This window comes from Argopecten irradians, chromosome 13 (assembly GCF_041381155.1).
Source record: "Argopecten irradians isolate NY chromosome 13, Ai_NY, whole genome shotgun sequence".
Classification (NCBI taxonomy): domain Eukaryota; kingdom Metazoa; phylum Mollusca; class Bivalvia; order Pectinida; family Pectinidae; genus Argopecten; species Argopecten irradians.
Genome location: NC_091146.1, coordinates 30,000,233 through 30,072,321, shown reverse-complemented (window position 1 = coordinate 30,072,321; position 72,089 = coordinate 30,000,233). Strand labels below are relative to the sequence as shown.

General features: G+C 38.4%; 3 protein-coding genes and 1 pseudogene across 3 annotated transcripts; all 4 read right to left on the bottom strand.

Moving 5' to 3' along the window:
• Positions 1 to 18,413: 18,413 nt before the first annotated feature.
• On the bottom strand, positions 18,414 to 22,740 carry LOC138306243 (uncharacterized). The gene is made up of 2 exons (XM_069246640.1): positions 21,073 to 22,740; positions 18,414 to 19,363 (listed from the first exon to the last, which is right to left on the bottom strand). Exon 1 carries the CDS (start codon positions 22,458 to 22,460, stop codon positions 21,114 to 21,116), a length of 1,347 nt encoding a protein of 448 aa, XP_069102741.1. The 5' UTR covers positions 22,461 to 22,740; the 3' UTR covers positions 18,414 to 19,363; positions 21,073 to 21,113.
• On the bottom strand, positions 18,988 to 20,253 carry LOC138305795 (uncharacterized). Its single transcript, XM_069246063.1, has one exon. It carries the CDS (start codon positions 20,251 to 20,253, stop codon positions 18,988 to 18,990), a length of 1,266 nt encoding a protein of 421 aa, XP_069102164.1.
• A 14,276-nt stretch (positions 22,741 to 37,016) lies between the features above and the next one.
• On the bottom strand, positions 37,017 to 54,595 carry LOC138305794 (uncharacterized; annotated as a pseudogene).
• A 14,327-nt stretch (positions 54,596 to 68,922) lies between these two features.
• LOC138305793 (uncharacterized) lies at positions 68,923 to 70,245 on the bottom strand. Its single transcript, XM_069246062.1, has one exon. The coding sequence runs from the start codon at positions 70,243 to 70,245 to the stop codon at positions 68,923 to 68,925; it is 1,323 nt and encodes a 440-aa protein (XP_069102163.1).
• Between the last annotated feature and the right edge of the window lie 1,844 nt (positions 70,246 to 72,089).

The window sequence follows — 72,089 nt, the reverse complement described above, 5'->3', positions numbered from 1 at the left end:
CATGAAACCAGATATATGTTTCTGATGAAACACATTATTTCCACATAAACAAAACAACACTATCATGAAGCTTTTGACAGTAGTTCCAGCCATTCGGAAATCTGGATTCACAACAGAATATGTACACATTCACGACTACTGTTCCGTAACGACTACTGGTTGGGTCCAAGTTAAGTAGTATGCGTACATTGTAGGCACGTTGATTAGTCGAGAGTTAATGTCGACAAATCGGCGTTAATTTAGATGACAAATGTCGTCAAACGAGCACCTGCACTTATCAATCGTCTTTCAGTCGAATCCTATCAGAACTGGGCAAATGTAAAAAAAATTATCGTCATTAACTAAACTAACATAACGTTAGATACTGTGATAGATCTAGCTGAATGTTGATAAACAGCATCAGTCAACGGTACCTCAGTCAAACTGTCCAATAACTTTGGATGTTGAAATGTGCGATAAAATGGATCTCGCAAACAAGTATTATTTAATGAAATACAATATCCCAGGCATGTAAAATTGGTACACAAAATGTTTTCTAATACTAATACATTTTTAGCAGTCGATGATGCAATAAATGTGATGTTAGTGGATATTTCGTCAGGGTCGAAGGTGGAAGAATCTTGCAGCGAAGACATCCGGAACTCCTCGGGGAATAAGAATATATTCTCGAGATATACACCCGATGAGTTCGGGATGGCAGCGAAGACTGATTAAAATTAATACGCGTATGGCAAATTAGTTATTAAAATGTACGAATAATTATTATTACACCATTAGGCTACCCGATTAACAATTTTACCATTTAATTTATTATGTAATTTGATTTCTCCGTAATTCTTCTCCGTGCACAATAATAATGTTGCATGTGCAGAACACTGAACTATATTTCAGGCAACGATATGACTGTAATACGGTCTAGCTAGTGTAAGGTTTCCGTTGAAATATATTAAATACGCATTTTTCACATTACGATGCTAATCTGCATTCAATAAAATACAGCAAACACTTATTGTTGTTTTATTGATTTTATTTACTTATTTAACGCAATCATAAAATGATTAGTAAAGCAGTAATTGGAAGACAGCATTTTGATTGGTTGAAAGGAATGAACGGAAATTTATGAATGGAAGTTTATGAATGAAATGGTTCGCAAAATCACCGCTAGATGTCGTTGTGGGGCAAGTCCTACTATGTCTTACAAATCGGGTCAAACCAGACGGCATAAACCCAAGCGCTATGCTATAGCGCTGTGTTAAAAATGGTAGAACATTTACCTTTTATTGATTATCAATCTGTCTACTTTTCTACCTCAACAATTTTAATGTACATGTTTATACGAGTAATTAACCGCTGTAAATGATTCTATTGCTGGGTGTCCAGTGTAATACCTCGAATGGTGGCTTTGCCGTTGATGAATTGTCTTGGTTGAAGAGAGAAAAAAGCACAGGTCTTTTCTGGACTGGCGTATTTCACATCGACTGTCGTTTGAATTTTATACTGTTTGTTTTGTAGAACAAGACAGTATATCAACAGATATGGAGGTCCGCATACAGCGGATGGAGGAGACTTGAAGCTGATGTCGCAAAAAGCTGTGGAAGGATCACTAAAACACGTAAGGTCCCTGGCAAGCAAGCCTTCATTGACAAAAGGGCCGGACCTGGTTACAGCAATGGAAATCTTGGTGGAGAATGCTATAAAAGCTGGGCACTCTGAGGCAGACTTTTATGCCAAAGCTGTATCGGCATGTCGGCAATTTTAGGCATATCCAGACATTTGTTGTCTCTGCATGAAATTGTTAAATGAGGACCGAAAAATCAATGCGACTGTGGCAGATTGGGTGAAATGTTCTGAGGTCATGAGTGAGAGAGAGAAAAGTGAGAATGCGGTGGGTAAAGTTCCAACCCCCATTTCTCCCATGTTTTAACTGCACATGATGCACCCAAGTCAGAATTTAAATGAAGGCAGCACCGGGCCCAATCCTACCAGGGGTGACAGGAGTAGGTAGCCCCTATACTTTAATGCCACATCCCCATTCATTATCTCCCCAGGAGAGCAGAATTCATGGCAATCTGATTAAAATACAGATCCTTAGTATCACTACGTTTGATAACGGAGTGGTTATAAGGAGGCCCTGCAGGTAGGGAGTTAGAATTGTACCTGCTGCCCCTATTGCATGATCGTAAAAGGCGACTAAATTTAGGATCTTATCTTTTCTCTTCTTCCTAACTGACTTTATCTTTCCTAACGCCTCCCTTGGCACCGCCTCACTTTAGGCCTTGAGTTGAGCGTTCGCCCTTGTGAGGAAGGCTCTGGGTTGTGCCCTGGCCGAGACACACCAAAGTCTTTAAAAGTGGTAGTTTCTGCTCCTGCTTAGCTTCAGTGATATAGCACTATAAAAAGGGCAACAGTTCCACTATACAAGAAGACACAACATGAATATACCGCAGTCTCCCAAAACACGCACCTCGCACAACATACACGCAACACACCGCATACATGGGAGGCCGTCCTTACATGACCATAGCTGTTAATAGGACGTTAATTAATCAAACAAACAAAGGTTATAAGGATCTGTATTGTAAGCAGATTTAAAAACATGGATGTGATGTCATCTTTTGTTGTACCCAGTACTTTATTTAGACTATTGTTCAAGTACTTGTTCTGTCTGTAGATTAGTACACCTTTCACTGTATATAAGTTAACCTGTAGCTGTAGATTAGTTTCAACTATTGAAACTAATCTACAGCTACTGGTTAACTAATATACAGTGAAAGGTAGAGAGTGACACCACATACAGCATTGTACAATTGGACAGATAAATAAAAAAATAGATGTAATCAAATTCAACATAAATGTAATAGAAAACTTCACATAATACATATTATTAACATATTTTCCTGTTTTGTACATTGATTCGTGGCTCCATCGACATAATTGTTGTTTGATTTAGTAATAGCTCTCTATCATTAACAGCTATGCGTCATGCCTCGTCGTAAGGCACGTGCCCTCTCCATCTCAACATAACAACCACTCTCACACTCGACCAACAACGCATTAAATTACTCCTTGTTGTTCCGAAAATCCAAGTACTCTTCCTAGGGATCATTTCGATCACAGGCAACATAGACATTCCTACACAATCCTCAAGTAGCAATATTTTTTACTATTCTATCTATTGCAAATTGACCTGCGAATGCTTTCGTTATTCTTTCCCAATAATTTCACTGTCATTACATATCGCTTCCATATTCCTTGAATACATTCACACGCGTAACACAATACAATACCCACCGTTCCCCAACTACCCTATGTAATCAATTTCACGGCACCGCCATTAAAACACTTATCCAAGAATCACCTACAAAGTCTACTGAACAACATGTGAAAATTTTAAGCTTTCTTTTCATCAACTTTGCCGTTTCTCACTGAATTCTCAATGTAGTTTCCTTTAAGAATCCACTAAATCTTGATATTTTGTTTTAGGACCAGATCATATTCTTCAAAATTAATACGGTTCCATGATAATCTTCCATTCATCTTGTGAATTTTCGACAAGTTATATCCAAGTAAATGGTCTGCCTCTGACATAAAGAGTCAGTCAAATTCTAAAATATCACAAAAATTAAACTCTCTTATTGGAAAATTCGATAATACATTTTAGATAGTTTGACTTCGTAAAGATCTGATCTGCAACCAGTCCTGCCATGTTGCCTATCTTGCTAACTGCTCCTCTACAGAATGAAGAGATAACTCAAAACCTCAATAAATTACTCCTGGGAAATACTCATTGCGAAATGGAATGACATATTCGGTGCAATGCCTGGCACGACCAAGAGTAGGATTTATTTACAAACAGAACTTACTGTGCTGAAATTTACACGCTCGTCACCAAGAGGGTTGAAGGCCACTCGCCTCATGTAGCTTGCTAGACTAGTCTACATAATAGCCACCAGTTCAGCATTCTGTACATCAAGAAGCCCTGACATGTTTCTATGAATGTGAAACACATCACTAATGTAAGATTCAAGTCACAACGTATTCAGATGGACATAATGCTAGGCCGGTATTTCGGCTGTCCTCCTCCTCCTTTACTCGAAATTCTGTCCGCGCTTATGTACGACAATGCTTGCAGCAAACTCTCATGAGCTACAGAAATTTTAATGATAACCTTCAGGTTGATCACCCTTTAGCTACATTTCTAGTATTCCATTCTAACAACGACAAGAAAACTCTACCCATAGTTTTAGTCAAGTGAGTTCGATGACCAATGAGGCAGGACAGCAGTTTCTATAGAAAAACAGCTCATGATGACTCTTTGGTAAATTGGGTAACAGGACACCATTGACCAGAATAGCAGACCGTTTTTGTTGTGTCTGAATCTACAGTATCTGGGGCCTTCCAGACGAGCCAAAGTTATAGTTGTAACTCTTCATCATTTGAAACACAAACTTACTTTGTGAGCCCATGCAGGTAGGGCTTAGAATTGTACCTGCTGCCCCTATTGCATGATCGTAAACGGCGACTAAATTAAGGACCTTATCTTTTCTCTTCTTCCTTAAGCCTTTATCTTTCCTAATGCCTCCCTTGGCACCCGCCTCACTTTTGGCCTTGGGTTGAGCGTTCGCCCCATGTGAGGAAGGCTCTGGGGTTCTGTCCCCTGGTCAAGACACACCAAAGTCTAGTAAAGAGTGGTAGTTTCTTCCTATTCAACATACCTGCATAGCGCTCGAGCAAAAAACGGGAGAGGGTGAACGGTAACTGGGTTCACCCTTGGTCAGTATTATAAGTGAACCGGGATTTGAGGTGTGTTGTTTGGTGGTCTGGGTGTTGGGCGGTGATGCGGCTGGCATGCTTACTAAATGCTAATATAGCAACATAGTACCCACAGTGGCGCAAGATAACACCCCCTAACACACCCCTCGACACCACATGAAATATTACCACATTCTGCCCACGCCCTCGACGCCACCTCGGCACACACATACACGCCAACCCAGCCCCCAACCTGGAAGGTAGCCGTCCTTACATAGACCAAAGCTAGTATAAATAATACTATCTAAGAAACGTGATTAATATACAACAAACAAACAAACCACAATCCTCCTTCCTAATGCCATGCCCGCTTGGCATCCTAACAAGCCCCTTAAAATTCTATTCTAGCCATCACCAAAAAGTCCTATAAGGTTTGAAGTCACGTTCGGCCACTGAGGAGTGTAGGCTCTGGTTTCTTGACCTCCTACAGGCCGAGACACACCAAAGATACTATAACAGTGGTTAGTCTTTATCTGCTCCTGCATAGCGCTCAGCAAAATAGGCAGCAGAGTGGTGACGACTTGGTTTCGCCCGTTAGTCAAGTATACTGTGCAACTGGGTTGGGGTGTTGTTTGACTTGTGTCTTCGGGCGGCATGCATCACAAAGTGATATACAGCACTATTCTTTACAATACTGGGCAAAAGTTACCACAAACAAATACAAGACACTAAACACTACACAGAATACTTAGCCGCCGTCTCCCCGAAACACGCACCTCGCATAACACACCGCATACATGGGAGGGCGTCCTTACATGACCATAGCTGTCAATAGGACGTTAATTAATCAAACAAACAAATCATGGCCAAAACAGGCTGAATTACAAGTGAAAAGGACTATTATGAAAGGTGAAATGGTTTTCCTGGAATTGTTGGTTGCCTTGATGGAACACATCCCCATAAATGCTCCAGCAGAAAACCCAAGGTCCATATGTGAACCGGAAAAGTTTTCACTCGATCCAACTGCAGGCTGTTTGTCGTGAGGATATGACATTTACACACTGCTTCACTGGCTATCCTGGAAGTTGCCATTATTCCAGAATACTCAAAAACTCCTGACCTATGGGACAAAAGGAGGAACATTGCAACCACGTTGTTATGTCTTGTCAAACACCTGTACACTATGTGAAAAGAGCATTTGGATTATAAAAATGTCGATGTTCGCCGCCTATACCGATAATAGGTTGAGACATGTAAAGTTGACACTGCTCTGGAAGTTATTTATGACATACTAAGTATTTCTATTCAATATAATGTCCTCAACTACAGCTGTCAGATAATCATTGATGTGTATTCAGTGGAAAGAGATTAAGACCAAACTGAGACATGCAAAAACCTTATCAACATCATGTTGGGGGACTACAGGCTGAAGGCGGTTTGCAAAGTAGAAACTAATGATTACAAAGGAGATCTGCCTCTACTTAATCAGGAGACCAATTACAAATGGAAATCTAAAAAAAGATTTTAATAGCTTAATATTTTGGCATCTTCTCTTTTTTATTTCATTTCTATTCATGTTATATACATCCACAACAAAATTGACGAAAGGATTTATAGCTGTTAATAGAACGTTAATTAATCAAACCAACAAATATTGTTCTTCCAGTAAAACACCAAACTGATTCCAAGAACTGTCAACATAAATGCCAACGCATTTTTTTCCGCGATTTGATCTAAAAACGAGAAGATCACATTTTTGCGGTTTTAAATTTTCACAACCTGGCTTTACGGGTATATATGATTCAACCATTTAATGATATTTCGTGGATCACATTTTCGTGATCATAGAAAGTACCCGAGAAATCGCGAAAATATCAACCCCTCGAAATTAATTGGCTATCCAGTATATTTGTTCTTTCTTTAAACCAAACCTACCAAGTTCATGGATGGAGTTTGTGCTCTTCACATTGTATCCTTTTTGTTCTAAAATGGACGGCACATGACAAGATATCTACTTAACATATCAATTGCTTAATTAGCCATGTTCTTGTTTTTCAGTGCATCTGTGATCTTCACCTTTGACCTAATGATCTTGAAATGCTTCCAACAGGGATATTTGCTCTAGTCCCAGAGTTTTGAAAGAAATAATGCATACATCAATCCATTACAAAATATAAACTGTTTTTTTTATTTTATTGTATAAACCTTTAAGTTGTATGGTCCAAATAAAACAACGTAATTGGATGCATGTGTTATATGTAAATAAACTAAATATTTGGAGACATGTATGTAAATAAAAGCAATATAATTTGAGACATATATGTAAATGAAATAAAAGTAATAACAGACAATTAGAATTAGAAACAAAAGTAATATAATCAGACATGTACCGATATGTAAACTGAAAAAACACATTAGGCATGTAAACAAAACTGATGTCATTAGAGACATGTAATCAAAACTGATGTCATTAGAGACATGTGTAAACAAAACTGATGTCATTAGAGATATGTTTGTTTGTTTGATTAATTAACGTCCTATTAACAGCTATGGTCATGTAAGGACGGCCTCCAATGTATGATGTGTGTTGCGTGTATGTTGTGCGAGGTGCATGTTTTGGGAGACTGCGGTATATTCATGTTGCCCTTTTTAAAGTGCTATATCACTGAAGCATGCCGCCGAAGACACCAAGCAACACACCCCAGCCGGTCACATTATACTGACAACGGGCGAACCAGTCGTCCCACTCCTTGTCTGCTGAGCGCTAAGCAGGTGCAGAAACTACCACTTTTATAGACTTTGGTGTGTGGTGTGTCTCGACTAGGGGACATAACCCAGAGCCTTCCTCACAGGGGCGAACGCTCAACTCAAGGCCAAAAGTGAGGCGGTGCCAAGGCAGGCATTAGGAAAGATAAAGCCAGTTAGGAAGAAGAGAAAAGATAAGATCCTAAATTTAGTCGCCTTTTACGATCATGCAATAGGGGCAGCAGGTACAATTCTAACTGCTGCCCTTTATGTGTAAACAAAACTGATGTCTTTAGAGACATGTAAACAAAAGTTACAATTTATATATGTCGCCTTATTGGAGACATGTACAGAAATTTATGCTTTAATAGACTGTAATTCAATGTTCATTTTTTTTTACATTAACACTTGTACACTTTCGCAACTTTTATGGTGGTTTTCCTGCACATTGCACAAGCTATTAGTTTTGAAACACAAGAAAACATCCAAAAACGTGTCCAGAGTCTATCACTACACAATATGTTGCTTCATCGAGGCAAATGTTACATTCACCAAATGGTGGTCTTGATTCTTCTATAAAAGATGGAAAATAAAGGAACAATGTAGATGTAGTTATACAGTTTGATTTGTTAAAGTATAATCAAACATGTTATCTTTGGTTAACTGTACTCGACATTACGTTTTATCAAAATCATTTTTTTTTCATAGCACCAATGAGGAGTTTCATCATTTCCATTTTCTCATCATGCATTTCTTTTCTTTGCTCTCTTTCCTCCTTATATCTCTCTTCCTGTCGACTTACGTAACTTTCCAAAAACTCTGAAGCCCGACTTTTTCTTCTCTTTACTTCAGGCTGTTTTCCATTATCACTTGATTCTCTCGCATCCCCTGAGTCTACAGTGTCTTCAATTTGTCGTTTTTTCATCAAACCTGGTGATGAAGCAGATGAAATGGTAGCCTTTGGAGTAATGGCTGGGTCGTTTCCTAGGACGCTTTTCATTTAGTTATAGAATGGAAAGTCCTTTCTTGCCAAACAACGAGTATCTCATCAACCACCGCGAGATGCATGGATTCGTGTGCAATGGCCTGTTCATTATACCAGGTTTTGCAGTGCCTCCAGTATTAGAAATATCAATGAAGAGAAAGAAAATTACATATTTAGCTCATACAAACAACACATTGAGACAACGTACAAAGAGAGCATTGAATCTGCACTTTTGGAGGAAATTGGAATGTATGAGGACCTTCACGGCACCGACATCATGACAGATGCCCGACATGGCTGGAGGATTTGTTTGTTTGTTTGATTAATTAACGTCCTATTAACAGCCAGGGTCATGTAAGGACGGCCTCCCATGTCTGCGGTGTGTTGTGTGTATGTTGTGCGAGGTGCGTGTTTTGGGAGACTGCGGTATATTGGAAAACGCAAAAAGATTCCAGTGTCACTGTTGGAGAACAAACGCACAAGGTCCTAGAGTGCATCCATGTGACAAAAGCTGATGACGTTGTGTCCCAAACACATAGTTTCTGCTCCTGCTTAGCGTTCAGCATACAGGGAGTGGGACGACTGGTTCGCCCGTTGTCAGTATAATGTGACCGGGTGGGGTGTGTTGCTTGGTGTCTTCAGCGGCATGCTTCAGTGATATAGCACTATAAAAAGGGCAACATTACTTGTCATAGAAGACCACACGAACATACCGCAGTCTCCCAGACACTCACCTCGCACAACATACACGCAACACACCGCATACATGGGAGGCCGTCCTTACATGACCTTAGCTGTTAATAGGACGTTAATAAATCAAACAAACAAACAAACAAACATGAACGGTTTGGAACTGAAAACTGTATGACTATCTTGATAGCAAAGATGTTACCATAAATGTGCATACACATGATATGAATCTTTCCATCAACAAGTATGTCAAAGACCATCGTCCTACCAACCAGAATGAGTCGTAGCATGCTGTCAAGTCTATGAAAAAGGCATTACAGGGCGTCTCGAAAGGACCAGCATACTTGAAAGGAAAAACATGGTCAGAAGAACTGGCTGATAAAGTTCAACCAGTATGCACTCTTTTTCACTGGGCAATGCAAAACTGTGAAAATGATTATAAAAAACTTGAAGGATCCCTGACCAATGCTATCCAACATTAACATTATAACCATTGTAACTGTCATCCATCAGCCAGGTGTCAACACGGGAGCAGAAATACGAACCTTCTGTGACACTTTTGAGGAGTCCTTTGGCCGAAAAATTACTCCTGAAAGTTATTACTGATTCAGCCGTTTTCAAACATCCTAAGAACTATGTACTTTCTCGGAATACTTTTTATGTGGAAAGCTTCAACAACACCAAGAACATATTTCAAGACAAGAAGATATCATTTAGTGACCGTCAGTATCTCGCAAGATCACAGCTGGCTGTTTGTCAACATTGACAGACCCTACAATTCAGTTTGGAACCCTCGTAGGGCACAAGCTCCCCACAGTCAGCGAGGAAAGAAAATCTATACAGCGCCAACACATCGATATACAAATTCAATATGGAGCAAACTGATCAATAATATCTTTCAGTGATATCAAAAAACACTTACTTGATTAATCAAACTGTGCCATAGCACTATAAAAAGGGCAACAAGTTCCACTATACAAGAAGACACTACATGATTATACCGCAGTCTCCCGAAACACGCACCTCGCACAACACACCGCATACATGGGAGGCCGTCCTTACATGACCATAGCTGTTAATAGGACGTTAATTAATCAAACAAACAAACCTGATTAATCAAACCGTAAGCAATCTGATTAAAATACATATCCTTATAACCACTCCGTTATATAAACGTAGTGATAATAAGGATATGTATTTTAATCAGATTGAACTGTAAGTGATGTGATTGCACTTACACTGTTATTATTGTGTAGAAGAACAGGGAAAATACACATCCCTGTCGAGTGCCCCGACAAGGAATCGAACCCGGGTCTCCGGCGTGGAAATCTACGGCTCTACCGACTGAGCCAAAGAAGCATGCTCCGTCAGCTGAGTGACAGAGACCGTATTTAACACTATGTACAAGTCACACCGACCCGCTCCTTTTACATTACTCCCCCTGTTTTTCTTGAGATTTCCTAAATCTCAACCCGAGACTCTTGATCCACCTGCCATGGGTTATTTAGTTGGGCGCCAATGTAGAAGAACAGGGAAAATACACATTTCTGTCGAGTGCCCCGACCAGGAATCGAACCCGGGTCTCCGGCGTGGAAATGTACGGCTCTACCGACTGAGCCAAAGAAGCATACTCCGTCAGCTGAGTGACAGAGACCGTATTTAACACTGTGTACAAGTCACACCGACACGCTCCTTTTACAATTGAAATGCATTGATATATAGGACGCTTCTGTTATTGCATTATTTCATCATCAATTAACGTCCTTTACAGATTAATTAACCTTTATCAATTCAGAAATAATTAAAATGTTGGAATTGTGAATAATAATGTTTGTAAAAACGTGTACATTCTTGTATGTTGTACATGTAATCATGTAAAATTGGGGATGTGGATGTGGCGCAGTGGTAGAAGATGCAGCTATGTTTGGCTAGGCGAGTCGGTGCCGTAGAATTGTTATATTGTGTTTCTTTGATATTTAATCATGTATGTATATAAATACATTTATTTTTTGTTGTTTAAATGTCTGCCCTGCGGGTAGGGCGTTAGAATTGTACCTGCTGCCCCTATTGCATGATCGTAAAAGGCGACTAAATTTGGGATATTAACTTTTCTCTTCTTCCTAACCGACTTTATCTTTCCTAATGCCTCCCTTGGCACCGCCTCACTTTAGGCCTTAAGTTGAGCGTTCGCCCCTGTGAGGAAGGCTCTGGGTACAATCTGATTAAAATACATATCCTTTTTATCACTACGTTTGATAAGAGGATCTGAGAAAATCCCATTAGGGGTCATGTCCAGGTGACCTTTGGAAATGGCCAATCAAATTGCTACTTGCAAAATTTTGACAGTGAATTTCAGGGACGAAATAGTTTGAAAGAACTGTCAAAATTATTTTGGTTTACGTAGTCATCTCGCCCAAAGTGCACAATAAAGCTAATTGGTTATGTATACTGGGACGAAATTTCGTTTTCAATGGATGTGACAGGTGTAGAAAATGTATCCTTTATGAAGACCACGTGGTATATAGGTCATCTGGACGTGACCTCCTATGGGATATTGTCAGATCCTTTATATAACGGAGTGGTTAAAAGGATCTGTACAATATTTGTTTTAAGGGCAACATGTATAGGCACATTTTAATTGCAAATCATGCACATATATTTATAATGCACATGTATGTATATATGTATTATATTATATATCATGGTGAGCATATAACTGTTACATAAAGATTCTATGTTGAATAATAAACTACTTGTGCTTGGCAAGTGGCAATCATTGTTCACCATCTACAGTGTATACACTGACCATGTGGTTTAGACACATGTGGTCAATGTTTACAAGTAGCAGCAGAGGCTGGTCACTATGCAGTATCTGTGTAGTCCCGCCTACTCCCTTATCGGCTTAATTGCCAACCAACCGGTTTATAACGTATATGTGAGAATTTATTGATGTAGATATATTGTAGATGAGTTTGAGAATTTCCATTTCATTTCAATGCCCTGAAAGTAGAAATGCATGCAATGTTTTACTGTTACGGATAATGATAAGGTACTGAAACTATTTCAAAATTGAACACAATGAAAATTGTCCGTCAAAATGTGATATTTATCATTGCAGATTTTCTGTCACTGTGCTATCTGTTAAGTTTTGATTTTAAGTCATAGAAGCTATTCGGTCACTTAAAATAATAATGTGTGCAAATTGAAAGAATAATTGCCTATATTTCAATGGAATTATGAAATATTCCACTTAATGCTTGTGTCAAATGTCACAAGTGTCTGTCAAAATGTCTCTCAAATATGACATTATCGAAGAAAATTTTAAAATTCATTAAAACTTTTTCAGCTGAGTTTTTTTTTTATAAAATATCGATCATATTAGTCTACTCCTTTAATATGTGATGCATATTGCTGTTTTATTTCCCATGATGTGGGAGTCAGTGGTGCACTTCTATTTGGAAGATGTCCTATGTAAGCCGATATGCCTTATGGGAAGATACTGTGTCAAAGATGGGAATGGAAGTTCTCTTTATGGGAGAGCAAGGTGCTGACTACAGCGGGCCACTGAAAGAATTTTTCCGACTGATTTTTGCTGAGATCAAACGTAGAATGATACACGTTGACGACGACAACTGTGTTCTTCGCCAAACCACGGAGTTAATTACGACAACATGTTATAATATAACCGGCATAATTGATGTTAAGTTTTTTAACTTCACATTTAAGTTTGACTTTACCCAATAGAAAAGTAGTTAAGCTACCTAGGAATTATAGTGAATCTGTTGTATTTTCTAATTCAAGCTTTCTTTGTAACCGACACCATGGTAGTATGAACTGGGTTTTTATTGATGCCCAAATTAAATTGTCATTTGGAATGCGATCAATTGACATAACATAAGACACAGAATTTATTTTATAGCTTACATACAATCTGAATCTAGTTCAGGCCGATATTTCATGTGTTTTTTTTTATTTTGTTTCTCTCACGCAAAGCTGTGTAATTTTATAAGTATTAATTAGAACTGCAGCAAATGCGGTCTATGGTCACAGGGTTTAGTAAGCGATAGTGCAACGTACACCTAGGACCTAGGATGATGTGAAATAAATTAAATATGTGGCCGGTACTAAAAGTTATCCGTTTTGTCACTTTTTTATTGACTATATAAACCTGAATTGTATTGTACAGATGCTTAGAATATCGTGACTGATGCAAGAGTGTGTATGATACGCCGCTTGAAGTTTACACAAAACAAATGTGTTTAGCACTGTGAAATGTCTCTGTTGTTAATTTATAGTAGATTATCGCTGACAAGTATATCTTAATATAATTTTTGAAAGTTTAGTGTCACTAAATCATGGCGAAATCTATTAAAAGTTATAAGACACTGACTTCCGGTATCGCGCGCGCTGTTGGAATCTGCGCATAGCGGATGTCCACCGACTACACTCGTCAAGGAAAATAATAGTATGAGTACACTTGCACTAAAAAATATTCAAGGGAAGGGGTAATGATATATCAAAGTATGTCTTGGTAGTGCCTTATGAAAGAGAGTGCTGGACACAGCAGTTTTATTTGTAAAGCCATTAATCACAGCACTCTGGCTAGGTCTTCCAAAAATGAACAGTTATCAAGTAGAATGGTAAAATGTCACAATTAATTAAAGATGCTCCACCGTCGATAGAGCATAAATGATACCCAACATTTGAACAATAATTGATGTTGAATCGTGTATATAAATGTCAAATTAACACAAAACGTAATGTTAAATATTTGTTTTTGTTTTCGGCGCATACGCAAAGTGCTGCATTTCATATAGGATATAGTGCCAAGGAGATTTTTCGGGATGCAATTAATTATTTTTATCTTAAAGTGACATAAAAGCTCCAACTTTTCAATGGTGCTTATGTTGTATAGTAATTGGCTTCTTGTATCTGAAGAAAAATACTAAATCGTCTGCTGCTGCTTTTGATAGTTAAAAAAATAACATTTGTCGGCGGTGGAGCATCTTTAAGTATGACTCAATAGAGGATGAGCCTCTTAGCTAACGTAGTGATAATAAGGATCTGTAGTTTAATCAGGTTGACTCCTTATGAAACTATATCATTTATAACTTTTTTGTATATCTCACTATCGGCCATCATTCAAAATGCACCTGGGATTTCTCAAATTGGTTTGGGGACAAAATTCAATTTGACTAGCAGAGATTTCAAGGATTCACCAAAGGGTATTTATTTCTGGCGATATTTGTTTACAATCCATGAAAGACTATGTCCTGGTGAGCTAAAACAGTTTAATTAGTTTAATTAGAGTCAATTTAATTAGATATTAGACTATTCAGTTATTACATTGTCAATACACTTACTGCTTTCTTATGGTTTACATAATGTCTACATGTAAGTATCATCTAAACCGGAACCGTCTTCAGGACCTTTGACAGATAGTGAATCCCATGAGCATAATTTTGTTTTGTTTGATTAATCAACGTCCTAACAGCTAGGGTCATGTAATGACGGCCTCCCATATATGCAGTGTGTTGCGTGTATGTTGTGCGAGGTGGGTGTTTTGGGATGATCAAGCCTCTGAGAGAAAAAAATATCATAAAAATAAAATTTTAAAAGAATTTTGGTAAATTAATATCATAAAAATAAAATTTTAAAAGAATTTTGGTAAATTACCACATATCTCTTTATCATGAAAGTTGTTTGTGATGCCAGATGTTGGCAAATGCTTCTCGAATAAAGGTTTTTAGGTCTAACTAGGTGGTCTACAGTTTGAAACTACCACTTTTATAGACTAGAGTGCTTCTCTCCCAGGGGCTAGAGTTAGGAAGAAGAGAAATGTAACATCCTGAATAGTGTCGTATGTGGTGTCCTCAGATCTGTTGGGTAGAGCGGTTGGTAGCTATTTGCTTTATCTTCAATATTCAGGTAATTAGACCTATATAACTAGTGTAAAACAAGGCACGGATGCTGCACGCTTTCGTTTATACAGATACAGGGCCTTTTACATAGATATGATATAGAGAATGTCGGTATTCTGTGTCTGAGCGTGTGTGTGTGTCGCTATAGACCTTTCTCAAACTATATGCATGCCTAACATTCCTAACTCAGAACGAGGCTTAGTGAGTACAGCAACTGTAGCAACATATAAACAATGGCTTCCAATAGCGTAATATGCAACAAAAACAAACATTGTTGTGTACCTTGCTGTTTTTCTGATGGAAGATATCATGATTCTGTACATTTTCATCATAATCAAAAAGATGAGGATACCAGAAAGCAGTGGATTATTAAAATTATAAGAGACGAGGAGCCATTATTCAAGGTAGGTTTATTTACAATTACATGTCATAAGTAATTTCCCCTTCTGAAGTTTATGTATATGATAAAAGTATCAATAAAATTTACCTTCCTATACAGAACAAAAATAAAAACAAATACTTATTTTCTCTTGTTCAATTATTCAATCTACATTGCCAAGTAAAACAGCATAGTTCTATGAAGCTTTAGAGTATTTGATGGAAATATGACAAGAATTGAGAGGTATTTTCACCCGTTAATTATGTATATATTATACATGAATACAGGTGTACATGTACATTATTAAGCAAACATATACACAGGTCTACAATGTATATGTAAGGTATATTTTTGCTTTGAATACATAAAAGTACACATAAAATTTAGATATATAGCTTGGCTGATTTTTTAATGTAAATCAGATGGGAAAAAAAGTTATATAACTAGTGACATGTAGGGGAATGTCCATTAGACGGATAGACACTATAACTAAGGATATATAGGGAATTTCTATTAGACAGATATATATTATAGCTAGGGCTATACAATGTATACGGAATGTCAAATATTGATATAATGATAAAAGAAATACATGTACTTACTTAGTCCGCTAAACATGCCTATATTATTAGTTTTTCCCCATTTTTTCCTTATTATAAAGTCTATATATTAGGCCATTTTTTAAAGCCTAATAATATTGGCAGGTTTAGCGGAATAGTACATAATATCATGACAAATGAAAATAAAATAATGGTAGAAGCAAGTATAAAACCATATAATATAATGAAAATCCTTCTTTATGGCTACAAAAAACCTGTACAGTATAGAGTTATTTACACTTAGAAACTCTTCACAAAACTTATGCGTACGTTTCAACGTTTATTAGATTAACACAGTAATCAGGAACCTGTAGTCGATAAATTTGTGTATTCAGTCGATAGCAGATATGTCCATTAGACAGATGAGATTTCCTTCGATCAGATGTTTGGAATCTTCACGCGTCGCGCATGCACATAGGGGTTGTTTACACACTCGCCGAAAGATAATAATATGAAATAGTGACTAGGTCGTTCCTATTTATTTTCAGTTTTTCTCCATTTTGAACAAAATCGTTATATTAACACAAAGTACACAACTTTTACAATTAATTTTAGTCCTATAATTCTTTTTATCTTTTATTACATGATTTTTTAGCGATTTAGTCCCTTTAAAGAAACCTTTATTTTTTGCTCCGGAAAGGTAATGGGACTTTAAATAACAGGATTATAAATGTTGGGATCCAGTAAAAATATGGAGCCATTCCTTCACTGCTTGATTGGAATAAACAACTTAACACCAGACGGTTTTTGAAATGCCATCTGAAACCAGTCAAACTCCTTAAAGGTACACTTAACTTCGATTAAAATATAAAATTACAATGTACATTATTTACCAATCTGCTTAAAATACAGTTCCTTATTATCACTACGTTAGATAAGAGATATCCTCTATTGAACGGGGGGCCGCGGTGGCCGAGTGGTTAAGATGTCCCGACATATTACCACAAGCCCTACACCTCTGGGATGCGGGTTCGAATCCCATGTGGGGCAGTTGCCGGGTACTCCGGCTTTCCTCCACCAACAAACCTGGCACGTCCTTACATGACCCTGGCTGTTAATAGGACGTAAAAATAAACAAACCAAACTATTGAACGGAGTAATTATCAGGATCTGTATTTCAATCAGATTGCATAATTTACTAAACATAAAAGACATATATTCATTAAATATTGATGCATAACTATTTTGTATATTACAGTGATAACATTACTCCAAAAGAGACTACCAGTAAGCGCCTATGGAAACAGAACCTAACGAAGCTGCTGCCGACTCAGAAGACAGTGTCAAATTAGGGTTCTGCAGCTAAAAACCAAATTAGTAACCTTAAATATGAATTAAGAGAAAAAAAGAGAAAGATATGACATGTTTACGTCAGCAGATCAATATCGAACGACTTTGTGTTAATCGATTTTCAACGGATGATTCTTTGATTTTATTTCATACTGGATTTCAAACCTATTCGCTTTTTCTTGCATTTTTTGAATGTATACAGCCTAGCGCTTAAAATATGCAGAGTGCGTATTATAAAAGTAATGAAACTATTAGTCTTAGTGATAGAAAGCGTTCTGTGTTACTTATTGACGAGCTATTTTTATTTGTATGTCGCCTTCGAGCAGGATTATTAGAATTGGAAATTAAATGAGCTTTCTTCGAAAGCGAAATTTGAGATAAATTCCATGAACTTAACTTCTACTTAGGGTTCAATTGAGACGACGTCAGAGTCACGTGATTCAGTCTTCAGAGTACAACACGAATAATCACGAATTTGATCTAGGGAGGGAAAGGGTTGGGCAATTGAACCCTAAGTAGAAGTTAAGTTCATGGAATTTATCTCAAATTTCGCTTTCGAAGAAAGCTCATTTAATTTCCAATTCATGAACTTAACCTACTTAGGGTCCAAATGAGATTTTAGAGGTGATTGTTCGTGTTGTAAACAGATCAAATTGCATAAAATCAAACAACACAGCTTTAACTCTAGAAAAATTTTTTATACATCAACTAAAAACATATATACATGAACATAGTCTCTTAAGAAACTGATTTAGTTAACTCTGATGTATGATCTACAGGATGAAAATTGTCATTGTTTGTCTGCATAGTTCGAGAGGATGCTTTCGCACACACTTGGATCATCCACTGCTGCATTGGTATGGAGTTCTCTGTTATAAAATTTTTTGAAAACATTGTCATTTGCCCAACCAGCAGTTTTGAGGATAACTGAAATTGGCACATGTGCCTTGTTTGTCGCCGATACGGACGCGCTTCTGGTGCTATGTGATTTGTAGATAGATATGTCTACACCTGCCAACATCAAAACGGTTTTAATCCAATTAAATAGTGTCTGTTTGCATACCGGTTGATGGGGTGAGTTGATAGCGAGAAAGAGTCGAGTTTGACTCTCCGTGCGCATTTCCTGTGTACGTTTAAGGTACTCCTGGAGAGTTTTAACCACACATAGTCTATGATCTGTTGAAAAAGCTTTCAACCGAATTGGTTCCAGGTGATGTCCTGGACGTGATTGTTTCAACAACTCTGTCACTCTTATTGTCACACAATCTGACGACACACTTATATCATTTATATCAAACAAATGTAAAGTCTGACAACGTTGACTAGTCAATATGGCTAACAACATAATCAGTTTGTATGAAAGTAAACGAAAAGAGATGGTATGTACAGGGTTTAAAGTTTCAAGGTATCCTAATACGATCGAAACATCCCAAGTGTCTGAATATCTAGGCAACGCTGGACGTTTTTGAAAAACACCTTTCATGAATCGATGTATTATTTTGTCTTGCATAATGTTGTTAGAGTTAGTTATTTCTAACAAGGAACTTATAAAGGATTTTGCAGTGTTAATGGAGCTATAACTAAGATTCCTATCAAACATCTGCTGCAGAAACTCTAATGCACTATTTAGAGATGGACAAAGCGGATCACTTTCCCGTTCACTACAAAATGACAACCATCTGCGGAGATGGACCCCGTATTGTTTCCTGGTGGAATCTCTCCAAGCTGCCAAGATGATCTCTGCAGTTGCCTCTGGAATTCCTCTCTCTTTGAGGTTATCCCGGACAATCTGCAGGCTGTCAGTCGAAGAGTCCTGATGGGATGTCTCTTGGATGGATTGTTGGCCAGATGTAAGATCGGACGTCTGTTGGGTAGTAGAACCGGCGTGTCCACCAATAAATGTAGTAATGTTGGAAACCATGGTTGTGTTGTCCATAGTGGCGCCACCAGAATCAGGTCTGTCTGTTCCTCCTCCATCTTCTGTAGAACACGTCCGAGAACACTGAAGGGAGGAAATGCATAACAAACATTATATTGTGACCATGAAATTGTAAACGCATCAATGGCCACAGCCGTTGGATCAGGTAAGTAAGAAATGTAAGTGTCAACTTTAGCATTAACTCGAGTCGCAAAAAGATCAATGCAGGGAGTGTCAAATTGTACACAGATGCGTTCAAAAATAGATGTGTCCAAAGACCATTCCATGTCGTCCGATAATGAACGAGAGAGTTTATCAGCTTCTGTATTTTGTACACCTGGAACATGACATGCAGATAACCAAATGTCACGACGTATACACCACATCCAAATGTTCTGTGTTAAGGTGGTTAAGGCGGTAGTCTTACCACCCATATTGTTGATGTAGTTCACGGCCACCGTATTGTCTAGATATAATCGAACATGAATGTTTGACTTTGTACTGCAGAAACACTGAAGTGTGAGAAAAGCTGCCTGAAGTTCAAGATAGTTGATATGTTGAGATTGTTCAGTGTACGACCAATGACCTCCAGTTTTTAGCCTTTCATCACCACGAACAAGGCCACCCCATCCTGTACTTGAGCTGTCCGATTCGAGTGAAATATCAGGAGGATTGAAGTGAACTGGTTTTTTGCTATCTGCAATGTTGTCTATCCACCATGAAATTGTTTGTTTAGCCGTGGAAGATAATGTCATCTTCTCCTCAAAATTGCCTTTAGCTGCTTTAAGAGCACTGTCTTTTTCGTGTTCCAATGGCTTATAAAATAGCGCTGCATGAGGAACCGCGGGTTCACAGGCTACTAGTTTGCCTACCAGTTGGGTGTATAGTCGAATGGAATATTCATGACGTTCTAACATCTCACGACATCTCTTCTGTATGTCTACTGCTTTTTCTGGTGTTAACTTTATAGTCATTGTCTTAGAATTAAGTATAAACCCTAAGAAAACAATTTCTTGTGTTGGTATCAGTACTGACTTGTCTGGGTGTATAGTTAATCCTAAGGAATCGAGAAGGAGTACTGTGTCCTGAATGTTCTTGTGACAGACCTTCTTTGTTTTGCTAGCTAATAAAGTGTCATCTATGTAAGCAACATTGGCATGTCCTTGTTTTCGCAATGATGAAAACACTGGTTTCATGATTTTCGTGAAAACGCGTGGCGCAGAGCTCAATCCAAATGGTAAACAACAGAATTGGTAACAAGTCTCATTCCAGATAAATCTGAGATATTTCTTGTCCGCGTTATGAATAGGTATTGAATAGTAAGCATCTTTTAAGTCTATAGATGCAAACCAACAGTCACTTGTCATAAGCGTTATGGCCGATTTCAGCGTTTCCATCTTAAAATGGATGTGTTCCACATCATTATTCAGTATTTTGAGATTTAAAATAAGTCTATATGACCCATCCTTTTTTGGTCTTAGAAAAATGTTGGATATGAACTCTGATGATGTTCTGTCTGAAGGTCCCACAGGTTCTACCACTTTTCTCTCTATCAATTTGTTCATTTGTTCATGAATGAATGTTTGTTCTTCCTGAGAAAACCTAATATTAGGTGGGTGTTTGTGTTGGTACGGAATTTGCACAAATTCTATGGAATATCCTTGTAGTTGAGATAATAGCCAACGATCAGATGTAATACATTTCCACGCATCTGTGTACAGACTGACCTTCCCAGCATGAAAATTCTCAGGTGTATGGACAAGATTTGATAAGATGTCTCGATCTGTACTTACATTTGGTGAATCCCTCTTCTCCAGTTCTTGGGAAGTATTTGTCATTCTTTTTTCTTTTGTTTCTGACGATCCCCTAAAAAATGGCTGGGTTTATGGTGGTTTCCTCTGCCTCTATGCGTGTTCGAGTTATGGCGTTGATGTTGTCCTTGATAATGACGTCCTCCACGTGTGGATGATGTGGATTGATAACCACCACCTCGGTTGCCAGAGTTGTAGGTTTGGTATGGTGAATATCTATTAGACGATAGGGATTTGGGCTTTTCCAGTTTTTTGCTGATGCGTTGTGCATCTGACAGTTCTTTGATTTTGTTTTCCAGGTCATCACCCAACAACCATTGTGTTGGTGGTTCTGTACTATCGCAGAGAGCTTTGAAGTCAGGGTGTAAGATTGGTTTTAAGGCCTGACGTCTTCTGTAGGTTACGTCACTGAACCCCACTTGTAAAAGTCGAAATGTGTCATGGGCCAGTGACAGACAGTCTTTCACTGCTGTCGGCGGTAGTCCTTTACTGCCTTGTGTCAAGATGTTAGTGAGGTGAATTAGCGGATACATTGCTCCACAAATGTAAGTTTGTGTCAATCTGAGACCACTGTCTCTATTCCTGTGGGAACTCTTCAGCGTGTTTAGGACGTTGTTGTTGATTTTTGGAACCACTAGGGAATTGCAGTTCTCCGGGCACAAATGTTTTTGGAAAATTTCTTTCCGTTGTTTATGATCTAACTGACGTTTGAATCCGTCATTCACTATTTTAGCCAACCCGTCGTGTACTTTCGGCGAGAAAGTGTTGTCTTTACTAAATTGTTGATCAAGATCTTTTAAGAAATCGTGAGTATCGAAGTCTGTATCTTCTTCATCGGAGCTTACCTCGTGTAGGGACCGGTGATCATCAACACTGTCATCGTTGGACAGAAGGTCGCTAAAATTGTCTATATTGTTCGTACACGGTGTCGTCGGCGTTTCACTGTGAATCGCTGTCTGATTCTTTGTAAGTTGTGACAAAATCATCAGCATTGATTGATTTTGAGCCAGTAATTGCTGCCGAAAATCGTCAGTTAAACCCGTGTTGTTTTGTTGTACGGGCGCAGCCATGATGGATCCCGTATTGTCTCGGGAATTCGCTGTGAAACTCGCGAGATCTCGCGGAGTCCGGTCATTTGCATAATTTATGCTGCTTGATGAAGATGCCGGAAGTAACCCGTCAAAATGGCGATTATCCACATTGGTGATCGTGGCCTGTGTTGTGAGCGAGTCACACGTTATCACAGTTGGCAGAGATGCCGCTCCGTTATTGGAGACGTTCCCAGCAATGGGAGGTATGTGACCAGAAATGGTCGAGTCATTACCACCAGAAATGGTGTTTACAAGAGTCAATCGTTGAGGGTCAGCCATGACGTCGACAGTTCACGAGATGACCTCGAAGCGATGACCCAAAACAATCAAAACAAAGGACCACGAGGGTCGGCTGTCCTGAGATCACTGTTAAAATAACGAGTGTAAACTCGTAAGTCCAGATCTAGTAATCTTGATCACAGAAAACGTAGATATCCTCGAAAATAAACGGTAAAAACAGGAGTAGAAAATAAAACTGCTAACTGAATCCAAATAACTCTAGTCTCTGAATCACGTGACTCTGACGTCATCTCATTTGGACCCTAAGTAGGTTAAGTTCATGGAACAAGATTTAAGTGTTAGATTTTCATGTTCTCTTCATACCATAAGTAGAAAAATTATAACTTGGGCAAATTTCCTGTGCTTTGTTTTGGGCCAATTTCATATCTGGTTATCCAAGGACTTAATGCTCCTGTTTCTGCTCCTATGCCTTCTCGACTCCCTATTATATGTCCATGTGTAGCAGAGCGATAAAAGGGACATGTTTCAACATTTCAGGTTGCTTTGCCTTAGTTACTAAATCTGAGACCAGAGCTGAGGGGGTATATGAAATGGACATTAGGTTTTGCATGCACATTTTATTGACAGCTTACCTCTCAACTCTTGAATATATCCTTCGCTAAAGAACTTCAACCCTTTATTCATGCTCTTCTGTCCTGAGGATTTTTTTTTTGTTTTTGGATATAATTTTCCACGAAAGAAAATGTAAGCGATGGAATGAAATCTAGATCACTATCACTGTTTGATGAAGCCATTATTGCTGCATGTGTATTACTAAGGACGCTTGCTCTCTTCGCCTCGGTCTGGTTTATGTATGAATATTCGTGAGCTAATATTAAGAAAGGTCTATATGTGGTGTAACTGGCCATTTTCTTTTCTCTATGTTAATAAATTATCAAGCCTGTCAAACCATATTTGTTGACTTCTTTTCTTTCGTTTACTTGTATATAATAGAGGTAGAATCCCAGAGTCGCAACGTCATAATGTAAATACAACTTCATTCCTAATACACCAGGTCAGTCCATGGAGGACTTCCATTGATATTCTTTTGAACCGGAGGAACAGTGGTGAAGCTATAGAACTACAAAGTATCAATGCCTTGGTAGTGCTAGAGGATAATGCTCATAGCTGGTATAGAATTATGGATATTTATTGGAATGCCCATCGCAAGAATTAGGATTGGATTTAGACACCCATGCCTTCAGTGTGCCTTGGTAGTGCTAAAGGATAATGCTCACACAGTCAAACCTTGATGTATCGAAGTTCAAGGGACCGTCAGAAAAACTTCGAAACATCGAGACTTCGAATTATTCGTGGTTGAAATTAGACCGATGTTTTTTTTTACCATGACCAACTGTGGTAGTTGTGTACATGTTGTCTCCGTTCCGTAAACTTTAAATCATTGCATTTACCACAAGCAAAACAAAATAAAAACGAAGTATGCAATTAATCACATGTATTGCTATCGTTAGCAATACATATGTATATTATAAACAAGACTTACGTGTAATAGGCCTAACTCATGTACATGTGTTCGTTTGATGACTATTTAAGCGATGGGTAACATTGCGGAATGAATAAAAAAACGAAAACACGTTAAAAACGAAACTAAAAAGGAGAAACCGAAAGCGCTACAACACCTACAAAATACTTCGCTTTAGAATGATCGAGTTGCTCCAGTATTTATGCCAAAGTTTTGCAATTTAACAGTTTTGAGTATGAATTACTTATAATGTGGCTCGCTATTTACCGTTCCGTAAATTCTACAAACCGCTACCAATGGCGGCGGCGAACATCAAAAACGACTAACTGTATCTTTGCCGTACTAATGATTTAATAACGCAGCTTGTAAAAACAAAGCACCGGGTATCGGCCTGATTAGTGATATTAATTATCTTGATGATATCAAGCAAGCAACACAAGCTGTCAAAATCCCTATTGTCCGGCGAAGGGACAGCTAGGCGTGACGGCTTGTTTGTTTGTTTGTTTGTTTGATTAATTAACGTCCTATTAACAGCTATGGACGGCATGCCGCGGGGTATCGGCGAACACCTGATCTGTACAGGTAAATTTTTATTTGAATCATCGAGTGTCAGTTACCTATGATTCTATAACAAATGGTCCATGAAAAAAGTTTGATACATCGAGAACTTCGATTCATACATGGGTTAGTTAGTAATGTTATATAGTGATGAAATTCGGGACCAGACAAAAAGTTTGACTGTAGTTGGTATAGAATTATGGATATTTATTGGAAAGCTCATCGCAAGATTTAGGTTGAATTAAGACATCCATGCCTACAGTGGGGGGAAGCTATAGAACTACAAAGTACCAATGCCTTGGTAGTGCTAGAGGAAAATGCTCATAGTTGGTATAGAATTATGGATATTTAATGGAAAGCCCATCGCAGGAATTAGAATTGAATTTAGACATCCATGTCTACTGTGGTAAAGCTATAGAACTACAGAGTATCAATGCCTTGGTAGTGCTAGAGGATAATGCTCATAGTTGGTATAGAATTATGATATTTATTGGAAAGCCCATCGCAAGAATTAGGATTGAATTTAGACATCCATGCCTTCAGTGGTGAAGCTATAGAACTAAGTATCAATCCATTGGTAATACTAGAGGATAATGCTCATAATTGGTATAGAATTACGGATATTTATTGGAAATCCCAACGCAAGATTTAGGATTGAAGTTAGACATCAATGCCTACAGTAGTGAAGCTATAGAACTACAAAGCATCAATGCCTTTGTAGTGCAAGAGGATAATGCTCATAGCTGGTATAGAATTATGGATATTTATTGGAATGCCCATCGCAACAATTAGGATTGAATTTAGACACCCATGCCTACAGTTGTGAAGCTATAGAACTACAAAGTACCAATGCCTTGGTAGTTCTAGAGGAAAATGTTCATAGCTGGTATAGAATTATGGATATAATATTGGAAACCCCAATGCAAGAGTTAGGATTGAATTTAGACACCCATGTCTACAGTGGTAAAGCTATAGAACTACAAAAGTATCAATGCCTTGGTAGTGCTAGAGGATAATGCTCATAGTTGGTATAGACTTATGGATATTTATTCGAAAGCCCATCGCAAGAATATGGATTGAATTAAGTTATCCATGCAACTGAGGAGTTTCTTGTATATAAAGGTTCTGTGACATATTTTTCAAGGACAATTTTGTTTGTGTTTGAATAATTGTTAGTTAACGCCCCATTAACAGTCAAGGTCGTGTATGGACGGCCTTCCATGTATGTGGGATGGAACGAGTGCGAGGTTTGTTTGTTTTATTACAGAAGCTGCCCTTGATTTTGTGTTGACACGTAACGACTAACATCATCCGATTGTGAGTTTTCCAGAATATTTGACGACTGGATTATTGAGGGGTTCACTCTATAGGTATGTCACAGATCTGTGGGGGACCATACAGTATTTATAACAAGGGGCCAATGGCCACATAGCTGGCAGGCTATTAATTTTAGATCATATCTACAATATGATGATTTTTCAGTTTGAAAATGAGTGTTTAAAGATTATTTACGTTTACTATATTTAATTAGATCAAGGTTAACACCATTCATTGAACAAAATACTAAAGTTACTTTTAACTCTAACATGTTTCAATCCCATGTAATATGAAAATATTAAGAATATGCCATATTCACATATAACAGACCATAGATGCTAATTGCCATAGTCCTTAGACATTTTTTTTTTCGAAAATCAGTGACCTAATTTTGAAAAAAATTATAATCAGCATTGTAAGTGTATAAAAATGTTAATTTCAATTGCTCTGAACTATTTGTTTCTAAAGTAGGTCACAGAGACCTACTTTTGCAAAAGTCAAATTCAGCATCATAGATGTTAATTTTTGTTGTCCTAGGATAATTTTTCAAACAGTAGGTCACAGTGACCTAATTTAGCAAAAATCAAAATCAGTATACAAAGTCCATCAAGGATGTCAATCTTAATTGCCCTCGGACTATTTTTTTCAAAAAGTAGCTCAAAGCGACTGCATGTTTCAAATATTATGTGCAGCATCCACTATGATGTCATTTTTTTTAAAATCCATGTTCAAAGGTTACAAAGTTCATCATTTCATTGCCCTGCGCCCATCAGCTAAAAATTACTCGTATTGGATCAGTATCTTCAAACATAATTTGATATTTTTAACATATAAAAATCATCACTGTGTGCGTATTTATTCATAAAACAATATTTTGTAGGCTGCAAGAAGAAAAAGTAACTGTTCGTGGTAATTGTCCACAGTATAGAGAAGGAACTGATGAAACCACATTGTATGCGTATGCTGTCTGCATCATTCAAAGTGACAAAGAAGACAAACTCACCATCTTTCTGAATGACTTGCAAAAATTACTAGATATTCCTGAAAAGTTCTTGGAATCGATGCAAGATGGAGACTTGATTGAACCTTTAACTTCAAATCTAGAAAATAACAAGATTAGTATTGTGAACATCAGACATTAATTTGTCTCTTGAACAGAGATTTGTTTGTTTGTTTGTTTGATTAATTAACGTCCTATTAACAGCTATGGTCATGTAAGGACGGCCTCCCATGTATGCGGTGTGTTGCGTGTATGTTGTGCGAGGTGCGTGTTTTGGGAGACTGCAGTATATTCGTGTTGTGTCTTCCTGTATAGTGGAACTGTTGCCCTTTTTATAGTGCTTATAACACTGAAGCATGCCGCCGAAGATACCTTGCAACACACCCCACCCGGTCACATTGTACTGACAACGGGCGAACCAGTCGTCCCACTCCCTGTATGATGAGCGCTAAGCAGGAGCAGTAACTACCACTTTTATAGACTTTGGTGTGTCTCGGCCAGGGGACAGAACCCAGAGCCTTCCTCACATGGGCGACCGCTCAACTCAAGTCCGAAAGTGATGTGCTCAAAGAATATAGTGGTGACAAACAATTAAAGCAATACAAAAGAACTCATTATTAGAAGAAGTTCAGATTCTGAAATATTTGATGAATTAGACCATCAATGAAGGTCCCTTGATCCCCAACATGCTACAAATCCAATATCATGTCTCTCGGCCTCTTGGTTATTCACAAGAAGTATTTAAGAAAATTTTAGACTATTTGACCCCTGTAACCTATATTGAAGGTCAATGTCATTCAATTGAACCAACATGGTAGCCATTCGTCCGAGCATGTCACAGGCACAATGTCAGGTCTCTAGGCCTCAGTTATTCATAAGAAGTCCTTTGAAGGTTTTTAGCCTATTTGGCCCCTGTGAACTTAAATGAAAATCAAGGTCATTCATTTGAACAAATTTGGTAGTCATTCATCCCAGCATGTCATATGTCTAAAGGCCTCTTACTTATTCATAAGAAGTCGTTTAAAGCTTTAACCCTATTTGACCCCAGTGACCTTGAATGAAGGTCATTTTTTTTTATTTTAAATAATTTACTTGTGAATATATAATAAGGCCGACTTTAACCTGTCTAGAGGTTGTCAAGCCCGGTCGACATGTAGTAGGTCGGGGAGGTCACTAACTCACACATTATGCAATCTGATTAAAATACAGATCCTTATTATTACTACGTTTGATAAGAGGATCTGAGAAAATCCCATTAGGGGTCATGTCCAGGTGACCTTTGGAAATGGCCAATCAAATTGCTACTTGCAAAATTTTGACAGTGAATTTCAGGGACGAAATAGTTTGAAAGAACTGTCAAAATCATTTTGGTTTACGTAGTCATCTCGCCCAAAGAGCACAATAAAGCTAATTGTTTATGTATACTGGGACGAAATTTCGTTTTCAATGGATGTGACAGGTGTAGAAAATGTATCGGATATGAAGACCACGTGGTATAAAGGTCATCTGGACGTGACCTCCTATGGGATATTGTCGGATCCTTTATATGTGGAAGTTCGCCATGGAATGCATGATGTGGGCCTACTGGATGCGCGAGAGTATGTGATGGAGCTAGTGTGTGTATGTGTGCTGAATTGGAACGATTGTGAGTTAGGAGTGAGAATGTTTTACCTGTAAATATAATGATTATATGTTGTCGTCGCTGGGACCTCTCGTCTGTTGTGTACTATGTCCACCATGTTGTATGTGTGTATTTCCGTCGTGCGTGAGATGTCGTGTGATTGGATGTAAGTGAGGGGGGGGGGGGGGGTGTCTATCTGTCGGCGCCGGTGATTGGCCCAGCTGGGTCAATGTACCACTCGTAGAGAGCTACTAGCTGTTGTTACCTTTTTGAAACATTTTAGGCATTATATCGCAGGTACCCATTTCATCATCCGTACGGATCATGCATCCTTAACATGGTTAAAAAAACTTTAAGGAGCCAGAAGGGCTGTTGGCTAGGTGGATTAGTGTTGTAGACATGTATGCTTATGAAATCCAGCATCGTCCAGGTTCTCAGCATGGAAATGCTGACGGGTTATCACGTAGGCCTAGGAAACAGTGTGGTAGATCAGAGTGTCCTGACTGTGTAACTTCTTCTGTTCATGTTGTCTCCTCAGTAGACGAAACAAGTATGTCTGAAATGGAGAGCCAGCAACTTTTCTCGAATTGGTTAGATACATGGGGAGTTGTGAAGCTGAAAGCTGAACAAGCTAGGGACCCAAATATTGCTAAGTTTAAACAACTTAAGGCTGATAGGTCAACTAAACCAAAACGAGATGAAATGCTTGGTTTTTCTTTCGAGGTGCGCTTATTTTGTCAAATGTGGGATAGAATTTCCTTACAAGAGGATGAGTTGTTATATGTGGTAGATAAAGGGCAAGATGGTAATAGTCTATACAGAGTTGTCGCCTCTGCTTGTGTTAGAGAGCAGATCTTGTATCAACTTCATGACAGTCCCACTGCAGGTAATTTAGGTAAAGATAAAACTCTGTCACAGATACGGAGAAGGTTCTATTGGCCTGGCCTGTCTGATGATGTGAGGAAATGGTGCAGAAAAAGCAATATTTGTGCACAGCGTAAACCCGGTCCAGGTATGGGAAAGGCCCCATTACATCCCACACAAGATCAGGTATCCCGCCCACTTGATAGGATCTCCATAGACATCTTAAGTGGTATTCCTGTAACAAACAATGTTAACTGCTGTATAATGGTGTTGTGTGATTATTTTTCAAAGTGGGTTGAAGCATATGCCCTTCCAAATCATACAGCTATTACAGTGGCTGACAAGCTGTGTTCTGAATTTATTAGCAGATTCGGGGTGCCATTTGAGATTCTAACTGATCGGGGTGCAGAGTTTGAAGGTCATTTATTTTCCCTTCTATGTCAAAGATTGGGTATAGAAAAAAAGAGAACTTGTGGTTTCAGACCCCAACAAAATGGTCTAGTAGAACGGTTTAACCGTACCCTTATCCAAATGCTAAGTGCTTATGTGAAGGCTGATTATGACGACTGGGATGATCATTTACTGTATGTCCTTATGGCATACCGAGCAACAGCTCAGAGAAGTACAGGCTGTAGTCCGAACTTAGTCATGTTAGGTAGAGAAACAAACTGTCCATTAGATATAGGCATGGGAGTTCCCTCCCCTGAACCACACCCTGTATGTCCCAATCTATATGTGAATTGGCTTAGGCATATTATGTGTACAACGTTTGATTTTGTAGCTAAGCACTTACAGAAATCTGCAGAGCGTCAGAAAAATTATTTTGACCAGGGACTTAAACCTCGAGTTTATGAGGTTGGGGATTTTGTTTGGAGGTGGTATCCCCAAGCACTTTCATGTAAGTTAGGAAAGGGGTGGGCAGGTCCTTACAAAGTAGTGGAAAAACAGTCTCCATTGACATATATCATACAGCTTAAACCCAGCGCTCATACGTCACCTGTTCATGTCGATCACTTAAAACCCTATGAGGGGGATCACATTCCTTTGGCTTGGGAGGAGAAAGAAGATGCTATATCTGAATCTCCCCAGGTCAGCCGAGACGATGACCTTGACAAATTTGACGACTGGCCATGACCTTGACAATGACCGTGACATTGGTGGAGTAAACAATTCTCCCCCTCATACTCCAGTGAAGACATTTAGTCGTTTCGGCCGTGAGATCCGCCCTAAAGTTCTATATAGCCCCACATAGAGACCTCGTGTGTTGTCTGTTGTTTTATGTTGTGCACCAGTAAACTGCAAGTGAAAATATAGAAACAAAAAACGGAACAAAACACATAGGTATAGTGTAAAAAAAAATCTTGTACTTCATTATTTTATTAATATTAAAGTGTCATTGATTATACAGTTAGTAGATATAATTGGAACCAGAAGACCTCGGTCTGTATAGAAAGGTTATTTATTAAATTATTACAGATGTCAAATCACGCCGACGTGGTGGAGGTTACTGTGACGGAAGCGGAGGTCAAGGATATTTTAAAAGATAAACCTGTTTGGGTAGAGGGGGGAATGACCTGTCCTGTGCCCCAGTGTGGAAATACGTTTTTCCAAGCCTACTATGGAATGCTTCGGCATTGGGTAGAAATACACGTCCGTACAGTGGTGAAATACTGGTGCCCGAGCTGTCGGTTTGCGCACATTCGGAAGAACCAGGTTTGCTGGCACCTCAGGAAGATCCATCACACTCCAAATACCGAAGCCCCAGGGCTGTATATTCGTGAGGAGAGACTGATGAACCGTCGCTACATCTCCCCAGGCTCCGTCCAGATACCTGTTAAGAGGACTCCTTTGCATGATGAGGATCTCCTCAAGTATGTCGACGACATGTGGCATTAGACTGTTAAATGACAATTTTTTTTCGTTTGATTGATCTGTTGTTGATTTATGTTGTTGAATGATTAATTGTTATATAGTATTGTCCAGTTAATTGTTTTATATTTTTGATATTAATATACTTTTTGATATTGATATACATATACAAACGTTGTGGGGTAGATATATATATACATATCTAACTGGAACCTTGAGGGTGAATAAATATTTTTTTGTTGGTTAAATTGTATTATAACCGATTTACATAATGTTAATTGTTAATTTCTATTGTTAAATTGTTATTGTTAAAGTAAATTTTGAATATAATGGGTTTCTTCCTGGTCAATACACCTTTCTAAATGATTAATTTGTTTATTTAAAGGAAAATTATTATTTTCCTAAAAAGGGAAGGTGGTGTGTGAAAGTTCGCCATGGAATGCATGATGTGGGCCTACTGGATGCGCGAGAGTATGTGATGAAGCTAGTGTGTGTATGTGTGCTGTATTGGAACGATTGTGAATGTTTACCTGTAAATATAACGATTATATGTTGTCGTCACTGGGACCTCTCGTCTGTTGTGTACCATGTCCACCATGTTGTATGTGTGTATTTCCGTCGTGCGTGAGATGTCGTGTGATTGGATGTAAGTGAGGGGGGGGGGGGGGGGGTATCTGTCGGCGCCGGTGATTGGCCCAGCTGGGTCAATATACCACCGGCGCACGTGTGACCGCTGGACAGTCTAGAGTAGCTTCGTTGAGCTAAGGCTGTCCAGTAGATGTCCTCCTTGTGAGTGTAATATGTGCGTGCATTGTTGGGAAGAAGCCGGGTGCTGTCCCTTTCTAAGTGTAAGTGTCCTAGCGGCGGTCTAGGTAAGAGGGCGGCGTGCACGTGTGTGTACAATGTATGTCACCTTTCACCTATAAAAGAATTAATAAAACTTATAGAAACGTTCACGCGAGTTCTTTATTTCTTGCATGTGGTATTTATGCCTATAAGGCCCGAAACCCCTTGCCAGAACCTGGGATGTGTATTTTAATCAGATTGCATATTATGTGATGCCTGATAACGCTTGTGCCGGACTGTAGTGACTATTAGTGTTGTAATGACGTCAAACGTTCGCACAAACGCTATCGGGTATGGTACGTGCCCCTGCAGGTAGGGCGTTAGAATTGTACCTGCTGCCCCTATTGCATGATCGTAAAAGGCGACTAAATTTAGGATCTTATCTTTTCTCTTCTTCCTAACTGACTTTATCTTTCCTAATGCCTCCCTTGGCACCGCCTCACTTTTGGCCTTGAGTTGAGCGTTCGCCCCTGTGAGGAAGGCTCTGGGTTCTGTCCCCTGGCCGAGACACACCAAAGTCTATAAAAGTGGTAGTTTCTGCTCCTGCTTGGCGCTCAGCATACAAGGGAGTGGGACGACTGGTTCGCCCGTTGTCAGTATAATGTGACCGGGTGTGGTGTGTTGCTTGGTGTCTTCGGCGGCATGCTTCAGTGATATAGCACTATAAAAAGGGCAACAGTTCCACTATACAAGAAGACACAACATGAATATACCGCAGTCTCCCAAAAACATGCACCCCGTACAACATACATGCAACACACCGCATACATGGGAGGCCGTCCTTACATGACCATAGCTGTTAAAAAAAGGTATGGTACGTGAATTAGACCTTACGTTAGTCCCAGTGAGAAAGTTTTAGCTCGGCCGTTTTACCAGTGTAATCGTTTTAACTGATAGGATACAGGTATTAAACATACCAATTCGTACAGTCTACCTGTCGATGACTATAACCGAATGGAAGCAGTTTTTGCATCAAATCTTGTTAGATTTAGCAACGTTATAGACAATATCAAGCCTCATAAATTGTATTAATGAAAATGATGACGAAAAGGTTTGCAAGAGTTTTCGTGTATTTAAGTCATTTCGTCCAAAATGTAAATTTATTTACCCCGTCAACATAATGCTATGAGAATTATGAATAAGATATGTACAACTTCCAAGTAATATATTAATGTCACAGAACTACAGAAAGAGGCCAAGAGAGAAAAAAGAATAGGTATTGTCCGCCAAGTCACATCGACCCAGGCGCTATATTGCACGTTTGTAACAGGAGTCGTTGTAAAATAAGACGGGAAGCCGGTATGGCAATGCAGGTAGAGCTTCACAATCGTGTATGTCGCACCGTACTCGCTCGGTTAAAAAGAGGATCTAACAGCATCCCATAAAAGGTCATAAAAGGTCATGTTTGAATAAGGATCCTTGGGCAACACCCGATTACTTGCTAAACGGCGACTAAATTTAGAATACTGTCTTTTGACTGAATTTCAGGGGACGAAATAATCTCGCGCAAAGATCATAACAAACCTAATCATATATGTATGTTGGGTCGAAATGACGTTGTCAAGTGATATATCAACGTGCAGAAAATGCATTCCACGGTCTCTGAAGAGATGATAGTCATGGTTTATGGGAAGGCAGCAAACCTCACCGGTTCCTACCAGGTTCTGATAACGCATGCGCATACGATATTCTAAAAATAACAATTTATTGTAAGATAGCTGAATGTAGCAATATTTTTGGTTTGGTTTATTTATTTTTACGTCCAATTAACAGCCAGGGTCATGTAAGGACGTGCCAGATTTGTTGATGGAGGAAAGCCGGAGTACCCGGAGAAAAACCACCGACCAGCGGTCAGTACCTGGCAACTGCCCCACATTGGATTCGAACCCGCATCCCAGAGGTGAAGGGCTTGTGGTAATATGTCGGGACATCTTAACCTCTCGTCCACCGCGGAAAAAAATTTGAGGTTGTCACCCAGAAATGAGTGACTACCTCAAATTGTTAAGGGCAAAAGTCATGACTACCTCAAATTTTTCAGTGACTACATCAAATTTTTGAGTGACTACCTCAAAATTGCCAAAAATAGTGACTACCTCAAAATTTTACTATTTTTAACCCTAAAATATTCAAATATATTTTTTTTTATTTTTTTTTTTCATCAGGTTTAGGTACCTTGACGTTTTTTAAGGTTTTTCATGTCCTTTTTGTGTATCTATCATGAAAACAAAAATTCTGTCTGTTTTCAATACGGAACTAAGTGTAAAGTGTATACAAACTGTCATAATCGCTTAACCTAGTTGTAATCGCTGTAAACCTGATGGTAACCGCCACTAAGACCTCTAAGACCTTTTCTTTACCTGGTTATAGCTAAATAATTTGAGGCAGTCACTATGAACTCAACAGTTAGATTTAGGGTTAGCACTAAAATCAGTCCTATTGATTTCTAAATTTTTATTTCTTCATTTACTTTATCAGTTAGATTATTGCGACTGAGAAAACGACTTTTCTGGTTAACTATATAGTTATAGTTTGAGGTAGTCACTATGAACTTAACAGTTAGATTTAGGGTTAGCACTTAAGTCAGTCCTATTGATTTCTAAACTTTTATTTCTTCATTTATTTGATCAGTTAGGTTATGGCGACTGAGAAAAAACGACTGTATTGGTGTATCAATGTGAATATTTGTCTCTTACCTTTAAAATCCCATGAGGCTATCGCCTTATTTGCAAAAAAAATTAAAGTTTTCAGGGTTAGGAATTTTTATGTTTACTTTGATTCCATTTCCTTTGTAGATAAAAATAAACTACTTTACTGGTGTGTAAATGTGAATTTTTGTCTCATTTTACTCACTTGAAATGTTGTTAAGCCAAAAGTGACTACCTCAAATATCAATCAGGGTTAGAAATATTTTCAGTTATTTTGATAGTACCAACTCTTTTTATGTGTTTTCTTAATGAGATTGATCAATGAGACTGATTTATAACCCTGTTTGCCCAAATGGTCACAAAAAAAAAATTACCCCTAAAATCTCATAAGGTTTTTTTAGCCATATGGATTTTTTTGCAGAAAAATAAAGTCTTCAGGGTTAGGAATTTTTTGTTTACTTTGATTCCATTTCCATTGTAGATAAAAATAAACTACTTTACTGGTGTATAAATGTTAATATTTGTCTCATTATACTCACTTGAAATGCTGTTAAGCCAAAAGTGACTACCTCAAATACCAATCAGGGTTAGATATATTTTTAATTCTTTTGATAGTTGCAACTCTTTTCATGTGTTTTCTTAATGCGAATGTGTGATATATACTCCATCGTAGTGTACTGGTGTGGTATATACTCCATCATAGTGTACCGGTGTGATATATACTCCATCTATGTGTACCGGTGTGGTATATACTCCATCTATGTGTACCGGTGTGGTATATACTCCATCTATGTGTACCGCTGTGGTATATACTCCATCTTAGTGTACCGGTCAGGGCCGCGGAAAAACTTTGAAATGTACTCGTCCGTCGGACAAGTGCTTCATCACAATCTACTCGTCCGAATGACATTTTTACTTGTCCGCCATATTTGTCAGATAAATAAGTAGATGTGACTGTAGCCTGTTAGCCTACAGCGGTTTTAGATATACCAATTTGATTGTTAGAATTGTATTGATGCCGATTCGGGATAACATGACAAACAGGACAGTTTTTTACAGGAAGACCGACGGAACATTTAATTCCCAAACAATTTGTATGCAAGCGTTATAAAAAAAAGATATATTTTTAAAGGGTCAATATTTTAACTTACTTTCCAATGTAGTAGGTATATATTATTTTTAACTCCATTAGCTTCTGGTAAGATTTTTTTTGAGGCGAATGTCGCAAAAAAATGAAGCAAATTTCGCTGTGACATCTTGTTATTCGATACACCTCTAGACTCTTGATTACGATATCAATATACCTCGGATTTATTCATGTTACAATGCTGTACACGCGCATGCGCATTGAAAACGAAAGTCGGGAATTCCTAGAATGACGCAGAAAGGGAAAGCTTATCATTGCTTCGTCGTATTTTTAAGAAACCATTACGAATGTCAGACCCTATATAAATTTATCGAGAAAACGATACAATTATAAGGTGTAGGTCATATAGTCATTGTCAGAATTTTTCACTCGTCCGACGGACAAGCGTGATGTCAACATTCACTCGTCCGATGGCCAAATCCACTCGTCTAAGACGAGCGGACGAGTACATTTCCCCAGCCTGCCGGTGTGGTATATACTCCATCTTAGTGTACCGGTGTGGTATGTACTCAATCTATGTGTATCGGTATGGTATATACTCCATTTAAGTGTACCGATGTGGTATATACTCCATCTATGTGTACCGGTGTGGGTATATACTCCATCTTAGTGTACCAGTGTGTGGTATTAACTCCATCTTAGTGTACCAGTGTGGTATTAACTCCATCTTAGTGTACCAGTGTGGTATTAACTCCATCTTAGTGTACCAGTGTGGTATGTACTCAATATATGTGTATCGGTGTGGTATGTACTCAATCTATGTGTATCGGTATGGTATATACTCATTTAAGTGTACCGGTGTGGTATATACTCCATCTTAGAGTACCAGTGTGGTATATAACTCCATCTTAGTGTACCAGTGTGGTATTAACTCCATCTTTGTCTATTGGTGTAGTATATTATACAAATATTCCATGGGCTACTGTGCTCTAGTTCATAATATTTAACCCGAGGTGGTGGTAATCAACAAATGTTATATTGCACGAGGCCTTCGACCTCGTGTAATATAACATTTGTTGATTACCACCACCAAGGGGTAAATATTATGAACTAGAGCACAGTAGCCCATGAAATATTTTTTTTATTACATAATCAGTTGAGAAAAACAAGGAAAACAAGTTCCAGCAGAACATTTAATGAGTATAAATATCACTCAATAATAAATAAATTCAGAACAAGAGGAGTATACGCGTTTACATCATTCTGTTAATGGTAGGGGATGTGAACGGAGTCCACACCAGAAAAGTTCATAACAACTTGATGACTTTTATGTTTCGGAATATTAAATACTGTAGCTGGTGGTTGGGGATGTACAGGAACGGTACCATCACGGCTGGACTGCATCGAGTTCGTGATATCATTCAGCAGCATCGCTTCTTGGCTGTCAGTCAGGGCCATAAGATCCATGTCGGACAAACCATCAGCAGAGCTGAACTCTGAAGAAAAATAATATAATACTAAGCACCTTTGGCATTATAATATATCAGATGGCTATAACTTTGTTGATTGATGTTGCTATCAATACAGTAACCAGTTGAATAACAAACTTTCTGAAAATTACAATTTTTAGATCATCTGACCCGAAGGGTCAGGATGACCTATAGTCGTCATGTTTCGTCCGTCATCGTGCGCCGTCCGCCGTGCGTTAACATTTCACATTTTGAACTTCTTCTCAAGTTCTACCGGTGCAATTTGGCTGAAACTTGCATGAAATGATCCTGACATGGTCCCGACAAAGTCTTGTTATTTTTCGGGTCGATCTGATATCCAAGATGGCCGCCACAGCCGCCATCTTGAAAACACATTTTGAACTTCTTCTCAAGTTCTACCAGTGCGATTTGGCTGAAACTTGCATGAAATGATCCTGACATGGTCCCGACAAAGTGTTGTTATTTTTCGGGTTGATCTGATATCCAAGATGGCCGCCACAGCCGCCATCTTGAAAACACATTTTGAACTTCTTCTCAAGTTCTACCAGTGCGATTTGGCTGAAACTTGCATGAAATGATCCTGACATGGTCCCGACAAAGTGTTGTTATTTTTCGGGTCGATCCGAAATCCAAGATGGCCGCCACAGCCGCCATCTTGAAAACACATTTTGAACTTCTTCTCAAGTTCTACCAGTGTGATTTGGCTTAAACTTGCATGAAATGATCCTGACATGGTCCCGACAAAGTGTTGTTATTTTTCGGGTCGATCCGAAATCCAAGATGGCCGCCACAGCCGCCATCTTGAAAACACATTTTGAACTTCTTCTCAAGTTCTACCGGTGCGATTTGGCTGAAACTTGCATGAAATGATCCTAACATGGTCCCGACAAAGTGTTGTTATTTTTCGGGTTGATCCGAAATCCAAGATGGCCGCCACAGCCGCCATCTTGAAAACACATTTTGAACTTCTTCTCAAGTTCTATCAGTGCGATTTGGCTGAAACTTGCATGAAATGATCCTGACATGGTCCCAACAAAGTATTGTTACATCTCTGGTTGATCCCAAATCGAAGATGGCTACCATGACACTATATCTAATTAATTTCCTATATGTTAAGGCCCTTGGGCCTCTTGTTTGAAATAAAATCTGTTGAAAGAAATTGAAAATGATCCTGACATGGTCCTGACAAAGTGACACCATATATAATTAATTTTATTATTGCCAAGGTAGTCAGATGACCGTTAAGGCCCTTTGGGCCTCTTGTTAACAATTTTCCTAATCATACCTGTCATGTTTCCAGAGCCATTAGATGGATCTTGTTCTAAGAATTGCACCAAATCACTTGCATTGTCAGTCACTCCTTTCTGTCGTTTACTTGGCCCTGAAATTTACATATCATCAATTTATCACATAATACATATATTCCATAAATAAGTAGGCTATTGATTTTCAACTCCAACAGATTTATGTTTAATCATAAAGACAAATACAGATATTTGATTAAAGTAAGTAACTTGATGTTAACCCCAGGAACACTTTTTTGAAGATAAATGTAAAACGATTCTAGTGTGTGCTTACCTGTGGCTGTAACTGCATTTCCAATAGCTTCCGCCATCTTTCTTTTGTGGCCCTCGTCCGTCCTTGCATGTGGCCAGACCTGCATTATGTGACGGGCTTCAAATCCTTTCCCGTCTAAAAGTGTTACTGCTGTGGCACGAAGGCAATGGTTCGTGTACGTATTGGAAAGGGCGGCGTGAGATGACAACATTTTCATTTTGTTTCCAATTGTGTTTACTCCAATCGGCGCATTTTCAAACCAAATGTCACCAGCTGCTATAGTTTTTGGCCTCTGCCAAAAAAATTGACATTTGGGATTTAGGTGCGACAGATATGACATGAAGGAGTTCAGAGGACAGTGTGGACTGTCCGGGATGCCGTACATTCGTCCTCCTTGGCTTACATCATTATCACAACTATCTCCACGGTGATTTTTTGTTTTCATGTACTTCATCTGAATATATTTAGGATTTCCAGTACCTTCACCGCAGATTTTGAAGTCGCTTTGTTTTAATGTGCGCAAATTTTCCCTTCCTCTGTTACAAAAATACAACATAAAATCAATGAACACCTTGTTCTGGAGTCCAGCAGGGGTATGGATATGTTCCTCTAAGTAACGGTAAAGTTTCGTCAAATCCTCAGTATTTTAATGGCTCCTTGTGTTCCGTACTTCATTTGCCTTCATTTTTCAGCTTTTTCAACATAGCAGTAAAGACGTTATTGGCCTCCTTGAAGTTTTCTCCATTAATAATATCAACATTTTTTGACTTTTCAAAAGATTTCTGGAGTCCATACCTTATAGAGATCATCGATCTTTTGCTGTACAGTTCATCTTTTTGATTTCTTGACGAAGCATAGAATGTTCCCAGAGCCAAAGGTACGTGTGAAATGTTAAAATCTCAGCATATCTCTTTGATTTCTGCTACAGATTTTGTATTCAGCTCCATACGTTTGGGGAAACCCATGTCATTTTTTTCTAACGGGTCTTATTTTCTTGTATTTTTCATGCAGATTTCAAATCTGTATAGAACAATAGGTGTTCTCGAACTACTTTTTGAGATATGAGATATTTGAGCTTGAAATATACCGTCCGTACACATCTGCTGGCCGAAAATAGAAAAATTCTTAAAATATGTTTTCTGTAATATTATGGCCAGGTGAGCTTAAAACGGAGATTCAGCAGCAGCCTGAATGAATATGAGCTTTAACATTTTTTTTTTATATTTGCTTGGTTATATAACATAACGAAAACAAAAGTGAATTATATAGCGAAGCGTGGATAAGTAATTTTGTGTGACCTATGTTCATTGATTTCTAAGACTTAGGTAACTCGAGGTACTTCCCTTGCTCTAGGGGAGATTTAAACCGTTGAACAATATAGAGTAGCTTCCCCTGAGCAAACTATATTTAGATACCACACTAAGACAAAGAAGAGCTTTGTTTTTGGACAGAGACTTTTGATACACACCAATCTATTTCTCACACATTTTGTTGTAATATCAATTTATTGCAAATGACATCGTAAAATGGCTCCGGCCATATTTTGTGTTAAGCTTTTTTTGGTTCGCCACATTTTTATAGACGCTATTGTTTACGTTCAATCTGATTAAAATACAGATCCTTATAACCACTCCTATCAAACGTCGTGATAATAAGGATCTGTATTTTAATCAGATTGTGTTTACCGTTCATATATACGTTTATATTCTGTTATGTCTCGTAACTAAACTGGATCATCCTTGGAGTCTGTTACCCGTCAAACTGACCAGACAGCAATCAAAGTTGTTATGGTGGACATGTGCTTGCCCCGTGGCTTATCGTGGTTGCTACAAATCAGATTGCCAAATTATTAATGTCAAATGTCTGTGTATTTGTAATTTTTAGCTCACCTGGCCCGAAGGGCCTCCGGTGAGCTTATGTCATGGCGCGGCGTCCGTCGTCCGTCGGCGTCCGTCAACCTTTCCTTTAAATCGCTACTAGTCCTAGAGTTCTGCATGGAATGTAACCAAATTTGGCCACAAACAATCCTTGGGTGGAAGGGGAACAGAACTTGTATAAATTTTGGCTCTGACCCCCCGGGGGCAGGAGGGGTTTGGGCCCAATAGTGGGAAATAGAGGTAAATCCATTTAAACATCACTACTAGTCTCTAGCATGGAATGTAACCAAAATTTGGCCACAAACATCCTTGGGGGAATAAGAACAGAGTTTGTATAAAATTTTGGCTCTGGGATGACCCCCCCAGGGGCCAGGAGGGGTGGCGGCTGCCCAATAGGGGAAATAGAGGTAAATCCCTTTAAATGCACTCACTACTTTGTCCTAGAGTGTCTTCATGGAATAGTGTACCAAATTTGGCCACAAACATCCTTGGGGGAAGGGGAGACAGAACTTGTATAAATTTTGGCTACTGACCCCCCGGGGGCATGAAGAAGGCGGGGCTCCAATAGGGGAAATATAGGTGCGCGCGATCCTATAAAATCGCTATTAGTCCTAGAGTTCTGCATGGATTGTAACCAAATTTGGCCACAAACATCCTTGGGGGAAGGGGAACAGAACTTGTATAAAAATTTTGGCTCTGACCCCCCGGGGGCAGGAGGGGTGGGGCCCACCCAATAGGGGAAATAGAGGTAAATCCTTTAAATCACTACTAGTCTGCATGGAATGTAACCAAATTTGGCCACAAACATCCTTGGGGGAATAAGAACAGAGTTTTGTATATAAATTTTGGCTCTGACCCCCCAGGGCAGGGAGGGGTGGGGGCCCAATAGGGGAAATAGAGGTAAATCCTTTAAATCACTACTTGTCCTAGAGTTCTTCATGGAATGTAACCAAATTTGGCCACAAACATTTGGGGGAAGGGGAACAGAACTTGTATAAATTTTGGCTCTGACCCCCCGGGGGCAGGAGAGGCGGGGCCCAATAGGGGAAATAGAGGTAAATCCTATAAATCGCTATTAGTCATAGAGTTCTGCATGGATTGTAACCAAATTTGGCCACAAACATCCTTGGGAAAAGGGGAACAGAACTTGTGTAAATTTTGGCTCTGACCCCCCAGGGGCAGGAGGGGCGGGGCCCAATAGGGGAATTAGAGGTATATATTCTCATTCCTTCAGAAAAAGAAACAATGAACCTGTATTCAGAACATTACTTGGGCATTACAAACCAGGTGAGCGATACAGGCCTTCTGGGCCTCTTGTTTATTTAAATTGTATGGAATAACATAGCTTTAGCTAAAATACATGAGAAAACGTGTGCTTAATGCTGATGTAATGATAAACATAGAGGAGGCATGCAACGTCAATTCTTCGCATATATTGATCAAAACGAAGAAGTTTTGGAAAGGGAAACCACACAAATATTATTGGGAGAAATTCTCTTTTCCAGGACGCGTTATCAGAGATTAGCAATGCAACAAACATATGAATGTTTTACAAGTAACCTTTTATCGAAAAATTGGGCGATGACCTAGGTGGACCTCGTCTTGAGTTGTTGCGAATCATATAAGAAGGTTTTCCCGGATTTCCCTAAAGTACATGTCGAAGTTATCGTTCATGGCGTACTATGTGATCAAGGATCGAGCATAAATGGGAAACATAGCGGCGCATCCCTCATCGAGAGAAAAACGGTGGGAAATGTGCACAATGACCAAATTGTGAATTGGTTTAGGTCAGTCGTTGATCAACACCTTATTCTGTAAACACAAATCACACTTCGCCTCAAAATAAGTATTGGTAGAGTCTGGTGTAAAATATGCCCAAAGAATAAGGTAAACATTCTGAACAATTGAAATATTTAACAAAATTTATATATTTGAAGTTCTTTAGCAATTTAAATCATGTTCCGGGAAAATTCTGTTTTTAACCCACCTTAATCACAACATGTAACAGATACAGATTTGCCCTTTGTATATTTCGCCCTCTATAGTTATGCCCTGCCTCCACTCCGTTCCCGACAGGGTATGAATTTCATCCCATTGCTTATAGTGTTGCAAGACGTTAATAAATCAAACAAACAAACAAACAAAGTAAAAGGCGACTAAATTTAGGATTCTTATCTTTTCTTCCTAACTGACTTTTATCTTTCCTAATTAGCCTTCCTTGGCACCCGCCTCACTTTTGGCCTTGCGTTGAGCGTTCGCCCCTGTGAGGAAGGCTCTGGATTCTGTCCCCTGGCCGAGACACACCAAAAGTCTATAAAAGTGGTAGTTTCTGCTCCTGCTTAGCGCTCAGCATACAGGGAGTTTGGTTTGTTTATTTTTACGTCCTATTAACAGCCTTTTAAAATTCAATTCACAAACATGGAGGGCCGATAATATTTTTTCCTCAACACAGTGATAAAATCCAAGGCAAATACAGCATGCATATAAATTCTGTTCAAATACACCTCCATGTTTGATTCACAGGAAACTGACAATTTGAACCAATAAACAGGTACAAAAAAACAATGAGAAACTGAATAAATTTAACTATCGTTTGGAATTTATCAAAAGAATTTTTTAAAATTGGGTTAAGAAATGTATATATGATTGTTGGTAAATTAATAATCAGTTATGTTGGATACTGTTGAATTTAACTGCAAATTTACTTATTTTTTTTTATGATTTGTATCATTTTCACAGCTGTAATGTTTTGCAACACTCCGGTCATTGGGATGGAATTGAGTAACTGACAATGTCCATCAAATCTATGTCATCACATCTATATTGTGTGAAAACATGAAAATGAATAATTTAAAATAGGGCAGGGTTGTTTTACACTTTTTATGACATTTTTTATGAAAATGGCGCGAAAGTAAATGTAGCGTTTATCTATCAAATGATGAACATGAGTTACAGTCATATACACATAATATATTATGATATGAATATAAATTTAGTTTACAGATACAGTAACTGGCAAAATTAAAAATTTAATTAAATTTAAAGACTTGTCCCAATGTTAATATTATGCAATAATCCCTTCCATTTTTATCCTCTTGTATAACAAAATAAAAACAGAATCATCGGGAGAAGACTTATATAGGAGTTTGTCTGTTGTTTCATCACTTCATTATTAATAAAATGTGTTGAAATGAAATAACAGAAACAATCAGATTGTCTCCAAACTAGTAAATGTTGTTCTCCTGTGAGTATTATGTTGTGTGATAATAAGAAAAGTAGTTATTCCAGATATAAGTAAGAGGTCATATGAAAAATAGAGGATCTTACATGAATGGTGCTATGTTGATATAAGAATTTATCAATTCCGATCTTCCGGTTGAATGACCAGTGAGGGTGAGTGAACCTGCTCCAGCGTTTTATTTGAAAAATATATTGAACAACTGACAAATTGAACCAATAAACAGGGTACAAAAAACATTGAGAGTGACCATGAACCACAACGAATTTTTGAAATTGGGTTTTAAGAAATCTGACCCAGCTCATCTATATACTCAAGTGGTGCGGCTCCCAAGGGAATGATGTTAATCCGGGTTCGTCTTTCGCTGATTATAATTTAGCCGACGCATATAAGTGCAAAAAATTGCCTACTTCGAGCACTTACTACAGTCGCTATAGTTCGACTAAAGTTGGTCCGATTTGACTCTAGTTCAACCATAGTGACGTTATCCGGAAACTATAGTCGAACCCACTAGGCTGCATGGGTTAGATTGGATCCAAAATGGCGGCAAACTGATGATGAGTTGAAGTGCGGAAAGTAAAAATTGTGGAAATTATCTGTTACCTATAAAACTGTATATCTTTACATGTTTCATTTAATATCGTTAAGTCATAACCGCATTGTGAGGAGAATATTATTGTTTTCGTACGGGTACATGTTGAGTATCGCGAGGGGAAGCGATTGGCCATGCGACACATGCACAAGCTGATCTCAATAAAGCTGATTTCCTTGAACTGGTTGACATTATCATACATAAACATTATTAAACTTACAATTTTTTTTAGACTTTTAGGATAATCAGAATGATACAGCATAGCCCCTACGTCCCTGCCACCCCCATGATAAAGCATACATTCCGACACGGGATTTTTTTTCTTCTATCCTACACATTTAATTAATTAACATAGGTTTGTTTGTTTGTTTGAGTTTTACGGCCCATCGACAACTAAGTCATTTAGGGCCAAACTACAAGTCATGCATTAATATCAGGATAAAAGATCAGGGTAAGAAAAGGCAGGTAAGGACAAAAACACAGATTGTAAACGTTTATTTGATAAAAAAAAGAAGGTTTGCATGAGATAAAATAGTTTTGGCTAAAACACATGAGAAAACTCATGCACAAAGTTGATGAAACGATGAAATGTTGAGTTGATACGATGATATAACATGATGAGAAAACGTTCATATTTTGTTTAAAATACCGATTTCTTTGAGATAATTAAAAATATGATTATGTCCCACGACATGAAACAAAGTGTACATGTCGGAGACATCGTAGTACTTATCTCGTACGTGCTTAAAATCAATACAGTGCACCAAAATATGTTCCACTGTGAGAGGAGAATCACATGCATGGCAAACACCTGAGAATTGCGCAAAACACTTGTGTCGTGGGTACAGCCAGGCCATCCTGTATAAGCACTTGTGATGAAAAGTTCATTATCAACAACTACCTACAACAAATAGAAAACACATTAAAACTTGGCTTTTTGAATAATTGTGGATACTGCAATGAACTTGTTTAAAATCTCTACATAACCGTGTATGCTGTGTTTTTATAAAATTGAATACAGATTTTACTATTCAGAACTTGACATCAAAGTTATAAACATTTTTTAAGGAGGGTCTTATAATAACGTTCACTGAAGTTGTCTACGAAATAATTTGGATAGTTTTGCTTTGTACCTACAATTGCCTATACAAGAAGACACAACATGAACATACCGCAGTCTCCCAAAACACGCACCTCGCACAACATACACGCAACACACCGCATACATGGGAGGCCGTCCTTACATGACCATAGCTGTTAATAGGACGTTAATTAATCAAACAAACAAACAAACCTACAATTGCATGGAAGGAAATCCCTTCCTGTTAAAATAGTCAGTATCACTATTTCTTGCAGATGCCAAGCGTATGTGTGACCCATCAAGAAATCCAACAACTCCTGAAAACCCCGAAATTTCTGCAGATATTTGTCTTCGTCTTACTTGATATGCCCATCGAATTATCTGAATAAATAATCAAAGTACTGAAACACAAAGGCTACCTGATCAAGTTGGTTCTAATAGCAATACCATTACCATTATTATGAAAGGAGTAAATTGGCCGATTACAATTTTTTCATGAATGTATGTACTTTTCCAAGACTGGCACGAAATTAATGCATTCTAGATAGAGACAAATTTTATACATACTGTATGCTAATAGTTATTGAGAAAGAGAGAAAAAGCATTTAAGTAGGTATAACGAATTGAAAATAAGAAATAAATTGATAGTTTCTATAAAAAGACAAAGTCCAATAACAATTATTATTTCAAAGGGCAATAACTCCGTAAGTTACAGTCGAATCAAGCTGATTTTCGAACTCGTCCGAGATCTTTCTAATGTTAGTCTCCTTTAAAGTTTTAATAAACTCTGTGCATACTTACTCAAGTTATCGTATAAACAAAGTTCAGTAATAATTATTAGTGCAAAGGGCAATAATTCCGTAACTTACAGTCAAATCAAGCTGATTTTCAAACTCGTTTATTCATTTAGTTGGTTCAAATTTACTGAAGTTAATGTGTTCACAAGAATGGACAAAAGAATATCACAGGTCATCATGACCTATGGTCAGGTGACCTAAAAAATTAAAATGTATGCTTCACGCGTAATTACGGTAATTTAAGTGGATTTGAAGTGGGTCACCTATGGGGATTTTAAGCATTTAAAATATTTAAATTATTTACCAGTGTTTCTGCTAAGGGGATTTGCAGTGGTCCATTTAAGGGGTTATCAAGTGGTTTCGATAAAGGGATTTGAATTGACCCCACTATGGGGGTTTGCAGTGGTCCAGCTAAGGGGATTTGAAGCGGTCACACAAAGGGCATTTTTTTAAAAACGTCTACAATATGTAAATGAGGACACCAGTGGATTTGAAGTGGTATCCTTAGGGGGGTTTGATGGGGTCTGACTTAGGGGATTTAAAGCGTCTAAAAATCAAATGGTGCTTAACAAGAGTTATTTCATTAAATTCATCTTTGGTAACTTCTGGCTTAAAAGAAATAAATTGCTGTAACAGCTGTTGTTTGAATATCTAAGCAAATCTGGAGTCTAGGGGTTTGTGAAAGATGTTTTACTGGAATAGCTCTTGTTTCTGAAAAATAACAAAAGTGACAACTAAATAATAGTTTATTGTATTTCATATACATTCTTCTTTCTTTCTTTTTTTAAATACATTCATAAATAAAATAAAAATTAGAAATAAATACCATAATTACAGGACAACATGCATGTCAATCTACATATAATCCCCTAAATGCTCAATTTAAAATATATATTTTGTAATATAACAGCACAGTCATTACTTTATAGTATAGATATTGACTAATGATATTCTGTATTTGCATATAATAGAGTTATCTGCCCTAGCGGGTAGGTATTGATTGTGATGTCATGTGTTTGCAGGCATAATATTATACTTTAAGAGAAATCTACCAGAATTTCTCACACAAAATAATGACATCATAATGGATACCTACCCACAAGGGAGGTAATTCTGTAATCTGCAAAGATTGAATAGGTTTTATATGAGGAGACACAACAATATTTTATAATTGATGAGTTTGGTCAAATCCATGAGTTTTCATTTTCTTCATTTGGTTTCTTCTTTGTTAACATTAACTTTAAAATAATTCACATGTTGTTTTTAGTGTCTTTTTGTGAACTGCATATGTCTTTCTGTCATCGCAGTCTACTTCAGTGTCTGAAATGCATGTAATAAAAAAAAACATTAATAGTTTTTGCATGTGTGATGAATTTCTATTGAATGATGTATTTTTGTATACTGGCACAAGATGTATTCATCACTATTTTTTTTTTTTAATGAGATTTCTTATTAACAATCCTAATAATATTTTCATATTCAAAGGACTGTAAATTCATACAACTTTGATCTTAAAATGAATATCTCAAATATGGTCCTCGCCATTCCTCTGACAAAAGGGGTGTAGGGAGGCAGTAGGACTCAATTTATATAGCCATAAGGCCACTGCTTCCCATGGAGGGGTTTTAATCAATTACAAAATGGAAGGCCTTATAGCTATAATATACTGACCATTTTTTATTAATTAAAAACATCTTCATAACAGCTAAGTATATACCCAGTATAAATTAAGGAGTTGATTAGACTACACATTTGTACACGCAGTCTCCATTATTCTAGGCTGGCGATACAGATTTCATTTCTTGTACATTTCTTCAAAAACAATAAAACATACATTTAGGAAGCTCTTCATTTCTTCGGGAATAAAACCTTTAGGAATAATATGATCATTGACTAGCAGATTACCTGGTACCAAAATAAATATTTAGATTCTAAATACAAGGCAAATTGAATTTTGAAATGTAAATCTCCGAAGTTAAAATTGAACAGAATAATTTCCAGATAAAAAATATCAAATGTCACTTCATAAAAAGTTAGTTTTTTTAAACAAAAGTTAAATAACATTTTTTGTCATCATATACATATATCATGACTTTTTGTAATTTTCACATGGATCAATTGAGAATCACTGCAATCATACCTGTTTGAATGACTTCATAATAGAGGACATGTAGCTGGTGTGTTCTCCATTTGCCCACTTTTTAGAGGTATACAAAAAATCACAGGTAATTTTAAATTTTAAGATTACAAGAGGCCCAGAGGGCCTGTATCGCTCACCTGGTTTTTTGTTAGTAATTATCACAAGACTCTGACAATTAGAAAAATAAGCAAAATTGACTCCCAAAGTTTAATTTTGAATCACAACCAAACAATGATGCTATTGATACCATACAAATATGCTATCCAATACATAGGTTCAAAGACAAAGTAATTTATATGAAAATAGTAGCCTAATTGACTTTTTTGACCTCGCATATATTGCCGTTTAAGGCCAGGGGGTAAGCCCTATCATTTGTACAATTTCAAATCCCAACCCTATAAGGATGCTACCAGTGCATTATAAGTGCTCTTCCATTCTTAGTTGCAGAGAAGAAGTCGTTTATATGGAAATAGCTAAATTGACCCCTTTTGACCCCACCCTTCTGGCCCCCGGGGGGTCAGCCCCATCATTTGTAAAATTTTGAATCCAAACCTTATAAGGATGTAACCATTGCATTATGAGCGCAATCCCATGGTAAGTTGCAGAGAAAAAGTCATTTATATGGAAATTGACCACTTTTGACCCCGCCCCTCAGGTCCCGGGGGGTCAGCCCTATCATTTGCTCAATTTGGAATCCCCAACCTACAAGGATGCTACCATTGCATTATGGGTGCTATACCATGCTTAGTTGCAGAGAAGAAGTCATTTATATGGAAATAGCCAATTGGCCCCTTTTGACCCCGCCCCTCAGGCCCCCAGGGGGTCAGCCCCATTATTTGTACAATTTTGAATCCCCACCCTATAAGGATGCTACCATTGCATTATGGGTGCTATCCCATGCTTGGTTTCAGAGAAGAAGTCGTTTATATGGAAATAGCCAAATTGACCCCTTTTGACCCCGCCCCTCAGGCCCCCGGGGGTCAGCCCCATCATTTGTACAATTTTGAATTCCCACCCTATAACGATACTACAATTGCATTATGAGTGCTATCTCATGCTTAGTTTCAGAGAAGAAGTCGTTTATATGGAAATAGCCAAATTGACCCCATTTGACCCCGCCCCTCAGGCCCCCGGGGGGTCAGCCCCATCATTTGTACAATTTTGAATCCCCACCCTATAAGGATGCTACCATTGCATTATGGTTGCTATCCCATTCTTGGTTTCAGAGAAGAAGTCGTTTATATGGAAATAGCCAAATTGGCCCCGCCCCTCAGGCCCCTGGGGGTCAGCCCCATAATTTGTACAATTTTCAGTTAGTAGCCCATAAGGATGCTACCAGCCAAATTTTGTTGAAATCCGACCAGCGGTTATGGAGAAGAAGTCGATTGTTGACGGACGGACGGACGACGGACGCCACGATATGGCATAAGCTCACCTTGGTCCTTCGGACCAGGTGAGCTAATAAAAAGTGGGCAAATGGAGATACAGCCTCTGAAATAGACTATAACCCTTGTCATAACATTCTGCTAATTATCAGATTATAAAAAGTGGGCAAATGGAGATACAGCCTCTGAAATAGACTATAACCCTTGTCATAACATTCTGCTAATTATCAGATTATAAAAAGTGGGCAAATGGAGATACAGCCATGTAGCTCTGTAATATTCATGATTGATCAGCCAAAAATGAATGTATTCTGCATGATGACATAATTATGTAGTTTAATAATTAGGATATATACTACATAATCAAATTGGATATATCTCACTCAGATTGCATGGTAAATTAATCTAATTAATACATGTATACAAATATTTCAAAATCAAAAATAAAAATTAATTTGATATAGTCTACTTCAGTAGGCGGCCTTATTGTTTTTTATCTCTACATTTTCCCAGTTTTAATTTTACTTTGCTTGTTAAAAATTAACAATAGGCCCAAAGGGCCTTAACGGTCATCTGACTACCTTGGCAATAGTTAAATTAATTATATATGGTGTCACTTTGTCAGGACCATGTCAGGATCATTTTCAATTTCTTTCAACAAATTTTATTTCAAACAAGAGGCCCAAGGGCCTTAACATATAGGAAATTAATTAGATATAGTGTCATTGTAGCCATCTTCGATTTTGGATTGACCCAAAAAATAACAACACTTTGTCGCGAACATGTCGGGATCATTTCATGCAAGTTTCAGCCAAATCGCATCAGTAGAACTTGAGAAGTTCAAAATGTGTTTTCAAGATGGCGGCTGCAGCGGCCATCTTGGATTTCGGATCGACCTAAAAAATAACACTTTGTCGGGACCATGTCAGGATTATTTCATGCAAGTTTCAGCCAAATCGCACCGGTAGAACTTGAGAAGAAGTTCAAAATGTGTTTTCAAGATAGCGGCTGTGGCGGCCATCTTGGATTTCGGATCGACCCGAAAAATAACAACACTTTGTCGGGACCATGTCAGGATCATTTCATGCAAGTTTCAGCCAAATCGCACCGGTAGAACTTGAGAAGAAGTTCAAAATGAGTTTTCAAGATGGCGGCTGTGGCAGCCATCTTGGATTTCGGATCGACCCAAAAAAAAACAACACTTTGTCGGGACCATGTCAGGATCATTTCATGCAAGTTTCAGCCAAATCGCACCGGTAGAACTTGAGAAGAAGTTCAAAATGTGTTTTCAAGATAGCGGCTGTGGCGGCCATCTTGCATTTCGGATCGACCCGAAAAATAACAACACTTTGTCGGGACCATGTCAGGATCATTTCATGCAAGTTTCAGCCAAATCGCACCGGTAGAACTTGAGAAGAAGTTCAAAATGTGTTTTCAAGATGGCGGCTGTGACGGCCATCTTGGATTTCGGATCGACCCAAAAAATAACAACACTTTGTCGGGACCATGTCAGGATCATTTCATGCAAGTTTCAGCCAAATCGCACTGGTAGAACTTAAGAAGAAGTTCAAAATGTGTTTTCAAGATGGCGGCTGTGGCGGCCATCTTGGATTTCGGATCGACCCGAAAAATAACAACACTTTGTCGGGACCATGTCAGGATCATTTCATGCAAGTTTCAGCCAAATCGCACGGTAGAACTTGAGAAGAAGTTCAAAATGTGTTTTCAAGATGGCGGCTGTGGCGGCCATCTTGGATTTCGAATCGACCTGAAAAATAACAACACTTTGTCGGGACCATGTCAGGATCATTTCATGCAAGTTTCAGCCAAATCGCACTGGTAGAACTTGAGAAGAAGTTCAAAATGTGTTTTCAAGATGGCGGCTGTGGCGGCCATCTTGGATTTCGGATCGGCCCGAAAAATAACAACACTTTTGTTGGGACCATGTCAGGATCATTTCATGCAAGTTTCAGCCAAATCGCACCGGTAGAACTTGAGAAGAAGTTCAAAATGTGTTTTCAAGATGGCGGCTGTGACGGCCATCTTGGATTTCGGATCGACCCAAAAAATAACAACACTTTGTCGGGACCATGTCAGGATCATTTCATGCAAGTTTCAGCCAAATCGCACCGGTAGAACTTAAGAAGAAGTTCAAAATGTGTTTTCAAGATGGCGGCTGTGGCGGCCATCTTGGATTTCGGATCGACCCGAAAAATAACAACACTTTGTCGGGACCATGTCAGGATCATTTCATGTAAGTTTCAGCTAAATGGCACTGGGTAGAACTTGAGAAGAAGTTGAAAATGTGAAAAGTTAACGCACGGCGGACGGCGCACGGCGCACGGCGCACGGCGGACGGCGGACGACGACGGACGAAACATGATGACTATAGGTCATCCTGACCCTTCGGGTCAGATGACCTAAAAACTATGCTATAATGTCTTCAATAAATTTAAATACCAGATACTTAACTTTAAATTATAGATTTTATTTAAAGTCACATTATTTCTTTTGGAAACAATCATAAACACAAATATCTAAGCTAAAATCAATAATTACAAATTAATCAGCCATGGCAAATACCTCTACATCTCTCAAATATATTTACTGTGAATCAAATCGATGTTTGTCCTCGACGCTCCGTATAAGTATTTAGCATGGTAAGCCTACAGGTGTCGTATTTTTTTTTAACGCTGAATACGTAAACAAACACGTGTGTTCTAACATCACGGTACGTAACTCATATGTGTCACAAAAGAATGCCGTAGACACACTCTCTAAACAAAGAACTGTCGCCGACAAGTTTTGTTGTTAATACTCTATTTAGTAAACAGTTAACAGGTATTATGTTGTTCTATTTGGATAATGCTTCACGTAATATAAATAATATTAGATCGACATCACATGTACGACAACTTTGTCTATTTGTATCAAGAACATTTTCCGGCATGTCGTGAAAACCGTAACGATCGAGATTCTAAAAGATTACAGAGAACTTCCACTTCATTTGGCATATGTCTGATGAGAATTGTCATTATATCATTGCTTAAATAATATCGGTACAACATAGGCCTACTGTACGGTATTTATTGTGGTAGGCCCTACGAGTATGGAATAGTGCGTCAGATCCAAGCTATCAACCGATTTCACTTCATAACTTTCCTAGTTTTACACACGTGTTACAAAGACCTCGCTCATGGCCGTTCATGATTGTTTAATTAATGTAAATTGCTTTAAAAAATAATTGCTGAACATTCTTTCATATTTACATGTAATGATATCGGCAAAATCCTGTCTTTAGTCAACCGGAGCTACCGAGGGGAGATTAATCAATTATGTGTAATGCCCGATGTCGTTCAGGTTGGTCTTTAGTGTGACCTTCTTTCAACCAGAAGTTGCACAGATACGTACACGTATGCAAATGACGGGCGGAAATAAGGTCATCGGTCATCATAATTTATGCAAATTGTCTTGACCATTTACGTAAATAGCGACTTTATCGTACTTTTTTATGAGTCCTTGGTATCTTATTCCCAAATTAAATCATCATTATAGATATTTGTAAATTCAAAGATGTGTTATAGAAGGTTGATATGAATAAGATTTTTGTTTGTTTGTTTGATTTATTAACGTCCTATTAACAGCTATGGTCATGTAAGGACGGCCTCCCATGTATGCGGTGTGTTGCGTGTATGTTGTGCGAGGTGAGTGTACTGGGAGACTGCGGTATGTTCGTGTTGTGTCTTCTTGTATAGTGGAACTGTTGCCCTTTTTATAGTGCTATATCACTGAAGCATGCCGCCGAAGACACCAAGCAACACACCCCACCCGGTCACATTATACTGACAACGGGCGAACCAGTCGTCCAACTCCCTGTATGCTGAACGCTAAGCAGGAGCAGAAACTACCACTTTTATAGACTTTGGTGTGTCTCGGCCAGGGGACAGAACCCAGAGCCTTCCTCACAGGGGCGAACGCTCAACTCAAGGCCAAAAGTGAGGCGGTGCCAAGGGAGGCATTAGGAAAGATAAAGTCAGTTAGGAAGATAAAGAAAAAATCGCATTTAAATGAGAGGTCAACCGCATTTAAATGAGTACAAATGTAGGTCAGCCATACGTGCTTGTATAAACACAAAAGGCATTTGGAACAACCTTTCTTGAGAAATATACTGTACAATTGTATTACACAGTGTGTAAAACAAAACAAACCATTTCCATAATTAAAGTTTAACTGATTCAAAATTTTACACAAATCAAATAAATCATAAGTTACTTTCTCATGGTAATGATTCAGACTAACTTCAAGTTAAACAACTTACGCGTCTTTGTAATTCTCGAACAATTATGTCGCACACTTTCATCACTATCCCATGAACAGTTGAAATAGATATCCCAAATAACTGTGAAATCTCTCATTGACACCTGGTTTGCGAGGTAACAAAGGAATATTAAAAGCTGGTGGTTGGCAGGAATTGGATCGAAACCCCCTGTATATTGTACTGCCAGGAAAGGTGACAGATATTCCAGGAGTGTCTCGTACACGTGCCTACTAATACGAAAATGTTCTTTGAAGTAATCCTCTCTATCTCCTGTCACCTCCCTAATTGATATGTCACTGTATCCTGTCACTCTGGGTACAATTCTCCTTACTTTGCATAGGTATAGCATACAATTAGGACGCCTCTTCATTTTGGCTGTAAGAATTTCATCATCATCTGTAAGAATATCTTGGATCGCGAAAATCCTTCTATGGACCGCGTTGGCTGGATGTTGATACTGCTTGTTTGTTTGTTTGTTTGTTTGTTTGATTAATTAACGTCCTATTAACAGCTATGGTCATGTAAGGACGGCCTCCCATGTATGCGGTGTGTTGTGTGTATGTTGTGCGAGGTGCGTGTTTCGGGAGACTGCGGTATATTCATGTTGTGTCTTCTTGTATAGTGGAACTGTTGCCCTTTTTATAGTGCTATATCACTGGAGCATGCCGCCGAAGACACCAAGCAACACAACCCACCCGGTCACATTATACTGACAACGGGCGAACCAGTCGTCCCACTCCCTTTTTGCTGAGCGCTAAGCAGGAGCAGAAACTACCACTTTTATAGACTTTGGTGTGTCTCGGCCAGGGGACAGAACCCAGAGCCTTCCTCACAGGGGCGAACGCTCAACTCAAGGCCAAAAATGAGGCGGTGCCAAGGGAGGCAATAGGAAGGGTAAAGTCAGTTAGGAGGAATAGAAAAGATAAGATCCTAAATTTAGTCGCCTTTTACGATCATGCAATAGGGGCAGCAGGTACAATTCTAACGCCCTACCTGCAGGGCCAGTTGATACTGCTTTAGTCTGAAGTTGATCGTTCGGGCGACTTCTATGGCCAGACATGCGCATGGCGTCTCTCCAACTAACTATAGTTTATGCTTGAAGGAAGCCAATATTGGCAAATGCTTCTGGAAACTCCACTTCCAGATATCGGGTGTAAAAGCCGAAGTCAACTGTATGAAGACAAAGGTGTCCAATTTAGTGCAGTTCGCGGAACACTCAAATTAAAGTATACGAACTATCCATAAAGAGGTGTAAAAGGCGATTCGAAAGAACATCCCAGAAATACTGAGAAGGTTGTGAGAGAATTCCTCATGACAACCTTGAAAATGGAGGAATCCTTTCTAAAACCGTTCTCCTGACAACCAGGGATACACATATAGTATTTTTCTTCCCCCAGATACGAGATGCAACCCACTGCAAACAGGTTGGCTCAAATTAAAGCTACTGGGAAAGCCTTAAGCTACACTGATATCACGCTGACGCACATCACACTCCTAAAAGTGGTGTGCATCTGCAAAAGACCAGTGCACCCAGTCTCGGGACGTCGACCCAGCTTTCATGGAGACCCTGCCGAGACTAAGAAAATATACAGGGACGGAGTAGTTTAAAACTGCCTGATGTGTCAGAGCCGACAAGTGACGAAATCAGTGGCTTGATGCAAGCATTATTTGTTAGAAAGTCAAAGGCGTCAATACCAACTGTCACCTCCAAAGTCAAAGAACATTTTATCCCAGATGTAATGAAGGATGGATATTTGCCACATAAGTTTGAGAGAAGATAAGTATCTTTCCTATTGAAAAAAACGAACTGAAGGAAAAATGTAACAAGATCTTCAATTCTCTGACATAGACACATGAACAGTGCCAAAATGTGGAAACAGTAAGAATAGAGCAAGTCCAAATAATAGAACACGTTGAGTTTAGGTAAAATTAATGCTTCTCTGATGAAATCAGCATGAACATCATCAACGGAAACACCTGCAATGTCAACCAGTTGCTCAACGCCATCTGTGGAAACACAAGGTTTTCAAACAAGGCAACACAATGGGGATGCAACTATAAGGCAGAAACTCCCACACATTGGAGCCAGTCTTGATTCAATCTGATTAAAATACAGATCCTTATTATCACTTCGTTTGACATGAGCATCTGACAATATACCATTAGGGGTCACGTCCATAATCTTGACTGGGGACGAAATAGTTTGAAAAAGCGGTCATAGTTATTTTAGCCTACGTAGTCATCTCGCCCAAAGAGCACAACGATGCTAAATGTGTATGTTTAATGGGACGAAATGGCGCTATCAATTCACGTAGCAATGTGTAGAAAGTACACGTGGTAAAAGGTCATCCGAACATAACCCCTCATGTAATGTTGTCAGATCCTCTACAATCTGAGTATGTGAATTCAAGATAGACCATTGTCCCCTAGTACATTTTTAGGTATAAGCGGTCGACGAGTTGACCAACAACAACACCTATTTCGCTTTTGGCACGAAGTACAGACACTGCGACCCAGGCACATGATAGTGCATATAGGGAGAAATCATTTGGACTCGTCAACAGCTGTAAAGGAAACGATTCTAAAACTATTGACAATTTTAACAATGTGTCGTAATACCTTTGATATTGCACACATAACTGTGCTTCAGCTTCTGCCTCGCGACAATACTTTGTTTGTTTGTTTGAGTTATTAACGTCCTATTAACAGCTATAGTCATGTAAGGACGGCCTCCCATGTATGCGGTGTGTTACGTGTATGTTGTGCGAGGTGAGTGTACTGGGAGACTGTCTTATGTTCGTGTTGTGTCTTCTTTTATAGTGGAACTGTTGCCCTTTTTATAGTGCTATATCACTGAAGTATGCCGCCGAAGACACCAAGCAACACACCCCACCCGGTCACTGACAACGGGCAAACCAGTCGTAACAATACCTGTTCCTGAGTATGTAACCAAGGTGCGCTCTGCCAACATATTCTTGAAAGACTAGGTAAAATCCATGGAAGTTATAGATTATTGGAAGCTTCGGGGAATGAAAGAAGGTCTTGACACTTTGTGTGCTGATGGGGTGCATTTTTCTGAGAAGGGACAGTGGAAATATTTCAAAAACATTCGTTCTGCTATTTTGAAACACAAGTGATCTTATTTTAGTACATTGAGATTGTGCTATATCATTAAACCTTCTTAACTATGCAACGTATAGCCCAGTATACAATTAATTAATGTATCTAAACATGAGAGCTGTATATAAATTTTTCTATTTCATTTTCTATTTTATATATAAATTTAATATGATTCCTGTTCAGATATTATAGTTTTTCGGTTTATTTGTATCAGTCATGTGTGAATATGTGAACTGTTTACCCGTCTTAGTCCCCGTGGCATGGCCTCACATGTCTACGTGAGCAGACGGCAGGATGTAAACAAAGCGTTGTCATTGTGGGACACGATCATGTCAACCTGTGGCGTCATGAACGGATATTTCAAAGGCCTATGCGTTTGTTTCTGAGTAATGGTTGTCGTTTGAATAGTGCAGGAATAAACAGTTATTCCCGTCTATTGCTTTTCAATAGACGGAGAAATTCTAAAAATAAGTAGAGTTGCCTCCCTTTGGAGGTCCCCAGAGTACTTTCTGGCGTACGTGACTAATCGTGGGAATGGAAGTGTCGTACGTGACAAGTAGGTTAAATTTTGTATGTTTAGAGTGCTCCCCCTTGTTCTGCTTCATTCTGAGCACTTCAATTATAATTGCAAGATCACGACCACAAATGCTGTTATGAGTTGTCCCGTAATTATTAGGACTAGTGTCGTTTTTTTGTGAGACTAGCAATACTATTTAGCAGCGATCAATTTCCAGCAACAGCACATAAGGCTGTATATTACATTTACTTGTTTACTGGTCATTCATGACCAGCATAACCGGGTTTTTTGACAGCAGCAACTGACAGGTAACATGTTCGATAAATTAGCATTTAAAAGCGAGTTACGGGAGCCTTAAGGCATTTCTGTTTTAATCCTAATAATGATTTTAGCCGTGTTTGTAATTAATTATAAATTATTATTATTGAGTAACAATTTTGTTTATTTTTCCAGATCATGATTGTCAGTATTAATTATATTTCATAGCTAATTATTTAGATTTGATATATGCATATACATGTACAAGACATAGATACAATGGGTATAATTGTGTCCATATTTGTCCTAATACTGGTGACTCAGACATTGGTCTTGTTCAGTTTATTGAGTATGTAAACAATGTATATAAATGTAGACAATAGTGGATAACAGCGATAATATGATTATGTTCCATATAATTACTACTAATTAAGTTTAATTTTTTCTTTTCTAAGAAATATTCATGAATTTGGGATTCCTGAGAGAAAGTCAAACTCGATCTCACAGTCGCCAGACGTCGACGTCAACAGATCTAGAGCCGGTTCATGACCCTATAGCTACTCAGCAGGATGTTACCCCTTACTCCCTGGAAGAAGCTGCAGATATAGAAAACACAATCAGGCCGATTCAGAGCATTCACACTATTATAGGGGCCAATCCGTCTTGAGCAAAAAATTATATCTGGCCATTTTATTGAACTGGCTGGCCTGCTGCACAATAATATTAACTCCACACAGGAGCACAAAGTAACCATTAATACAATGGGGAGCTCTGTATGAAATCGAAACTGCGGGAGAAAATATATACAATTGAGAGATGGTCTGATGCATTAGTGGTTTTCATGTCAATTTATGGATCAGCTCATCCATCAAAAGTATTAGATCTCATAACAAACTTGCACACTATCCACCTTGGGGCGGCTAGATCGGTTAGGAAACTTCCCATTTCTGTAAAACCTAAAGTAAAGGAAGAGTTTGAATGTCTTATCAGTAAGGATGTAATAGAAGCGGTGAAAACTCCAACGGACTGGATCTCTTCAATGGTAGTTGTGACCAAGCCATCTGGGAAGATCAGGCTATGTATAGATCCCAAATCCCCGAATAAGGCTTTGAAGAGAAACAACTTCACTATGCCAACCCTTGATGACGTATTGCCAGACCTCACAATCTGATTGAAATACAGATCCTTATAACCACCCCCTCTTATCAAACGTAGTGATAATAAGTATATGTATTTTAATCAGATTGCAGACCTCAGTAAGGCCAAAATATTTACTGTAGCGGATGCTACAAATGGATTCTGGCATGTGTCTTTGGACGAGGAGAGTAGCATACTCACAACATTTACTCATTTACAGGAAAGCATCAGACTTAATAGCTGTCATTATACAATATCATCTAGAAAGAGGTACAAATTGGTGATAAGTGTTGGAAAGTGTTTAAAACCTCATCAATGGTGGTTTTTCATGATGGCGTCATCCATATGAAAGACACGCTGCGAATATAAAAGTATTTTTGGTGTTAATAAAATGGATATAAAAGTACAACCTAAATAGTTTCGGCATATATTGAAATAAATAATCCATGTAATTTCATCGGGTATGAATACTATCTGTCTTGGTTTCAACAAAGAAAACATTTCTATCACAAATGGAAAATCTCGGGTCCGCCATCTTGGATCCAAGTGGTGCGCTTCTGAAAAAGAACCACTTGTACCAGTACAGTTCTGCTGGTACGGCGCATTCCATTGATATACAGCATATTCGTATCGATACAACTGGTACACATACAGTAATATATACTGTATACATAGCACCTGTTCAGCCATGCAGGCCCATTTGATAATATATGGCAATGTTTAACTTGAATTGGCTATTTGTTTGTTTGTTTGATTTATTAACGTCCTATTAACAGCTATGGTCATGTAAGGACGGCCTCCCATGTATGCGGTGTGTTGCGTGTATGTTGTGCGAGGTGAGTGTACTGGGAGACTGCGGTATGTTCGTGTTGTGTCTTCTTGTATAGTGGAACTGTTGCCCTTTTTATAGTGCTATATCACTGAAGCATGCCGCCGAAGACACCAAGCAACACACCCCACCCGGTCACATTATACTGACAACGGGCGAACCAGTCGTCCCACTCCCTGTATGCTGAACGCCAAACAGGAGCAGAAACTACCACTTTTATAGACTTTGGTGTGTCTCGGCCAGGGGACAGAACCCAGAGCCTTCCTCACATGGACGAACGCTCAACTCAAGGCCAAAAGTGAGGCGGTGCCAAGGGAGGCATTAGGAAAGATAAAGTCAGTTCCCAGCAGGCACTCAACATTTATTCAACGTTTAGATCTGGTTGATATTAGGTCACGACGTCGATAAATGTTGATTCAACGTTTAAACAATATTAGAGTTTCTACGTTTAAGATTTGTTGAAATCTGGCATTGAAACAATGTTGATTTTTTCAACCTTTCCGATATTGAAAACGTTAATGTTGAGAAAAGGTTGACTCAATTACCAGTTTTCAACATAAGCATGATTATTTCAGATAAAGCATATTTTGGTAGATGTATCATATTTTGTTACAATATTAAATGATTACAGTACTGAAGTGTGAACATTGCGCATTTTTTTTAAATAGAGCGAAACTGTTAAATCGGAAATAAAAAAAAATAATTAGGGGAATTATATCAATAGATCTAATAAAAACACATTTCATAACAACGTCGGCTAAATTCTTCATTCAATTGCCTTGTTCAACCAAGATCACCGGGGAAAAATCGAAGTTTTCACAATAATATTCAGTGTAACCTCCCTTGTTGGCCGCTAGGGTATAACGACTTTGCGCGGTATTTTCTACTTCCAGTTCTTTGTTCACGTACGACTGACCAGCGGTCACTACATCATCGATTGAACTTCATAATTGTAAATCTTCACACAGACTTATCTTCCATTTTTGAGCAACGAACACAAAGAAGTATTTCAAGGTAAGTTATATGTTTAATTTGCCTTGCACACGTGTTTCTCTTTGTTTACAACGGATGACTCAAGTTAAAAAGGGGGGCATGTTATGGCTAATCTTACTCCAAAGATGTTAGAGGTACGACACGACGAGACACTTTTGATCATAACGTCATGTCTCAGAATGTTCGAAATTGAGAACATCTAATATTATCAAATCGGGGAGAAGTCCTTATTCCACTATTATAGTGTAATTGCAATAATACAGTAGCTAAATATAGCATAATATTATATATAATCCTGTAAACAGTAGCAAAACAAATGAAATCTGTCAAAAAAGGGTAATTCAAACAAAAAAGCGAGTGTTATATTATGTTAGAATATGATCCATGATCTTCATTGTTACGAAAACGATGTCACAATTAAAAACTCGTCTGTACCAGGTGCTAATAACAAAGGGGAGTAACTCAAATCATTTTCGGCCACTTGTCAAAATAAGAAAAGAAACCGTGTGAATTCCCTTTCGGTTGAAGCGACTATAACTTGAATGGCCAAAAAATGGGAGAACATGTACAACTTATTGTGACCTTCAGATGGATTAATAAAATGATAAATAATTAAAGGAAATGAAGAAATAATTGTAATTTTCTGCTAGAAAAACGATGTTTTTTTTTATTTTAACACTGACCATGTATAGATAGCATACACAACTCTCGCTTTTTGCAAAGTATTGGGTATTATGATGGTATTGGTATTCCACTATAATAGTGCACGTGGAGTCTGGACTTCTTCCCGACCTGATTATTGGCTTATAGTTATAGGTTACCACTGATCAATTGTATAAAACCAAATTTTCTCTTCGGTATATTAATTAAAAAAAACAAATTCTCTCTGACATTAATTCTAGTTATTTCAACTGAGTTGTAATAATAATTATAAATTGATTGCATGGTATTGAACTGAATGAATAGTAACTAATATCTGTAAACCGCCATACTAAACGGCATGTCCGAGTACCCCAAACACCTAAATGTGAAACAAAGCTTGTTTACATAAATATGCCTACATAATAAAGGCAATATTTTTATTGATCAAGTCACACGTTTATCTGTACTAATTCATCTTTCCAAAAGTCAAAACATATAATTAAAATTACACATATACATTAAATGTTATTTTACTATCTTTATATATTTTTCCAACTTGTACTGAAACGTTAAAATAAATTAGATTTAATGTATATATATTATAAAAAAGAAAAGTTTTGACCAAATTATACTGTTGGCACGCAAATGCTAGTACGCTACTGACTAACTGTGCCTGAGAAGATGCTGATATTAACAATAAATAAAATGAAGCAACGAGATATCTTTCCAAATAGTAACCAAAAGTTATAGATTTTTTTATTTCTATGTTATCTTTCGTAATTGCAAATTATATGTGCATGTTTCTTCTATATCGACTACTCGATAAGGCTTTTGTAATGATCATATTTTCCAGAAGTGATCATTGAACACCACCAGACCACAATCCATTTGTGCAAGACATGGATGGCACAGTATCTCAAGTATGCTCCCGAACGAGCAGGTGGAGGAGGCCGGCGGGCCATCGAGGTCATTGCGTGAAAATAAATATTTAATAAAAAAGAAGTGTTTTAGTTTTTTACACTATTGAATGGATAAAAGGTTGGATTATGTTAATTAATGCATAACCAGCTATTTAACAACGTTGAATCAACACTATATTTCAACATTGAATCAACGTTGAAACATCCAACGTTGAAATTTGGTTCGTTGACCCACTTTTATAAATTGACTGTTTATTCAACATCGCACTTCAACGTTGATTCACTGTTGAATCAACATACTTGTGCCTGCTGGGTTAGGAAGAAGAGAAAAGATAAGATCCTAAATTTAGTCGCCTTTTACGATCATGCAATAGGGGCAGCAGGTACAATTCTAACGCCCTACCTGCAGGGGCCATTGAATTGGCTAACAAATGATTAATGATTTACAGATGGTCAGAAAGAACAAGTACAGTGGACAGGTAGAAAAGACAGTAATAAGTCAACCTTGGCCCAAACACGAATGACAGCAGCACAACCTGCCAGGTCCCGTGTACAAGTCACAGGTATGCCAACTCTAGTTAGTGCTGGACAGGGGCCTGCAAGAAAGAGGGCTGTACTAGCAGGATCGGCCTACCAAGAAAGGCTGGAGGTGCCCTCAAGACCTGGTCATCATGGTGGTGACCATGAGGCGGCTCCACTAATGGACCAGCTGGTACCATTAACCAATTAGGAGCGGTAGGCTGCGATGGCACAGAATATCACGCAGCAAGTTCTATCAAGGTTGGATGCCAGAGGCAGATCACGGTCTCGGTACCAAAAACGAAAGCGAACTCGTAGAGATTCACCATCAGTTTGTTTGTTTGTTTGATAAATTAACGTCCTATTAACAGCTATGGTCATGTAAGAACGGTCTCCCATGTATGTGGTGTGTTGCGTGTATGTTGTGGGAGGTGCGTGTTTTGGGAGACTGCGAAATTGAAATTCATCATGTACATAGATATCATCTTCAAATCATTTTCAATGCATACAGCGAACAGTATGGGTGGTCAGTTGCCTAGCTTGACCAGGAAAATACTCCTCTAAAATAAGCCAAGTACCGTCTCAGAGCTGCATTTCTACAAGATCTATTGATAGTAAATCATTTTTAGAGAAGGAACTTTGTAGGTTTTGGTACGGATTTTGGTATGATTTTTGGTAGCGATAAAAGTGAGCGCTTCTTTGAAAATTTTTATGGGGTAATCAAGGTTAAAAAATTGATGGATTTATTAATTTTTTGAAGGTGTGTTCAGCATATAGCCAATTGCTTTTGGGAAAGGTGGAAAGCTGAATACTTGTCTTCATTGCAAGAGAGAAGGAAGTGGCAGCAAGACGAAAAGAATCTACAGGAAGGAGACGTAGTTCTCTTGAGGGACAAGTCATTGTATCGTAATGAGTCCATGGTTGTGATTGAAACGGCTGTCGTTAGCGCTGACGGTCGAGTAAGAAAAATCGAAGTGTGCACTGGGACAGACCAAAAGGTATCAAGGAACTGAAAATTAAATATACTCTTGATTCGGACCTATATATTCCGGAGTGAAGAGACTATTTTGGAACACATTTTTTCTGTAACGTGTGCAAATAGCGAACTAGGGCTGCTTTCACCCTGACGTATTTGCATCATTGGTATATGAACGAACTATGTTCCACTTCCATTTTTGACAATTCTTATTTTAAAAGGTGATATAGATATATCAGACTTGGAGTGTTCTGTCTCCGATAGTAATTATACCTGTACGAAATTTAGAATCGGATTCTGATAGGAAAACAGGAATTCCGATTTGAATCAATCGGATTCTTTAAAATTAACCAAAAATCTTATCGGACACGGATTCTGTGGGAATATCTGATCGAATTCTAAGAAGCAAAAATCCCAGTCTGTAAAATTCTATTCCATATCCAGTTGGATTTAAGAGAACTGGAATAATATTCCGACTGTGACACTGATTCTGAACTTTGTAATATTGACAGTCAGATTTTCTGACTTAGAGTTTTCACTGACATACAGATTCCAAACTTATACTTTAAACAGACAACGATTTTCAAGCTTTGAGTATATATAATCCCACAAATTCACTGAACACTTTTTTTTTCTTCTATCCAAAGGGGTTTCCAAATCAAATTTGATTCTAGCAGCTAGTCTATTTGGTATGGTGAAATGTTTTTGCAAGATTAAAGAATATATCCTGTACTAGTATGATCATCAGTACCGTCAGATTCTGGCATTTTCATAATATATATATTATAATAAATACATAATCCAATTAAAACATTCATTTCCCAAGTTCTTCAATTTACTTATTAAATACCAATCATAACAGGTGGTAAATTTTAAATTTTGCTGTCTTAATATTATATATACAATGTATGTATACTAATTGACCAATATGTTGCTAGTGTACATCTCTTTATCATGTAGATTAGCCCAGCTGGGCGCTGGACTAGGGAGGTCAAGGGATAGGATTCTGAGTCATAAAAACCCATGGGGTCAACCAAAGGGCATAGGTTTATTTCAAATATGTTGAATGAAAAACAAAGTCAACTTTTAATTACTATGGCAGTTAGAATGAAAATCCTTTCTTGTATCCAATTTTTTCCAACCGGAATCTACATTCTAGCACTTTTGAAAGTGAATGCCGTTGATGGAGGGAGACAATTATCTTCTGTGTTATATATTCACATATATATAATTTTACTGGTCAGGAAGGGAGAATATGATTATACTGATTATATTAGTTGATTGATATTAAGATCACATTATTCTGTAATTATTCCGGATATTTGTCCAGACTCGTTTTGTATATTCCGGATATAGCGTCCGGGTTTGGTTTATACACTGTGTATTATATACCTGACCATGCTTTCCGGTTTTGAGAGTAAACGAACCAGTCACGTTTATAATTCTTCATCTTGATATTTTAAAAACCTCTCACAGCAAGCTATTTAAGGATTAAATTGAATAGATTTTTTATGTTATGGAGATATAACACAAAAACTGAGTGTACTCTAAATAAACCGCTAAGCGGTTTATGATGAGAGTACACTCAGATTTTTGTGTTATATCTCCATTACATAAAAAATCTATTCAAATTAATCCTTATAACTCAATTTACTAAAGATAATCTCTTCAACATTTAAAATTCATTTTGGGACTCTTTTGTCTATGAAATCATTACGCCGTCATCTCAGCCAATCAGAAGTAACGTTATAAACGGCGACGCCATTTTTTCCTTTATGGGCTGATAAAGTTAATTTTTAAGCCAATGAAAATGCTCGTAACAAGCAAAATTGAATTACAAATCCATAACAACAGCAGATGATTGAGAATCTAAACGAAGAGGAGTTAGCTATATTTTCAGTATGTGATAAACTTTCGTTCAGTGAACATTATCGGTGAATTTCATTACAATGTCGATTAACAGAAAATTGAATGACAATGACTTTATCACCCCCAGTCGTGTTTGCGCTATGCGTGATCAGGTGTCTCTTCAGGACCATTGTCTCACGTCAGAACGACGACAATCACCACCAGTTTCGAGTCCATTTGTTACCGATCGTGAGCTTGACCCGTCTTCATCAAAGGTGTTTCACATTATTAGTGATATAGATGACCAATGTCCAAATAAATATGATTCTCCATACCATGATGCATATCAAGAGGGAAAGGATACACATAGAGGCCCACTCGTAAACAAGAACCAGCTACTATTTGTAATGCGGTCTATGCCCACATACACAAACAAAATCCATTTGAATAAATTTCATGGTTATGCTGATCAGGATGCTGCTAAGTTTTTGTCAGAATTCGATAGCTATAGTACCTTTAGTGGCTTGAATTTGGATCCGACCTCGGAACGGATGATTGCGGCGTTCCACCTACATCTGGTTGGCCCAGCCTTAACTTGGTTCGATACTTTAAGCCCAGATGTGAAATCATCATGGACAAAACTGATGCAAGCCTTCAAATTTAGGTATATTAGCGATAATCATCTCGACCCAGCTATAATGGCAGCTTTCTCCACATTTCATAAACTCAAACTATTACAAGGCCAACCGTTGGAGGATCTCCAAAGTACATTGATTCAGCAAGGAAGGAAACTTGGAAAGTGTGATCGTGACATGCTTATTCAAGGACTGACGCCCTCGCTGGCTTTCTTAGTAGGTAGATAGTAAGGGGAATGCTCCTTATCATTATCCTCTTATACGGAGGATAATCTTTAGATATGGAGGATAATGAAAAAATGGCAGACTTCGGGTTCCGGTTCATGGTGAACTTCCGGTTCCGGTTCGAAAAAATGGCGATACTTCCGGTTCCGATCAGGAAAAAAATGGTGATACTTCCGGTTTCGGTATTGAAAGAAAATGGTGGATCTTCCTGATTAGCAATGCACTTTCCGGTTCTGGGTATAGTAACCTCAGTGAGACTCTATTAAATGATCATGACATTATGATTCTTTGTGCTCATTCATGTGTAAATAATATAAAGATTTGATCTACTTCAGAGTTATGTGGTCAGTGGCGTAAGCCATTCTTTGTTAAAACAAAGTTCCATGTATGAACTTGTTGAAACCTTGCTTATGTCTAACTTAACCTCATGTACGCAATGACCTCGATTGTTGTATAAACACTAAACATACCTTTTGGTAAATATTGATAGTATTGCTGTTGTATAATAAAACACTAAAAAAATAGATATCAGACATTTTTTTTATTGATAATAAATATTTATACAGAACATCATGTATATAATAAACTGTAAACGATCATTTAAATATTTCGTTACAGGGTTGTATTAACAAAGTAAAACTCATGCACTGATTCGATCTTGCTCTATTCTGTAATGTCCAAATGCTCTTGTGTTAACACCATTTCAGAGAACAAATCTCTTGTCATCGAAAGCACAAAGACCTATTTTGTTGATATTATATACATAAAGCTGATGCTTATCGCTGCGAATGGTAGACATACAACAAAAATTTGATGTGTTTTCAAACAGACACTCTTTATACATTTCGCGACGAAGATCGCGTTTTATGGTAGCTTTCTTTATACCCTTAGCCACCTGTTTCTCTCGAAATCTATCGACTCCACCGGTCGCATATTTGTAACTATACATCTTCGATCTAAGTCCCACGAATTGAAAGAGAACATTTCCACCGCATTCGTCTTTAAAGTAGCCTGGAATTTTTTTATGAGATTCGTCAAAATGAGGGCTTTCGAGCGGATAATTGGATAAATCAAATCTATGTCTGTCACAATACATGTCTGCATACACGTCGTCACAAGTCACGTGGTACAACAGCGAGTCTGTGTCAGTCATCAAGAGGGTCATGTCGCTACCATATGTCTGCTTCAAGTAGCCGTAATAAAACTCGTACATGATGACTTTAGACAGGTCCAGGATCGCCTGCCCCACGTAAACGGGTTTGTTTAATTTCAGTTTGACTTTTTGGTTTTCGACTGCGGCTAGGTTTTCGTCGAATATGGTAAATCTCTTGAAAGAAGGTCGTGCCACGTACTTTTTGAATTTGGTCTCGTTATGAGTCAGTTTTATGTCGACACGTTTTCGTACGTTTTCCATGGTCTTGCCGAATACTGCGTTGTTCATTAGTTTGAAGAAGTCTTTCTCGAAGTCGTTCTTGGCATGTTTCTCTTCTCGCTATTAAACGCTATGTACTTTTTTAGCCATGGCTGTTGTTCGAATTGTAATATTCTATGAATTTTGACTAGTTTCATACCCAATTTCAAGTATTGCTTCAGATTCCGATAGTGGCATATGTATTTCGTCTTGTCTTCAAGAGTTGGTACCAATTTTTCGACGGAGATGCGATGACGTAATGCATCGTCAGAGTCGGGATGTAATTCTCTCCAAAGCCGGCGACAATTCGTCATCGCTAACCGTCTTCTTGTCGGGCGCGAGAGGATAATCGTTGTGGGCATCATGCAAAGCGGACGGCTACTCTAGGTCTACCTCTAGAAGGTAACCGTATGAAGAGTAATCCTCTACCTTGACGACGTCGAAGTGTGTGACGTCATCAACCCACTTGAAATCGCCTACAGGTAGGGGTTCGGACATGGCTTGACCGTACAGGTTGTTACAGTCGGTGTACATGATGTACGATGTGGGTTTGGCGGGATCGTATGTTTCTGGTAACCGAGGATTGTTAGCTTGTGCATATTTGTTTGATATCATAGAAACGCCACCGCGGATGCCTGCCTCGAAGAATAGGTATGTGTTAGGATCTTTAATCAACTCGAGTTGAACTCCAGTCATGCGTAATGCCGAACTCCACGAGACCGGGTGCGGTGAAGAAATGCGCTGCATCTAATCCGTAGTAGTCTAGACACATTGTTCTGAAACTTTCAAACACGTCTGCGAGGAGTAGGATGTCGGTTTTTAAGTATAGATCGTGATATTGACCAAGGTTGTTGATTTTCATCTCATTCCAGACTTTTAGCGCGTGCGCGTAATCGTCCTCCGATATGTCGCACTTGCTCAGACTGCTGTAGAAGGATTCTCTAGGTGGAAGTCGAGTCTCCTCGAACCTTTCTTCGCAGTCTATGTATTCGTAAGGATACACACCCTTACGAAGCAACAGTCTCGTTTCAGAGACGGAAAATTCGTTGGAAAAGTGCTTAAAATTGGAAAGACCTTTCTTTGCAAGATTTTCCACCAAGGTTTCCAGACTCTGAGACATGAATTGAAAAGAGTCGATGAATCGTAAAGGACCTAGAGAAAACGAAATGTACTTCTCTGTGTTATTCGGTATGCATTGGATGTCTTCGTCCTGAAACAGACCAACGCTCTGGCAGATTAGATGACTGTCATACCCGCGCAAATTGTGAAATACACACGGAACGTACGACGGGTATTTATAGTTCAGGTTGCAGGATTCGTGGGCTGCACCACGGTATAATCCCGTGATGTGACAATGATCACGCACCTTTTTGCATTCTTTAGTAAAGCGCTTTCCACATATGTGACACCGAGAACTGGTTTTGAAAGTGTGCTCGTCTTCTTTACGCATGATCATCGGTTCAACACAACTTAAGATTTCTTTTATTCCTTCCGCTTCCTGTAATAAGTATTCTAGAAACGTTTTGGTAACGTCATTACCTCTGTAAATCACGGGAGGTTTTGTGTATTTATCGTCTATACAGACGACCTGATACCCGAATCCGCAAGGTTCGAATTGTGCAGTCTGCGTGGTACTCGATCTGTCTGGATCATTTTCGCATGAATCCATGGGTCGTACAAACGCCTCGAAATCGCAAAACATGACGAATGGCGCCTTTAACTGCTTCCGGAAGTCTTCAAAATTTAACAAGTCGTTATTCACGTCAGGAAATTCCACGCACTGAGGATCGTATCGATAACACATTTCTACATGTTTATCCAACAAATCACGCCGTGTAAAACCCTGAAGGCAGTATTGACAGAAATATGTTCTGTTTCTGCATTTCTTTGTTCTCGACAAGAACGCGTCCAGGTCGCGAATCAGACTGTAATGGGATTGTTCATCCTCTCGTAAATATAGAAGATTCACGTGGTGTTGCGTTTCGCGCATCTGCGTCACGTGCATGGGAAATATATCCTTACCTTCGCACCCGAATACGTTCACGCTAATCTGATTTTGTTTTTCAAATTCGAAATGGAGAGATTTTATGTATCAAAATATCTTAGCAAATGTGACGAAAATGTGAAAATAACAGGGAAATTTACCTCGTCATATCGTCAAAATGAAGGAGAATGCAGAATAAATGTACAAGTTCAATTATATGAGCGAAAGCTCGTGCTTGGTGACTTTGTATATGCAAAATCCGCCGACGTGAAAAAGGCAGACAAAGTCATGGTGGAAATGGACTGTATTAGAAGGGAAATAGAGGTGGTATCAGAATGTAAAAAGTTTGTTTTACACGTAATTATCATGTATACACAAAACAGACAAAAAATGAAAGTGGATACATGGGTTGAGAGACAAACCATTTGCCTGGATCCTACAGACGAATGGGAGGAGTACGATGTCATTTGTCACACGGAGAGGAAATGGACAATTGTCTAAATGTAAGTAACGTAATTGATAATACCTAATGGTCACTCGAATAAACCTATACACCGGATGTAGCTACTAGATAACCAAAGGCTGATCTGAGGTGCTACCGGATGTAGCTACTAGACAATCAAACAGCAATCTAACCATTGTAGATCAGTGTCGAAAGGTACGCTAGGAATTTGATACAGGCGTCTAGATGTTTGAACGCGTATAAAAATAGAAACTCCCATTGTGGATCGTCTTGAAAGGTACGTTAGGAATTTGTTACGGGCGTCTACATGTCTGAACGCGTATAAAAATAGAAAAATCCATTGTGGATCGTGTTGAAAGGTACGCTAGGAATTTTTCAAGAAGGTTACGGGCGTCTACATGTCTGGACGCGTATAAAATTAGAAAAATCCATTGTGGATCGTGTCGAAAGGTACGCTAGGAATTTTTCAAGAAGGTACAAGAGTTCTAATATTTCTCCCGTATGGGCGTGGTTGTGGATTAAGGTAATGTATTAAAATAGACGGGTATTAAATACATGTTGAGGTTTGGTTTACATCTGATTGGTTGTTTAGTACCTCTCACTGAGCAATTAGCCAGTTCTCAAATTTTTCATTGGTTGTGTATATTGTATAAAGTGTGCGGTAAGTCTCATAGGACATGATTATACTTCTTTTACGCCTTCCTCTAAACATTAGTTATGGATCAACATTCAGTATATGGTACCGTTAAGACCTCCGAATTCCAGAGGAGGGATGGATCGACTGATAGGAGATTGAACTTACAGCTCAATCCGCAACTAAATGTGTCTGCAAGTTTATTTAGAGCGAACGGTGTCATATACATACATCTAACCAGATCCAGCAACAACAGAAAATATTACGTATTTCTCAAATGGCAAGAGTTCCTACAGTTATGTGATCTGAAAACAGCACTCGCAGATGAATTGAGCTTCTTGGTGAGTTGCTATAGATTACTGCAAACATTTAGGAGTTTATTGTCTATCAATATGCATAAATTTTATATGATACTAGTATTGGAGAATATACTAATTGTTTTTTATTTTGTTTTCCTTTCTTTTCAGAATGTTGATCAACAACAACCTCAGCAGCAGCAGTAATAGAATAAAATCTAGTATTTTTTCATCATGGAGAATAGGACAGCTGAACATTTGCGAGCACGGATAGAGGAAAGATCATTTTGTGTACTGACTAAAAATTTAATGTGTTTAGCTTACGCAAAACACACAAAAACAATCATCGATGCTAGTTTTGTTTGTGCTGGGTGCGAAGAAGACCAAGGGAATCAGCTAGGACATGAGTGCGTGATGTTAACAGCAAGTGACAAAGTGGATAGGTATTTTGAAAGAG

Excerpts from the sequence above, each read along its gene's own strand:
- LOC138305795 (XM_069246063.1), bottom strand. The coding sequence starts at position 20,253 with ATGACTATAAAGTTAACACCAGAAAAAGCAGTAGACATACAGAAGAGA.
- LOC138306243 (XM_069246640.1), bottom strand. The coding sequence starts at position 22,460 with ATGGCTGACCCTCAACGATTGACTCTTGTAAACACCATTTCTGGTGGT.
- LOC138305793 (XM_069246062.1), bottom strand. The coding sequence starts at position 70,245 with ATGCGCGAAACGCAACACCACGTGAATCTTCTATATTTACGAGAGGAT.